Source organism: Humulus lupulus, chromosome 6 (assembly GCF_963169125.1).
Source record: "Humulus lupulus chromosome 6, drHumLupu1.1, whole genome shotgun sequence".
NCBI lineage: Eukaryota > Viridiplantae > Streptophyta > Magnoliopsida > Rosales > Cannabaceae > Humulus > Humulus lupulus.
The window spans coordinates 161917871-161989959 of record NC_084798.1 but is presented as its reverse complement, the minus strand read 5'-3'; the positions used below and the strand labels follow the sequence as shown (position 1 = coordinate 161989959).

The 72089-nt window shown below is 39.2% G+C and overlaps 1 protein-coding gene across 1 annotated transcript; it reads right to left on the bottom strand.

Annotated features, from left to right (window-relative positions):
* Window positions 1–37366: 37366 nt before the first annotated feature.
* Window positions 37367–38077, bottom strand: LOC133785624 (uncharacterized). The gene has a single exon (XM_062224843.1). The coding sequence runs from the start codon at window positions 38075–38077 to the stop codon at window positions 37367–37369; it is 711 nt and encodes a 236-aa protein (XP_062080827.1).
* Between the last annotated feature and the right edge of the window lie 34012 nt (window positions 38078–72089).

Genomic DNA, 72089 nt, shown 5'->3' with positions numbered 1-72089 from the left:
TGAGTAGTAATGTTCATATAGGTCGTGGTCAAGGCAAGTGACCAAGGACCTAAAGCTCCTTGATCACTTGGGGGCATATAAGGTACATCGATAGCAAAGCATACCAAGAGGTATGTAAACACATGAACAAAATAAGTGAAAGCATGCTACGGTACTTAGAGTATTTTTCAAAATTTATGTTTTGTTAAATCAAGCCAAAGTACTGTGCTAAGTTCGGTCATGCGAATATATATTATAATAAAACAGAAATATTATAATGTCAAAGGAATCCTTTTACACCGCGAGCAGTACTGCTCGGATGTAATTGTTCAAGTAAAAGTAAAAGCTATCCGTGCAGCAAAAACCAAAGAAAAATTATAGTCTTTACATCACGACCCGTACGTCATGTAGTTAAAAAGAAAAAAGAAGAAATATAAAAGAAAAAAAAATCATGGAGCTTGAGGAGCTGGAGGATCCTGAGGAGGGACCTGGTCGACGGCTTCATTGTCTGCACCCTCCATCCCGGTGGCCAGCGAGATTTTGGGGGAAGCAGGGACCCTCGATCCCTCTTCTTCCGCCAGTTGAGCCGCGCAACGAGCCAACTCAGCTTCCTTTGCGTTCTCAGGAAGGTAGTCAAAATTGGCACCCTGATTGTGCTTCCAGAACTCATAGAAGCACCTCAGAGTGTCATTTTTGTACCTCTCTAAGTTGGCAGCATTAGTCTCCTCCAAATCCTTGGCTCGGGCCTCCATATCCTTGGTTTCAAGCCTGCTCGCAATCAAGTCCAGCTCCAGCTGCTTAGCCACCTTATAATTAGAGCGGTTGGACTCCTTATATTGGTCCCTTGACTCGCGAGCTTTCTCCAAAGATTTTTGCTTCTCCTCCAACTCCTTTTCCAGTTTGGCCTTTTCTGCAGTCACCGCCGCCAGCTGGTCAGCGTATTGAGCCTCGGTAGCTTTGAGCTCCTCCTCGTACCGTTGGTCCAAGGTCTTGGCCTCCTCAGCAATGGCACCCAGGCGGATGCAGCCAGCAGTGAGGGTTAGCATGGCCTGCATTCAGGGCAAATATTAAACAAACAATAAAAGGCTGAAAACCCGATTTCACAAAAGGAAACAACTTACGCTGGTGAACTCATTTAGGGATCGGTTCAGAATCGAGTCGACACCCATCGTCTCTGTGGCTACCATTGCTGCTCGGCAGCAGTCGTGCTTGGCAATTTTGGTCAGCCTCTCCTTGATCAGTCTAAAGGAGCGGCAAACCATCAGGTTCTCAGTCGAGGCAGAACCTTCCTGCTGGGTTTGATCGGATGGGGCGGCAGGAGAAGGAGTTGACCCGGCCGCAGCAGGTGGAGTCTGCTGCTCGCGGGGGGAAGATGGAGTAATGGTGGTAGAAGGCCCTTCCTTCGGGAGGCCTGCATCCCGAGCCTTCTTCGCCGCAGGCGCCTTACTGCTCTCCCTGACATGTCTCTTGCTAGCTTTCTTTTTACTCGGAGGGGCAGCAGCAGCCTCTGGGTTGCTGTAAAGATCAAAGAGGTTGGTAGAGTCCATACCTGAAAATCAAGAACAAAGCCGAGCCATGAGATATCATGAATAGCCAAACACATTACATCAGAAAGAGAAACAAAGAGGATTGCAAAGTCCAATACCCGAGCTATTACTACTGGTCGCTACACTACAGACTCTACTACTCTTATTTTCATTCTTTGATATGAAGAAGTCTGCCCCTAAGTGTGGAGCATATTTAAAATTGCCGTCCCTGTCGAACAGATGATAGGGAATTGGAAAATTGTTTAAAAGCGAGATTACTATACCGTTGTCATCCGACGAATCATCAGAGAGTTCGACAAGCTTGACGGCCTTTTGTTTTCCTTTTTCTTTGGGAGCCGAGGGCCTCTCTACTCAAAGAGTACTAGCAGGTTCCCTGATCGTGACCCTAGTTGGTCTCCTCCGCGGAGGAGACGTTTGGGGTTGCTGCTCGGGTTCCGCTTCGGCGCGAGCACTCCCTGCTGAAGGCCCACTCACACTTGGTTGAGGGTCCCAAAGGCCAACCAACCTAAGGTTAGCCTCTGTAACTAAGTTTTTGACACTCTTCTCAACATCTGACATGCTGGCTAAGAGTGCCGCCCTTGACTCCATCCCTGGAGTTGGGTTTGATCGCAGCCATGGGCTTGAAACACATTACAAGTTCAAGACATTGTGGTGGAAAAACACTAAGTGAAGAAGCCAGTGATGTGAAAATTTTACCTCCTCGTGTGAAAGCCAAGTTGTCTGCAACCAGGTCAGGTGTAAGGAGGTACTCCTGGTAGTACCTCCCCACGTTGAAGATATGGGTGGTATAAGTCAGGAAAGTGCGCCCGGTTTCCTGATGACAAAGATGGAAGAACCCCGTGCCTTCTTGGTTGGGGTTAGATTTGAGGTCGAACAGGTAGTTGACCTCATGAGGCGATGGCGCGAGCCATTTTTTCTGACTGTACAGGATATAGAGTGCAGCGAGCATTCTATATCTGTTTGGGGTAATTTGGAAGGGGGCAATTCCGAAGTAGTTGGCCACCCCCTGAAAGAATGCATGAAGAGGCAAAGTGGCTCCTGCCTCAATATGAAACCGCGACCAGGCGTTGAAAGCACCCCCAGGTAGATTAGCCCTTTGGTCTGGGTTTGGTTTGACTAGGGTCACCCCTGTCAAATTGTATTTGTTTAAGTAGTTGGCGATCATTCTGATCGTCACCATACTTTCAGAAACTACATGCCACTCGACATCCAGCTGAGTAGCATGTCGAGGGCAGGAATGCCTTTGCACATTTAGATCGGGGGCATTTTCGTCTCGACCACTGGTCGAGGGAGCATCAGCAGTAGGCTGACGAGAAGTGTTAGGAGTTTTTCTTTTTCGAGCTTTGGTTTTGGTATGAGCCATATTTTGGGTTGAAAATGGGGAAGTGTTTAGGTTAAGGCAAGAAAAAGGAATATTTGATATTAGAGTCGAAGGTTGTTCTTCGTTTTCAAGCAGTTGAACTAAGAGATTGTCTTCGATGGGTCTTTCTCCTCTCCACGGGTCTTGCATATGAATTGCAAACAGACAAAGGAGGAGATAAGACGCACAGGCTGGGAACTTATGTTGAAAGTTGGAATAACGTTGCTCGCGTCTATCGACCAGCATCATTCTAACCGAAACACTAAGTTTTATGCTAGCAGTTTGAAAAATGGATCAAAAAGTGAAAGTAAAGAGTTTTCTGAAAAGAAACTTTTTCAACTCCAAAGGGGCGAGAAAAACTCAGTTTTTCAACTAGCCTAAAAATCGAATTTTTACGTTGATTTTACGCCCTAAACCTATGATCCCGACTACCAAACTAATTCCTAACTTATATAGAGAAAAAATACACTACCCTGTCAAGCATCAACAACATATATAGAATCCCCACAAATTTCTACTCAAGAAAGCAAGAAGTTTCAGAACTCAAAAGAAATATGCATGGCAACTCAAAGAGTTTAAAAGACGAAGAAAATTACCTGGATGAAGGTTGGAGATTCTGAAACGGGACAGATTTGAGTTTGCAAACAAAGAACCTTTAAGCAAAGTGACAGGAGGCCTTCGAAATTCTGAGTTATGGGATGGAGTTCTTGAGAATTCTTGGCAGGAAATGGCGAGTAAAAGGTTAAAAGGTGAATGAGAGGGTTACTTATAGAAGCCGAAGTGTGACAAAAAGTAATAATCATTATTTCCCTTTTTCGAAGCATGGGGGAGTGTAACAGCCGTCGGGATGGTTTCTTGAAAACTGAAAAGGCTTGATTAGACATGATTTGGTCACGGTTTCAAAAACGCACGAGGGCTCTAACAGATTTCGTGGGGCATATGAAAGGTTCTTTTCCTAAGTTTACTTATTGCTGGTCGCGATAAATAAACTTGGGGGCAAATGTTATCCAAAAAATAGGCGTGGATGACGTGGCAGACATTTTTTAACACGTGGCTGACACCTGGCAAAGGTGTTGTTCGAGTATCGACCAGGGAGGTTCCCTTGACATAACATCTGGGTTTTATATACGACCAGCTTGGTCGTATAGTCCGTATGTTTTGAGAAGATCTTGTACATTTATAATCATATCCGAAATTATCTCCCATAATTCCTGAGTATTCGAATATTTAGGAAAGAATATCTGTAACAAATTGATGTAACCCTCCTTGAGCCTATAAATAGAGAAGAAATAGCTCAAGGAGGGGAATTTTTGGCTGATTTAAGTTTATGCTTTGCAAGAGAATTAGAGCTATTATCTTGCGATTGTATAATTCATCCTTCTAAGGCTTGTGAAACTCAGAGAACCCTAGTTCTTTGATCACTCCTTTTAGAATTAATATCAATAATAGCTTAAGTGGACGTAGGTCATTACCAGTTCGTGGGGCCGAACCACCATAATTTGTTGTGTCGTTTACTGTTCTTTCCATTAGATCTATTTCAACATCTTCCATCACATCAAGCATTTGACTCCGTGTCAGTTGACCAAAATGAGGGTCAACATTCATTATGTCCAAGATCCCTATGGAAATGCATGGATCGGTGGAGAAACCTGAGAAAGTCAAAGACTTGATCAAACTGATCGATAAGCAGTTCGACACTTCTGAAAAACCACTTTACAACAACCTCATCCACCAGTTCTCATCCACAAAACTCATTGGTGTCAAAGGAGTTAGAGAACATATTTCAAAGATGAGGGACATTTCTGCTCAACTGAAGAATCTTGGTGTAGTCATTCCTGAAACCTTTTTGGTCCACTACATCCTCAACAATCTTCCACCTCAATATGGGCCTTTCAAAATTTCCTACAACACACATAAGGACAAATGGAGTATCAATGAACTGATAACCATGTGTGCTCAAGAAGAAGCAAGGCTCCTACAGGAACAAGGTGAACGTGCTCACATGGCCACCCAAGGAAAGAAACGCAAACCATCCAAGAAGGACAAGGGGAAAAATAAAGTGCCTCCCCAAGGCGAAATAAAGAAGGAATCCATCAAGTGTTTCTTCTGCAAAAAGAAGGGACATGCGAAAAAGGAATGCGCCAAGTTCAAGAAATGGATGGACGACAAAGGTAATCCAGTTTCATTTGTATGTTATGAATCTAATATGGCTAATGTTAATCTTAACACATGGTGGCAGGGTTTACAAAACTTAAGGAAGCCAGTGGGAAGTGAGCAAAGCATCTTATCCGGAAACAAGATGGGCTCACATGTGGAGGCTATTGGAACGTGCCATTTAGTTTTAAGTAACGGTTTTGTTTTAAAGTTAGAAAAGAAATTTTATGTACCAAGTTTCTCTAGAAACTTGATTTCCATTTCAAGACTTGTACATTTTGGTTTTTCCTTTACATTTTCAAACAAATCTTTTAATTTATATAAAAATATGAATGCGTTGGAAATGGTATTTTTTCTGATGGTCTTTATTGCCTTAATTTACAAAACAATACCGCTTATAATATTGTGCACATTCACGTTGGCAATAAACGATGTGTTATGAATGAGAATTCCTCTACATTATGGCACCGGAGATTGTGACATATCTCCATTGATAGAATTAGAAGGTTAGTGAAAGATGGGGAACTCAATACCTGAGATTTTACTGATTTTGATACTTGTGTGGATTGCATTAAGGGAAAGCATACCTCCAAGTCTAAGAAAAGTGGTGTCCATAGGAGTTTTGACTTATTAGAAATCATACATACTGATATATGTAGTCCAGACATGGACTCATATGGTCAGAAATACTTCATATCCTTCATAGATGATTACTCACACTACATGTATATCTACTTACTTCATAACAAAAGCGAAGCATTAGATGTCTTTAAGATATTTAAAGCTGAAGTAGAGAAACAATGCAACAAGCAAATTAAGATAGTGAGATAAGATAGAGGTGGAGAATATTATGGTAGGTACACTGAAGATGGACAAGCACCTGGCCTATTTGCAAAGTTTCTTCAAGAAATTGGGATTGTTGCCCAATATACCATGCCCAATACACCCGAGCAAAATGGTGTTGCAGAAAGGAGAAATCGAATATTGATGGACATGGTGCGGAGTATGCTTAGTAGCAACCCTAAACTTCCTAAATCCTTGTGGATTGAAGCTCTAAAGACATCCGTGTACATATTAGATCGAGTTCCAACCAAGGCAATCTCAAAAACTCCTTTTGAATTATTGAAAGGTTGGAAACCGAGTTTTCAACATCTACGCATTTGGGGATGCCCATCTGAAGTTAGGATATACAATCCACAAGAAAATAAACTGGACCCAAGGACCATAAGTGGATACTTTATTGGATACGCTGAAAGGTATATAGGTTACAAGTTTTATTGTCCATCTCATAGCACTAGGATTGTGGAATCAAGGAATGCAAAATTTCTTGAAAATGCCTTGATTAGTGGGAGTGATAAATTTAAGGACTTAGGTTCTGAGAAAGATCCTTCAGAACCCTCCACCTCAAGAACAAGATTGATTGTGGTAGATAACACCCTTGCAGTCCAAATAGATGTTGAACCACCACAACCAATTGTTGAAGATCCACAAGTCAATGATGAAGTTCAAATAGGTCAAGTTTTTCAAGAGTTTCCTATAATTGTTGAACAACAAGTTGAACCACCTGTTCCCCAAGAGCCTGCTGGTGTAGCCTTAAGAAGATCCACTAGGACAGCAAAATCGGCAATAACTAATGACTACATTGTGTATTTGCAAGAATCTGACTATAATATTGGAGCCGAAAATGTTCCAGAAACATTTTCACCAGCCATTAATAGCAAAGAATCGGAACTGTGGTACAATGCCATGAATGAAGAAATGAATTTTATGAAGAGCAATGGAGTTTGGGATCTTGTTGAGTTGCCTAATGGGGCGAGGGCTATTGGGTGTAAATGGATCTTCAAAACAAAGAAAGACTCATTAGGCAACATTGAGAGACACAAAGCGAGACTCGTTGCTAAGGGATTCACTCAAAAAGAAGGAATTGACTGCACGGAGACCTTTTCTCCGATATCTAAGAAATATTCCCTCAGAGTTATCCTGGAATTAGTTGCTCATTTCGATTTAGAGCTGCAGCAAATGGATGTGAAAACTGCCTTCCTAAATGGTGACCTAGAGAAGGTAGTATATATGAAACAACCAGAAGGATTCTCCTCTAGTGATGGTGAGCATTTGGTGTGCAAGCTTAAGAAGTTCATCTATGGTTTAAAACAAGCGTCCCGCCAATGGCATTTAAAATTCCATGATGTCATCTCTTCCTTTGGATTTGAAGAGAATGTCATGGATCAATGTATATACCAGAAGGTCAATGGGAGTAAGATTTGTTTTCTTGTTTTAGATGTGGACGATATTCTTCTTGCAACCAATGATAAGGGCATGCTACATGAGGTGGCAATTTCTCTGAAAGAACTTTGAGATGAAGGATATGGGTGATGCGTCTTATGTCATTGTCATTAAGATCCATCGAGATAGATTCAAAGGTATCTTAGGTCTATCTCAAGAAACCTACATTAACAAAGTTTTAGAGAGATTTCGGATGAAAGATTGTTCACCAAGTGTTGCTCCTATCAGGGTGTTAAATTAAATTTGAGCCAGTGTCCAAAGAATGATTTTGAAAAGGAAGAAATGAAGAACATCCCATATGCTTCTGCTGTTGGAAGCTTGATGTATGCGCAGGTGTGGACAAGACCCAACATTGCCTTTACTATCGGAATGCTAGGAAGATTTCAGAGTAACCCAGGGTTAGACCACTGGAAAGCTGCAAAGAAAGTTATGAGGTATCTTCAGGGTACTAAGGATTACAAACTCATGTTCAGATGAACCGAAAACCTGGAAGTAGTTGGCTACTCAGATTCAGACTTTGCTAGTTGTACTGATTCACGTAAATCAACCTCTAGTTACGTATTTATGTTTGCCGGTGGAGCTATATCATGGAGGAGTAACAAACAAACCTTGATTGGTACTTCTACTATGGAAGCCGAGTTCATTTCGTGTTTTGAGGCTACAACGCATGGTGTATGGCTAAAGAGTTTCATTTCAGGCCTTAGAGTTGTAGATTCCATATCTAGGCCATTGAGAATGTTCTGTGACAATTTAGTTGTTGTATTCATGGCTAAGAACAACAAGAGTGGTAGTTGAAGCAAGCACATCGACATCAAGTACTTAGCCGCGAGAGAATGTGTTAAAGAAAATAAAGTGGTCATTCAATACATTAGCACTGAATTGATGATTCTTGATCCTATGACAAAAGGTTTGCCACCTCATAAATTGAAGGATCATGTAGTGAACATGGGACTTTGTTCCCTTATGTAAATTTATTGTACAAACTGAAGTTATTATCAATGAAACTCTTATTTTGATATTTTCTCATATTTATGCGCATTTTAATTTTATTTGAGAAAATTTTGTAGGACCTGAATAAACATAGGGTTTATTCGTTTAAGTACATAACCCACATAAATTACATTGTTATGTAATAAATATATTGTAATACATGGAAGATAATACTCGTCATAAAAAGAGGACCTATCACCATGATTCCACTACAACAAATTTGATATACAATGACTCCCTACAATGTCTTACACCATTGGTGTAAGACATTAAAACTTATCAGGGTTTAAATGTCTAATGGTGTAAGACATTGAAAGTTTATATTAATGGCTACAATTGGAAGACATTAAAAATGGTGGAAGACGTTGGAAATAGGCTGGGGAAGTGGTCATGGGTACATCCAACGTCTCCCACTAAGAGACGTGGGACACATGGCACATCTCTCAGTGGGAGACGTTGGATTTATACGGGGGTACATCCAACGTCTCCCACTGGGAGACGTGCCACGTGTCCCACGTCTCCCAGTGGGAGACGTTGGATGTCCCTTGCCCATTTAAACAAATTTCCTTCTTCTTCCTCTTTCATTCGACCATTACACGGATTGCAAACCAGAGAGCAAAACCGAGAAGGAAAGGGGGCTGCATTTTTTAGGGTTTTAGAGGTAAGTTTTTTTTTTTTAATTTTCTTGCTTTTTAGTTAATTATTTGGTAAAAAAATCATAGGTTTAGTATTAGGATGAGTAATATACATGATTTTGTGTTAATTTTTCATTTTTATGCATTATTTTATACACATTGTAGGATTAGTATTTTCATGGAAGTTTTTTTTTTTTATATATTTATGTCTTTTTAGTTTTTTTTTAATTTAACCTATCACATTGTATATATTTCATTAGAGTATATATGTTCATGATTTTTTTTAAATTTTTATAATTTTTTATTTCGAAATTTAGATATATTTTTTGTATATATTTAAATTTTTTTTTTTTAAATTGTAACTATTTTGTTATATATATAGTTATGTTAAAATAAATTTATTAAATAATTTATAAAATATAAATATATGAAAATTTTTATGTTTTTGTTGATTATTAAGTTTTTAGGTTATGAAATTTTTTATTGATTTTTTGTTTAGGTTATAATTAGTGGCGCATTGGGGTTTTTTTTAATTTTTTTTACCAATATCATTTACTATTATTAGATATTTAGTGATATGTGTTTAGTAATGTTTAACATATTAATTAATTTAATTTCATAGGTTGTGATTTTGGTGGTGAGATTTTAGAGAGTATTTTGCATCAAAATTCCTATATCAATCACACATTTGAGGTAATTAAGTTTCTAAAATTACAATAATACATTATATATTGCTAGATATTTAGTGATATTTTATTTTTTATTTATTAAATTAATTTTATTGGTTTGTGGATTTAATAGCGAATTTGATTACTAAGTGAAGTAATTTTGCTAGCTTTTGGATTATTAATTGCAAGAGGTACATATATATTCTCTTACTTCTACTTTTAATATTATTAAACAAATGTTAGAGGAGTTTGAATATCTTAAATATTCATCCATAGTGAAGTAGGTTCTGAGATTAAAATTGTGTGCTGCGATGACAACGAAAGGTTGAGAACTTGTGTGTTTTAGTGAAGTAGGTTATGAGAAATTTGGTTGTGTGCTGCGGAGCTATAAGGAAGAAACTTATTGTATGCTGTTTGAATTGTTTGTTTTGCTATTCACATGCAGATGGTTAGGTTACTATTATAGGGGAAATGCTGTCCGATTTTATCTAGGATAATAAATAATTAGTTTAATATAGACATCCTATAAGGAAGAAATTTATTGTATGTTGTTTGAATTGTTTGTTTTGTTATTCACATGCAGAAGGTTAGGTCACTATTATAGGGGAAATGCTGCCCGATTTTATCTAGGATAATAAACAATTAGTTTTATATAGACATACAACTCTATCACGTGCTTATTTAGTGTTGTTTCTTTTCTTTTCTTTTCCATAGACATAGGAGAATATATGGATAAACAGTGGATGTCAGCGAATAGGTTATCTGCGGAATATAGGAACGGGGTCGATTTGTTCTTAAGGTTTTGTTCGGAAAATGTGAAAGACCCAAATTTTACTTATTGTCCATGTCTTAAGTGTGGAAATGTTAAAAAGATGGATCTTAAAAAGATTAAAGAACACTTATATTTCAATGGGATGGACAAGAGTTACACAATTTGGTATTACCATGGGGAGATAGCTCTGATTGCTCCAACTCTGCCAAGTAGACCAAAAGGAGTGAGGAGGAATATAGTGGAGGAGAACTGGGATCCATTAGATGAAATGATTGACGACGCACATTATGGATCAGGAGTAGACCCAAATAATTTTGAGACACTCCTTAATTGTAACGACCCAAAATCGCTAATAAGGCTTAAGGGCCTTGATTAGTGTGCCAGGAGGGCATGTTGGGATTTATGTGTGATTTTTATGAGTTAAATGCATGGTTATGATTTAAAGCGTGTTATATGACTATTTGACTATTTGAGATGCATGACTATGTGTATTAGTATGCATGTAGGCCCTGATTGTGTTAGAAGGGCATAATTGTAATTTTGGCCATTTTGGGCATAACTGTATTGATATGTGATGATTGTTGAGACCACAGTGGTATGTGGGTGTATCCGTGATTTGTGACTCGAGACGATCCCAGAGAGCAGGTTAGCGGAAAAGTCATGGCGGGAATTTATACCCAGCTCGGGGCAAGCCTGGGGGTATAAGCAGGAATTTAGAGAATAGATTGAGATTAATTTTGATGATGGGGAATACTTATGTCATGATTTATCAGGTGTTGGAAAGCAACGGGAATATATTAGAGACACTTGAGGATTAACGGGAATTGGGTAAAATGACTAAAATGGCCCTACTTGGACAAAAAGGATTTAGAATTAATAGGGAGGGCATTTTGGTCAATTGGCTTTTAGAGATTGATTTATGAGGCTTTATATACTTAGTGGGATTGGTAGAGAGAGTGAATGGTTGTGGAAAAGAAAGAAAAAGGAAGAAAAAGAAAAGAGAGAAAAACAGAGGGGTTTTGTTTCAAAGGATCGGTTTGGGGTTCTAGCACCATTTCTCTTCAAATTTCTTGGAGCAAAGCTCAGTGGAGAGCTATGATAGGCTGAGCATCAAGGATCTTGAGTTAGACTTGAAGATTTGGCAAGGATTAGCAAGAACACATCAACTTTTGAGGTAAGTTCTTAGAGTTTTCAGTTTTAAGGGTTTGGATGGTTTGAGCTGTGTTTTGGGCTGAGATGATGGGAATTTTAGGGAATTTCTGGGCAAGCTTTGAGGAAGAGCAAGCTAAGGAGGTCCAGGAAATGAATCAAGGTCGAAATTGCATCAACGGTATGAATTCTAAGCCTTTAACTTTGTTGTTTGACTGAGTTTCTGGGTTTAGGGTTGATCATGGTGAATTTTGAGATTTGGGTTGAATGTGCTTGGGTTTTGAGGATTTGGGATGCTTGGGATGAGTGGAGAGTGTTTATAAGCTTGATTTTGAGTTTGGTAAAGATTTGGGGAAGTTTGGGTTGTGATTGGCTCAAAGAAATCGCAGAAAAAGAAGTTGGGTTTTGCCTGCCTGCAACTAGCGCTACAGTGCTAGTCTTTGGGTGCTGTAGCGCTAGGCCCTGTTTCTGGGGATGTGTGGTTCTGCTTGTAGCGCTACAGCGCCCTCTTTAGAGCGCTGTAGCGCTGCACTGTTCACAGAAATGGGTTTTTGGGCTTTTGTTGAGGGATTTTGACCTAGGGTTCAGGGCTCGATTCCACCACCTTGTTTTGTGGATCTAGGACTTCCCGGGGGGCTCGGGATTGGTCCCGAGGCGAGGTTTTGGAATCGAGGTTTGGTGTTGACTTTGACCCATGTTTGTGCTTAGGTGTGCGCTAAGGCTCGAGTGGGATCGTGCTCAAGGAGTCAGGTGATGAAAGCTATCAATTTGACAGGTAAGAAAACTATTGCACCCATAGGACAGGGCATGGGCCCATAGTGTGGTTGCAGGGCACGGCCCTATATTGCATTACATGTTAGGGTGCAGACTTGATTGTATTGATATATGTTCAAATGTTATTCGAATTAGACTATCTGTGATTATAGTTGAATGAAACGGCGTAAGGCCCAGAACGGCGAAAGGCCGAGAACGGCGCAAGGCCGAGAACGGCGTAAGGCCGAGAACGGCGAAAGGCTGAGAATGGCAGTGGGGCTGGAAGTACCACTTAGCATGTGAAGTGCTTGTAGTCAGGGTGGAACCCCATGGATACATGTGGTATCCTTACGGTAAGGACCGAGACCCCAGGCTTTGGTAAGGCTTCTGGGGCGGCATGGCCGGGTCGCTTAAGTCTATTGGTTGACCTGTTTATCTGTGGACTATCTGATATGATTAACTGTATAATTTGCATATGTTATGTACTGCTCGAGTTTTCTTGCTGGGCTTCGGCTCACGGGTGCTCTGTGTTGCAGGTAAGGGCATAGATTGAGTCAACCAGCCATGAGTACAGAGAGCATGAAGCGACGCGTACATGTTTGGCTTGCCCGACTGCTTTGGTTGGGGGTTTATTCGAGAAATGGCTATAATAATCTATGATTTTTATAACTAATCAACTGTAAACTTATTTTAAGATGTAAATAGTTTTCAAACCTTATTTTTGGATCCCAAACGTTTAATACTAGAAGTTTTTAATGAAACAACGCATTTTCAAAGATTACAGCCTTAACTTTTGATTAGTCACACTTTTGTTTTAAAAACCTCGGTTAGCGAGTTCATTGCACACTGTTTTGTCTTAAAAACTCACTTGGTAACGGCTCTAAGGAAGTAGGGCGTTACATTAATGATGCCGAGAAACCAATTTACCCTGGTTGTACAAGATTTACAAAATTATCTGCGCTTCTTAGTTTGTACAATCTAAAAGCTAAACATGGCTGAAGTGATAAAAGCATTACTGATTTATTTAGTTTTTTGAAGGAGTTATAGCCTGAAGATAATGAAATTCCAATTTCATTTTATGAGGCAAAGAAGACGTTATGCTCATTAGGCATGTAGTACAAAAAAATTCATGCATGTCCTAATGATTGCATATTATATCGAAATAGTTCTGTAGACGCAAAATCGTGTCCTACTTGTGGTGAGTCACGATGGCAAAAGAAAAGAAATGGTGACGATGTCAAGGAAGGAGTACCTGCCAAAGTTTTGTGGTACCTTCCGCCAATTCCTCATTTCATCCGATTGTTTAGAAATGCCGAACATGCTAAAAGTTTGTCGTGGCATGCTAATGAAAGAATAAAGGATGGTAAATTAAGACATCTAGCTGACACCCTTGCTTGGAAGAGAGTTGATTTGAAGTGGCCTTCTTTTGGAAATGAATCTCGTAATATTTGTCTAGGTCTTTCGACTGACGGGTTTAATCCACACGCATCCCTTAGCAGTAAGTATAGTTGTTGGCCTGTTATGCTTGTTATTTACAATCTGCCCCCATGGTTGTGTATGAAGAGAAAGTTTACGCTTTTGACCTTGTTGATATCAGGACCTAAACAACCTGGTAATGATATTGATGTCTATCTAGCTCCTCTTATAGATGACTTGAAAATTTTGTGGGATGAAGGGGTTAAGGTTTATGATGCGTATAGGCAGGAAGAATTTAATCTTAGAGCAGTCTTATTGTGGACAATTAATGACTTTCTTGCTTATGGAAATTTATCTAGGTTTAGTGTGAAAGGATATAAGGCTTGCCACATTTGTGAAGAAAAAATATGTTCTGAATACTTGAAACACTCTCGGAAAATATGTTATATGGGACATAGGAAGTTCTTGCCTAATGCGCATTAACTTCGGACTTGGAAGAAGGCATTCAATGGTAAACAAGAGTTTGAGGAGGCTCCTGAGCCATTGAATGGGATCCAAGTACTTGAGAAGATGTCTAAAATTGTGTTCAAGTTAGGGAAGCCCAAAGTTCGTACACCTACAAAGATGAAACGTAGTTGCAAGGCCAAGGTTGTGGAGGAGCCAAAAGGGTGTTATAAAAAGAAATCTGTTTTCTTCGAACTTGAATATTGGCCTTTCTTACTTATACGTCATAATTTAGATGTTATGCACATAGAGAAAAATGTATGTGATAGTTTGATTGGCACTTTGTTGAATATTTCTGGGAAAACTAAGGATGGAATTAAGGCTAGACAAGACTTGGTTGCAATGGGTAAAAGGGATGAATTAACTCCAAAACCAGATAATAGACGAACATATATACCTCTTGCAGCTTACACTCTTCCTAAAGAGGAAAGAATGGAAATTTGCAGTTGTTTGTTTTATATAAAAGTTCCAGACGGATATTCCTCAAATATAAGGTCATTGGTAGACATGAAAAGTTGTATTCCGACTAGCATGAAATCTCACGATTGTCATATTCTAATGCAACATTTACTACCAGTGGCCATTCGATCTGTGTTGCCTAGGAAAGTTCGAGATGTAATCACAAGGTTATGCTTGTTTTTCAAGTCATTGTGTTGTAAGGTGATTGATCCGCTTAAGTTACCTAAGTTAAGAGATGAAATTGTTGAGGTATTGTGTGAGTTGGAGAAATATTTCCCGCCGACATTTTTTGATATAATGATCCATTTGACAGTTCACTTGGTTAGAGAACTAAGATATTGTGGTCCAGTTTATTTAAGATGGATGTATCCATTTGAGCGATATATGAAGATTCTTAAGGGGTATGTTAGGAATAGAAGTCGGTCGGAAGGATGCATCGTCGAATGCTATATTGCAGAAGAGGCAGTTGAATTTTGTTCTGAATACGTGACTGGTGTACAGAAAATTGGGTTAAATGATGTTGAAAATGTTGAGATTTAGAGTCGTCGTGGTAGCGTTGTATGCACAGTAAGTCAAGATCCTCTAGATGAAGCGCATCGTCTTGTGTTGCAGAATATAAATGAAATTCAACCTTATATCGAGTGAGTTATATTCATATAATACATTAAGTTTAAGTTGTGTAATTTCGTATATTAAATTGTTTAACAACATATGTATAATTGAAGATAACATTTTAATTGGATAAAGACCAAATTTCCATCTAAGTCAAGGAACTCAAAATGGTTACAAGACGAACATTATCGAACTTTTAGTAGCTGGATAGAACAAAAGGTAAATTGTGTTGATTATTGAAAGTTGTCATTAATTAGTAATTAATTACAAGATGACATTTTTGGTTGTTTTTGGTATGTTGATTTGATTGGTTGTGTCAGAATTACAAAACACATCAAATAAGGTTTCAGACATTGCTAAGTGGATTTCTCGAGGACCTTCGGTTAATGTCATCAAGTTTTCATCATACATGATTAACGGTACTCTATTTAACACTAGGGAGCACGATAACAACAGAAACACGCAAAACAGTGGTGTTAGCCTTGTTGCTAAAACTGTACAAGTCTCTAGTGCAAAAGATAAAAATCCGGTTGAATGTGATATGACTTTTTATGGAGTAGTTAATGAAATTTGGGAGTTAGATTATATCACAACTCGAGTACCTGTTTTCTTTTGTGATTGGGTGAAAAGTGACAGCGGCATAATATATGAAGATTTTGGTTTCACATTAGTTAATCTAAAACGAATTGGGCACAAATCTGATCAATTTTATATTAGCTTCACAAGCAAAACAAGTATTTTATGTGAATGATCCTTCAGACAACCAATGGTCAATTATTCTTCCAACGCAAACAAGAGAATGGAACATTAAAGATGGTGATTTACATGATATACCTCTCGAAGAAGAACTTGGCACATTCACCGCAATATAAGATAATGACAAAGTTGATGATGATTGTATTTGTTTCCGTGAAAATGGTGAAGGATTATGGGTTGATGATAATGGGTCTTGAGGTACCATTATATAGGTTTCATATGTTTATGATATGTCAAATTTTTAGTTTCATCTTTTGGTTTCATCATTTTGTTTCATCTTTTGATTATGAGTGTCCAAAATTGTTATAATAATGATATTTATGTTTCACAGATGGAGGCTGATCATTTTGGTGGTAGTTCTGATGAGGGGGAGCAACGCCCTCATTCTCAGCCAGTGGAACAAGAAAATAAAACTGTGAGAGGACGTACATGGATGTCTAAAAACACCAAAAAAAGGAGTGAAGGACATCTTACTCGTGTTGAATACAATGAGTATGGTCAACTAGTGGGTGAATCTAGAAGTAATGTTTCATCACAGCTTGGAGCAATTGTTCGAGCAACTGTGTCCATCAACATTAACAGTTGGAAAGATGTTAGTGTGGTGGATAAAAATAAAATATGGGACACAATGAATGTATACTTTTATTAATTATATTTCATTTAATGTTTTTAAAATATATATTGTTTTGATAATATGCTTCTTATTACTTTCAAACTTGCAGAAAACTTTTGATTTGGACCCCAAACAAAAGCAACAGATGTTGAAGGATGCGGGAAAGTACTTCCGAAATTGGAAGACTAATCTTACAAGGGTACACGTTTACGACACTTTGAAAAAATACTCAAATGAGTTCCCGCCAGCTATGCCATTTGGATTTGAGAATGTCATAGCTCCGGATGAATGGTTAAAGTTTGTGAACTCAAGATTAACTCCTAAGTGGCAAAGAAAGAGAGAGGAGATGCAAAATTATCGAGCATTGAATAAATACAATCACAATCTCTCTAGAGGAGGCTATGTGCGTATTGAAGAGATGTTAATGGAACAAAGTGGGAAAAGTTTGACTGAACTTGATAGGGCAGACTTATGGAGCATGGGTCGTCGGAATGCAAAAGGAGAGTTAGTTGGAGAGGCCTCTGAGATTCAAAAAAATATTGTAAGTGCTCATATTTAATAATGTTGATATATCAAATTATTAGCTTATATATATAACTTTTTGTGAATATTGTTTCACGGGATCATTACCGGCAACTCCAAGCTGAGGGTAAATGGGCACCTGATGGCCCTGATGATGTGCTGACGAGGGCGTTGGGCACTCCTGAGCCTCAAGGACGTGTTAGGGCTGGAGGACACGGTGTGTCCTGCTTAGTATACTGGAATACTCCAACACCTACCTCAACGAAAAATAAATCAAAAGTCTCTTCTTCGAATGACGACATTAGAAAGGAGTTTGAAGAAAGATTTCGAAAACAAGAAGAAGAGCATCGTCAACAAGCACAATGCCTAGAAGAACGCCTTCAGCAACAAGATGAGCTCTTGAGAAAATTATTGGCCCAACAGAGCGGGTCAGGATCTAACGTTGGAGTCCCACCAGCACCATCATCATACTATGTGCCCGACCCACCAGTGCCACCAGCGCAGGCATCCTACTATACTCCAGACCCAGTAGTGCCTCAAGCAGAACACCACATTATTGCACTACAACTGATTTTGCAAGAGGTAATTAAACTTTCTTGAATATTCTGAAACCAAATAAATTTCTTTACTGCTTCAACATGATTATTTGTATATAATATGTTTCTTACGCAGGGCCGAGCATGCCAATTAGCAATTGGTTCGGTTTCAAACATTATTGCATCAGGTAAACTCATTGAAAGAGAGGCAGGAAACAACTTCCAAGTTATGATTACGAGTGTTCTTAAGCCAACCTGTCCTCTCCCATTTGCATATCCTGATTTGGACATGTACATAGTTGCTCAGGCCATTGGGACGCCAATAGCGTGGCCTAAGGATTTTGTCATTATATCTGGAGATGTATATCATGAGGTGGTGCCATATTTTTACATAATTATCTTTACAATTCTATATTTGTTTGCAATTTTTTTAATTGTTGATATTATTGTATACAGACTCCCTCTACAAGTAGGACCAAATCACAACTACCAAGAGCTCCATCAACACAACAACCTCGAGAAAGAAGACGACAACAAACTCCTCCAACACAATTGGCCCACAATCCATTGGAATGATTACAGAATATCGTATCTCATTGGGATGATGGCGAGTGTGTCAATCTAGGCATAGAGTCTGAAGTTTTTGATCAGGATATGTCTCACTGTTATATATTTAAGGACGACATACTTCAGTTTGCTCGAAAGGAGAAGATTGGACAAGCAGTAGTCGTCAGCTACATGAGGTATATATCTCACAAATAAGTTTGTTCATTTAATTTTCTAATTTGATTTATTCATTCATATAACAATTTTTCATATTTTTGTATTAGGTTCATTTACAGATATGTGGTACAACAAGGTCGCCAAAATAAATTTTTATTTGTCAATCCTAATATCGTCGCCACTCAAGGGAGTTCATTCGACGATCGTGTTCAGAATCTGTTCAGACGTTGCAATGACGTAAAATCAAAAGAACAAGTTATGCTTGTCCCTTGGAACCATGAGTAAGTTTAAAAAGTTGTCATTTTTCCGACCCATATCAATAATTTCTTTGTTTAACATTTGAGCTATAATTTTTTAGTTTTTCTTATGCAGTGAACATTGGATGTTGCTTATTTTGGCACCATATGCATATCATGTTTATTGTTGTGATCCGATGAATTCAGAGCTAAATAACCGTGAGGAGATTGTATCAGTGATCGTCAGCGCTTTCAATCTTTTTTTCTCTATGAATCTTCCTGATGTCAAGATCCCTGATACTCTACGCATTAAGCAACCTCAGGTAAGTAACTTCAGCAAATTTTTGTCAACATTTATAATAATTAAGTAGAATAAAATGTATGCATTTTTTAATAAGTTTCAATTTAATAATGAATTACTCATACACTTTTAAATAATTAGTGTCCACACCAACCGGACAATGTTGCATGTGGATATTACTTAATGAGGATGTTGAAGGATTTGATTGAACATGCGAGTCCCGGACATTACTTGAGAACGATATTATTAATTAAAATTTACAAATTATTTTTGAAACTATAAATGTAATCAAATAATTAATTAATATATTTTACTTTATATTTCTTGCAGCTAACAAGCACATCACATACAGAGGCACAAATTGATGAGTTGCGACAAGAATGGGCGACATATATGTTGCCTATAATTCAAAGTTACCGACCTCGTTGATAGGTTTTTATTATTTTTTACCTCTTTCTTCATACACAAAGCAATATTTGTTCATTTTGAATATGTTTAACAAATATTGTATTTCTTGTATATGTCTAACAAATATATTTTTTTATTGTATATGTCTAACAAATATTGTGTACTTTCAATTTAATTGATTATTAAATCAATTTAAATCTAAATTAAAATCATTTCAATATAAATTAAAATCATTTCAATTTAAATTAAAATAATTTAATTTAATTAATTATTAAATCAAATTAAAACAATATTAATTATAAATTTATTTAATTTATTTTTTTTTAAATGTGGGAGACTTTCAATGTCTCCCAATGTGAGACTTTGGATGTCTCCTAGGGACTTCCAGGGACTTCCCACGTCTCCCATTGGGAGACGTGAGATATACACCTATAATGACCCTAGCAACAACGTCTCCCCAATTGGGAGACATTGTAGACTTTCAATGTCTCCCAAATAAAGTCATAAAAATCTTATTTTCTTGTAGTGTTCATGTGTTTATTATCTAACATGGATAATCATCGGACTTAAGTAATACATTAATTTAAATGCCGACCAAGTGGGAGAATGTTAGACTAAAGCTTTCTCCACCAACTAGAGGGACCCATGGAAGATCCTACCTAACCCAAACCTAAGTTACGAACCCCATGCTAGTAGCCACTTTTAACTGAGTAATAGACTGAATCCTCATGGTATCATATCAAGCTTTCTCGAGTCATTGCCAATGAGTGGGGAATGGAGAGAATGGCATCGACTTCTTCATTCAAAAAAGAGCCCACTATCAAAGGCGTATTCTATTCACCCGAAGGGAGCCTAAGAAAGTCCATGGTCGCATTCTTTAGAAGGACCTGTGGGGAAAGAGAGCAAAAACCATTACCTCGAGGAATCCATTTATCTTTTTAGATCAAAATATTAGCACTATTTCCCCCTTGCCATCTAGATACGGTAACAAACAGGTCATGCCCCCAAAGTACACTCTTCCAAATGTAAGATGACCTTGTAGATTTCTGAGATTGAAGGAAAGAGCTAGTCTGGAAGTAGAGGCCTTTCATAACCTTTGCCACAAGGTAGACAGGGTGGGAATAGAGACACCAATCTTGCTTGGCCAGCATACCTTATTGAATAAAGAAGAGATCAGGAAATCCCAGGTCACCCGCATTTTTATGCCAACACATTTTCTTCCAAGTGCACCCATGGATCTTTCTTTTTGTATCGTCATCGCCGTCCCACCAAAATCTAGCATACAACTTATGAATTTCATGAAATAGAAAGGAAAAAAGCCTAAATAAATTCATGGCGTAAGTGGGTATAGATTGAATTATAGCTTTGAGTAAAATCTCTCGCCCTCCTCCAAAAAAAAGTTTGAATTCTAGCTGAAAAGCTTGTTTCAGATAAGGTCTCTAATGGACTGGAATAAGCTTTTATTGTTTTTACTGGCATGTAGGCCCAAATTTTTTTTGGGGAGACTGAACTTATGCCATATGGATATAGATAGATTCATCATGAAACTTAGAATGTAGAAGACCAAAAAATTTATGGAGAAATAAGTGCAAACCGAAAAAGCCAAATCCATTATATAAGACACTTTGGAACTTCAATGATGGGGGAAAACACCATAAAACTCATACTCAAGGAGTATCACTGTCCAAATTTTCTATTTCCTAGCCTACCATTGATGCTTGATGCTTTTTATAAGAGAAAAAAGAATTGAGATTGAACAAGACTTTGAAATTACCAAGACAAGTACTTTCTTGATGAATTTCTTGAAAAAAACTTATGATTTTTTAGAGCTAGAGAGAGATAGGGGTTAGTGTTGGGGTTTTATGCCCTGTATAAAACTAATTTTCTATATAATCTCATTTCATTATCAATAAAGAATAGAAATTAATTTTGACTTGTTAATCACATTGCTCACATGGTTATTTATTTGATATAAACATCTATTAAATCTTGAACATATGGATAATCACACTTATAGTGACTTGGTCACAGTGGATTATAATTGTAGTTATATGTTTTAAAGCATTAGGCCTAACATTAAGTTAGTGCGAGGATTTACACTAACTTGTTAATCTACGATATGATCTACTTACACAATCTGGTGTGATGTCTTATCTAAGACATTGACCATGTAGATAAGATCGAATGTATTTTGTTACATTGAACTGGACCGATATTGATTATAGACAGATAAGTAAAGTATCGTTATTATCCAATCTAGTCATATCATAAAGTTGACCATATGTCAATTAAATCTCAATTCTGAATGATTAATATTCTACTGATTATATTATTCAAGTCCGTAGATTTTTTCTTTACCATCTTACCCTACGGACTAGCTCATACTTGCATATTGAGAACTTTGTAGTATAATTGAGTGAGAGTATTTATCATAGATATGAAATCTATAGCTTCTATCTAAGAAGTGAAATGATGATTTTCTTATAGCTTAGTTCAAGCGTTAAATGATAGATATCTCATTTATGTAATTAAGTTTACAAAAATATCATTTACAAGGAACTTAGTGGTATTTAAGGATAAAATACAAATGAGGGGTAAAATGGTAATTAATACCCATCTCATTAGTATATCATCTATAGAGGGTTGAATGATGGTAATGGTTGTTACAATGGATAACGTATTTACATTTGGTGTAAAGTGTTCTATGAATTCAAGAGTGCAATTCTGAGTCTATAGTGGAGTCATAAGGAAATAATAAGGTAGTGAAATTATTCATAAATAAATTTACGATAACTTATTGGAGTTTGATTTCATGGATCCATGGTCCCCGCATCACCTTTGAGTAAATTATTTAGAATATCTCAATTGATTGATTTAATTATCAATTAGGATTTTTAAAGTTGACTAGGTAAATTTTGAAATTTTTAAGAGATATGTGATTTAGAGAATAAAAGAGAATATTTGGCAAATTTATTAATTATGACAAATTGGTGTTAAATTAATAAATAAATTTAAATCAAAGTTCAAATGATAAATATTTAATTTGAATAATGATTTAAACATTTAACTAATTAATTAATTAATTATGGTAAAAATAAAAAAGTGATTTGAATTTAAGTCCAATGGGCTTGAATTTAAATTGCAAAAATCCAAGGCCCAAAGCTTATAGTGAATTTCGACCACTATAAGGACTTTTCCCTATTATTTAAATTAATTAATTATCTAAATAATGCCTAAGGGAAGTCTATAAAAGGATACTTAACTTTAGGGTTTTGAGAATGACTTTTTGGGTAAGTTTAATTTAGAAAATTACTCTCAAAAGCATCCATTTATAGCCGCCAATCCTCTATTCTTCTCTTCTCTATTTTCTTTATCTCATGTGTTGATAACAAGCCCACACTAGTTCTAAATTAATCAATGGCTTGAAGAGTAAGACTGTGTTGCTGATCTAGTTCAGGTTCTTGAATATACCCTGCTACTACCAGGAATCAAGGGTTAGAGAACTTGAAGGAATGAGTTGATCCTATTTCGCTGTCTAATGTAAGTTTCTAATAACTTTACTTTGTGTTTATGTCATGTTGGAACTTTTTATGAATTATTTAAAAATTGAAACAATTGAGTTGTGTGTGATATGGGAAATGTCCCACATGGAATTGGAACACTCTTCATAGAGTGTATATAAGTTGCAAATGCTATGACTTGAGGTGTGCCCCAAGGGGTACCCAGTTTTGTGCGAATGGGTGAGGACTCACACACTTGACCACCACACGCGCGCGCGCGCCGCCGCCGTCCGTCCGACCGAGCCGAGCTGAGCTGGCGGGTGGGTGGTGTGGTGTCGTATTTTTAAGTTTTATTTTTCAACAAAGGTATCTAAACGTCTATATCATTTTATTAATTAAATTAATTTTAAAAATGTTCATTTTAATAATACCAAAACGATTTTTATTTTGATTAATTGAAGATAAACGTTTTTTGCCGTTTATATCCTCCTCTGATTTAATGAAAAACGTTTTTAGACGTTTTGGAATTTACTTCTGTGTATAAGTTAGATAAACGTTCATTTTAATTGAAGATAAACGGTTTTTATTTTGATTAATTGAAGATAAACGTTTTTTGCCGTTTATATCCTCCTCTGATTTAATGAAAAACGTTTTTAGACGTTTTGGAATTTTCTTCTGTGTATAAGTTAGACAGAGTTCTTTTGAAAAATTAGACAAAAGTTCTTTTTTGGTTCTACGAAAATTTCTCAGAGCAATTTTATAAAGGGTGTACAAGAACGATCCTCTCGGTGCAGGGAGGAATCGTACACAGAGGCTGTTTTATCCTGGGGACGGCGTGGTTGATAGACTGCCGTGCACACTTAGGGCAGAGCCGCGAAATGTCTTAAAGAGAGCGACTTTGTCTGCGACTCAGCCAGAAAATTTTGATCGGTAATTTCGTTCCAATCTTATTTTTTATTGAGGAATATCAATTTTAAGACGTTCTGTTCTGCTATGGCTGCGACCGATGATTTTTCTGGTTCTACCTCTGTTGATATTAACAAGCCATTTCGTTTTGAGGGTTTGCACTTTAAGCGTTGGAAACAGAAGATGCTTTTTTATCTGACCATGAAGAAGGTGGCGTTTGTGCTCACTGCTCTGAAGCCGGTTGTCCCTGAAACCTCGACCGTAAGGACAATCAGACTAAACGTGAGAAGCAGCAGAAGGACTTGGACTCCTGGGTGGAAAATGATTTCCTATGTAAGAATTTTATTCTTAACGGTTTATCTGATGATCTTTATGACTATTATAACTCAGACAAGTCAGCAAAGGAGATTTGGGAGGCGCTGCAAAAGAAATATGATACAGAGGAGGCGGGGACTAAAAAATACGCTGTTAGTCGCTACCTGAAGTATCAGATGGTTGATGATAAATCTGTGGAGGCCCAATCTCACGAAATTCAGAAAATTGCTCATGAGATTATCTCAGAAGGTATGGCCCTTGATGAACAGTTTCAAGTTGCTGTTTTAATTGACAAATTACCTCCTTCCTGGAAGGACGTTAAACATGTTCTCAGGCATAAGACTAAGGAATTTTCCTTAGATTGTTTGATCACCCGCCTTCGTATCGAGGAGGAAGCAAGGAAACAAGACCAGAAAGAAGAGGTGATTGTTGTCTCTAATAGCATCCCTAAGAAGCCCACACCTGCGGTTCTGAAGCCAAATGGCAAAACCTTTAAGAATTAGAACCGCAACTCGAATTCAAATTCCAACCGCAACAACCAGAACAATCCTCGAAACAAAAATCAGAATTGGAACCATAACAGGAACCAACATGGAAGGCAGCAGCCTCCACCTAAACAGAATGACTCTGGACAATTTCTTTGTTACGTTTGTAACAAGCCAGGTCATATGGCACGTAAGTGTAGGAACAAGCCAAGCACTGCTCCGCAGGCTAACTTGACTGAAGAAGCTTTTATAGCTATGATTTCTGAGATCAACCTTATTGGTGGATCAGATGGGTGGTGGGTAGACACTGGCGCTTCTCGCCATGTCTGCTATGATCGTGCTATGTTTAAAACATACACTGCTGCTGATGATAAGAAAGTGTTGTTGGGAGATTCCCACACCACTATTGTTGCTGGGATGGGAAATGTGGAGCTTAAGTTTACCTCAGGAAAGACTTTATTACTGAAAGATGTAATGCATACTCCTTAAGTTTACATTAAATGCCTACACCTCTGATACCTACACCCAATCGATGGTGTAGAATTTTATTTGTAGAGTGAGTTATAACTTTGATGCAAATGCCATAAATAATAATTAATAACATCACACCTACAAGAAAATTAGAAATATGCAATTTTAATGGAATAACAATAAAATAAGAAAATTGCATATCTATATTAGACTCCTTTTCATTTTGAGTAAATATACAAATTTGTTCATTTATGGGCTCTTGAGATATAATTATATCTTTTTCATTTTCCTCATGAGCCTTGAAAATTATTTCATCCAACTCTTTTGTTTCATTAGGGGGTTGGATGCATATTACAAGTTCTTTAACAACTTCATTCTCTTTTTCACTTTTAATTTGATTATTTTGATTGGGAATGGGTTGGTTGGGATAAACTTGTTTTTCCGACTCTATAACAATTGCAAGTTGTCCTACTATTGTTTCAATTTTTGAGATTGACTAAGACTGGGCTTGTAAGATTTGGTAGGTTGATTGCATGAACTGTTATAGGGTATCCTCTAAAGATGGACTCGTTTCTTGTTGAATGAGATATGATAGGTCGGATTGGGCATGACTTTGATTATGCATGTTGAATTCATGCCCTATAGGAGACTGGGTATGACTCCATGAAAAATTTGGATTATAGGTGGGGGCAAAATGGATATCAAAAGATTCAAGCATATCATACATATCATTAGTTTCTCCATAATTTAAATTTGATTGCTCATAATAGTTGAACTCAGAATTCCAACTATAATTAAAATGATCCATTTCAAGAGATTTTTTTTTAAATTATAACAGAAATTAAGAAGAGTGCTAAACAAAAAAAAAAAAAAAAAAAGATAACATAAACAATATTAAAATATGAAAACAAGAGCTAGGACAAGATTTAAGTTTTTTTTCACAATTATAGAATAATATGATAAAAGGTAAAGAAAAATAAGACAAAATTAAATAAGACTAAAATTTAGGCAAGAGTAGGGAGGCATAGTGTCACGGGCTGACATTTTGACAGCGGAAATGCCCGTGTGGCACCTTGACTCCTATGAGCCAAGGTCAGCCTTCCAACCATTTGAATAACAATGGGCACATTTTTCGCGCGACCATGTGCCTCTGCACACTCCCGTCTCTCGAACAACTCTCGCTGAGTCATGCTCTCAAGCATCTATGAGTGCAATCAAGCATCAAGGCTATCCAGCCAAGACACTCACACTATCCATAGGTTCTCACTATGGCAAGGAAAAACCCAACACTGATGCTCACCCAGACATTCGGAAGTCGAGGTAGCATGTGTGGCTAAGAGCCAACACGAAGCTGACGTGCCAACACCTCCTATCATGTCCCATTCGATACTATCCGATTAGTTCACATCACAGACCAAGGACTCCCATACATCCATGGTCCAATCCTCAAGGCACCATACCATCATGCATGTTGGCAGGCCCTCGAGACTGGCTGCCAGACTAGTAGCACATACTGGACCTCTGTCCTACTCAAGCATAGTGCACCCTGCAATGCTTGCATGCTAACAAGTCCCACGAATGACTTCCTGTGCCATCTCGTGTCGAGATTCGTGGCCATGGCGCACCACGACATCTCTCGAAGGTTTGGGCCATATTCCATGCAAGCGGCATCCCGGCAAGCCAAGGGAACCGTACCCTTAAACCTCTGGCAACACACTTCGACGCACTACCGGGGCAGCCCGGTAATGTCCATGAGTACTCCTATTCATGGAGACATATGAGTCCCCTCGTGGTTCTCATATGCCCTCCCTACTAGTCCTACCAACTAGTAGTAGCTCACTTGACGCACCTGCGCCAGGGGGTGGTGGAGAGCTGACACCAGGTGCTCCCCCTACAAAGAGCCTTCTGAGCTTTTAGCCTTCTACTAGGAACATATATGATTTTTGCTTGGGAGACATATTTGGCTTCCAGCTCGCCAATTCTTTGAATCTCCCAAATCCGATCATACCATTGCGTTCATTGACCCTTCAATATGGAACCTACCAAGTCCCGTCCATTTCCGGGCAATATTGAAGATATTTACGAAAATGCCACTGCCGTACAAACTAGGCATCAGCATGCTCACCAACCTGCACCCTCGCGTGCGCATCTGACCGAGCGCCATCCTAGCTTGTAACGTGCCACCAAGGCCGGCATATTACACTCTCCCACACTTCAATTGTCGATGCCCTCATCGACAGACCGCTGGCCAATCTTCCTGCCTCGACTCCTAAGCTCACTCCATGCTTCTTCCGAATCTTGAGTCTGCACTAGTCCCTCTACTACTGTAGAACCACTAACTTGGTGATGATCTCCCACGTCCACCCTTGGACTCGATCAAGGACCCCATGCCACCGTCGCTATTCAGAATTCTCCCATGAAGTAGTGTCGCTGCACTCGAATACTCCTTGCATACATGAACTCCTCCGAGTCCATCCCGATGTCCCTCCGGTCAACCAAGTAGCCCTTGCAACACTGACCCCAAAGCAAACGTATCATTTGATTGAAGCTTCCCCACCAACTGTCCAATGCATACTCTTATTGACAAGGACGAAATTAAGGTGCACCCCTCAGGGTGAGGTTCGCAAACCAACCGTTCCCAACGGCACCTACGAAACATCCTTCCATTGAAGGCATGTCTCTCTTCAACGTGGCACTCATGCCAACTATAGCCTTATGCAATATCTAGTGCATCCTTGCACACAGACTTCACGAAGTAGTCTCCCAGACTTTTGGCCCTCCGGCCTTACTGCATACCCAAGGCTTGATGCGAAATGGCCACTTCTGACCATAAGCATCACTGCTCCTCTGAGCTTCTACAACGTGGTCAATGATCTGACATCATTCGAAACCACTACACTGCCTGCTGACTCATGCTCATACTGACTCTCAGCATCGTGCCTCAAGTTCTGCCCCCAAATCAACCTTGCCTAACTCTAGACGACCTGTTGAATCTTGACCAACTTGACTGCACTTTACCTCACCCTTGAGGTCTGAAGTTGTCCCAATCCGCTATCTCCCTTCGGCATATGTTCTCTGAATCATTCGGCTTGTGTTCCCATAAACACGTGTCCCCATAAAACACTAAGCATATCCCATAATATGCTGCAAAACTTGCCCAATCTTGGTCTCAGCCTGCGCCCATGCATACCGTCTATCTGCAGTTTCAATTGGTCACCTGACCTACTCGCATCAGTCATGCATGTCTTCGCACTGTACAACCCATCTGTTGTTGTGTTTCTCTCTAGATTCACACACCAAAACTGACCAAGTACCCTGACTCTTCGAACATATGAATTAGTGGGCTCCCCTACTTCAACTTGGGAATAACTTCTCTTCTCGAGGTGTACCTCTCAAAGTATAGCTCGCAAGCTAACCGCTTTTCTCGTGCGGTCCCTCGTTCCATTTATCACTTTTGAAGATGATGTTGAACTAATGTCTCGGCCATTCTGACTCTTCGGTTCTCGACATCTCTACGTTGCCTTAGTACCTGAGTCTTGTTGACTTTCACCTTAGGCAAACGTTGCACTGATGTTACCTTAGTACCTGAGTCCTGACGACTTTCACCTTAGGTAACTGGCTCTGTCTTTGTCTCTGAGTCTCCTTGACCTTTACATTCTAAACAACTAACGATCTCCATGATAACTCATCTCGATGCTTTCGTAATGGAACATTGGTCTGCTATTTGGATGTTTGAACCGTGAAGGTCTCTCCCCCACTTCAACTGTTGGTGTCCTCGACAACTTGCCCACACGCAAGAGCGTTTGACCACCCCAAGTTTTCATGCACACAACAAATCTAGAAGTGCATCCCGTAGGATGTGACTCTCGAGTTAACTACTTCGTGTTGCACCACTGTCGATTCCCCTATGCCTGCACTGTCCACATAGCTATCCATCTGCTCTATACTAGCATCTCGCTCCTCCGGGCAGCTTCTCTCGGCTTCTATGGTCACTAAGTCCCAATAGCAAGGCCCTCCGGCCCACATTTAAACTCAAGCACCATCTCTTCCTCCTTAAGCCTTCTTGCAGTACTAAGTTTCCCTGACGCAGCCCTCCAGCGCTCTCGAAACTCTAGTACTATTCTGACCACTGCGCGCGGTCTACTCGGCCCTGCTGGCCTTTGATGCACATATTCCACAACATAGCATATCTTACAATGCCTTAGTGTTGCTCACACAAGATAACATCTCTGTGAGCCAACACGTCCCACTCAACTGTCTCGGCGCCTCCCCTCCGGACCAGAACAAGTAAAAATGCAAACACTTCCAAGTACGACTATCCTCTGACAATCGCGGCCACTGCCACCTTGGTCTCCATGTGATGCCCTTTGGCACACAAGTAGCAACTGAAGCATTCCATGCTCAACTTTATCTAGTTCCCAAAGCTATCCACTCTCGACTTCTGTCGTGACTGACAAGCATCTGACAGCCACTATTATGCTCACCCACTCTTGCGTACAAGTTCCCTTTTCAACAACAGCGCTCCACGCGACTTACACTGTCACTCAGGCAAACCTGAACTAGTGAACCAAGCATAAAACCTTGACCTCTCGATCAAACCTTGTCTCATGTCAATGAGTTCTAACACTTTTGTAGCACCTCTCCACAATTGCACGTGGTTGTTGTTTTTCTAGCATCACTGAACTTTCTGATTCGAAGCAACCATAACTTGCCCCCTATCTAGGATGTTCAGTATTCCCACGAAGAAGAGCAACCAAGTCTCATCCCGTCTCAGCCTACTGATCCTTTCTAGGTGACTAAAAGGCTCAAAGACATCTGTCCAAGCATCCAAACCCTTATGGTCCTTCAACACGCCTACATCCTTTCTAGGATGGGCCAACCAGGTTCACCCCAACTTGAGATGAACCTGGCTCTGATACCAACTGTCACGGGCTGACATTTTGACAGCGGAAATGCCTGTGCGGCACCTTGACTCCTATGAGCCAAGGTCAGCCTTCCAACCATTTGAATAACAATGGGCACATTTTTCGCGCGACCGTGTGCCTCTACACACTTCCGTCTCTCGAACAACTCTCGCTGAGTCATGCTCTCAAGCATCTATGAGTGCAATCAGGCATCAAGGCTATCCAGCCAAGACACTCACACTGTCCATAGGTTCTCACTATGGAAAGGCAAATCCCAACACCGATGCTCACCCAGACATTCGGAAGTCGAGGTAGCATGTGTGGCTAAGAGCCAACACCAAGCTGACGTGCCAACACCTCCTATCATGTCCCATTCGATACTATCCGATTAGTTCACGTCACAGACCAAGGACTCCTATACATCCATGGTCCAATCCTCAAGGCACCATACCATCATGCATGTTGGCAGGCCCTCGAGACTGGCTGCCAGACTAGTAGCACACACTGGACCTCTGTCCTACTCAAGCATAGTGCACCCTGCAATGCTTGCATGCTAACAAGTCCCACGAATGACTTCCCGTGCCATCTCGTGTCGAGATTCGTGGCCATGGTGCACCACGAAATCTCTCGAAGGTTTGGGCCACGTTCCATGCAAGCGGCATCCCGGCAAGCCAAGGGAACCGTACCCTTAAACCTTTGGCAGCACACTTTCGACGCACTACCGGGGCAGCCCGGTAATGTCCATGAGTACTCCTACTCATGGAGACATATGAGTCCCCTCGTGGTCCTCATATGCCCGCCCTACTAGTCCTACCAACTAGTAGTAGCTCACTTGACGCACCTGTGCCAGGGGGTGGTGGAGAGCTGACACCAGGTGCTCCCCCTACAAAGAGCCTTTTGAGCTTTTAGCCTTGTACCAGGAACATATATGATTTTTTCTTGGGAGACATATTTGGCTTCCAGCTCGCCAATTATTTGAATCTCCCAAATTCGATCATACCATTGCGTTCATTGACCCTTCAATATGGAACCTACCAAGTCCCGTCCATTTTCGTGCAATATTGAAGATATTTACGAAAATGCCACTACCGTACAAACTAGGCATCAGCATGCTCACCAGCCTGCACCCTCGCGTGCGCATCTGACCGAGCGCCATCCTAGCTTGTAACGTGCCACCAAGGCCGGCACGTTACACATAGCATGCCATCAACCATAACAAAAATAAGGTAAAAATTAGGAGGCACAAGTGCCATCAACTATAGCAAAAATAAAAGACTAGGAGGCAAAATTGACATCAACTAGTAACTTGCTAAAATAATAAAATAAAAAAAATAACAACAAGATAAATTACAACAAAATTAGGAGGCACAAGTGCCATCGACTATAAAAATTAAAAGGATAGATAGGAGGCACAAGTGCCGTCAACTATAAAAATTAAAAAGATAGAAAAATTAGGAGGCACAAGTGCCGTCAACTAAAAAAATACAATAAATATAAATAAATAAGTAAGTTTTTTTTATGGGTGGTGGAACCGTCCCAAATTTTCTTTTTATCCTTTTTTTTAGATTTTATATAAATATATATTATTTTTTTAGTTTTTTTTTAGTGCAAAAATTAAAATAACTAGTAGAAGAATTCACTAACCTTGAGATAAATTTCGTTTCTTTTCTCTTGCAACTCCCCGGCAACGGCGCCAAAAAATTGATAGACCCAAAACGAGTATGTTTTAAATATTTATAACTCGCAAGCGCACAAATTGTATATGAAATATAGTGTTCGTGTAAGCACAAGATCGAACCCAAAGGAGTTGTCTAAAATCGAAAATAAAACTATTTTAAATCAAAATTAATAAATTCTAACCTAGCTCCAAAGATTGATGAAAATTTGTAACAATAAAAATAAAATAAAAGACAACAATAAAGATATTAAAGACAATATATATAACATAAATTAATAATTGTAAACAAGATGGTAAAATAAGATTATTAAGGATTAGAATCCACAAAATATAAGTTCAATAATATTTAAAATTACATTGATTCCCAAGTTTTAGTGATAGTTAAAATAAATCAAACTATCATTTTCTAAATAGATTTATAATTTTAAGCACAAATTACTTCTAAAAAGATAAGATTTTTCTTCACTTTTCAAAATTATAATTTCAAAATATTTAGTGTAAATCAATCTAATGAAATAACAAATAAATCAATGAACATTATTTATAAGGCAAAACATAATATTTTTGTTCTAAGCATGGATGTGTATAATTTAACGACACATCTTACACAAAGAATATTATGTTTTTTGCACTAATGAAGAACAAAGTGTAAATATGTGCTAACAATCCAAAATACATGATATTTAAGATGAAAAAAGATATTTGAAGGAAAAAATTCCATAAACTTTGTTGCACAAAATGGGAAATCAACATACAAAATAAATACTATCTAGTTACATATTGTTTCATCATCACATTAATAATCTTAAAAAGATTAGAAACTCATAACTATAATAGCAAATACACACTCAAAATTACAAACATAAATAGGAAAATTTGGAGGATGAACCCCCAAATTGTTCCTCTAAAAATACATAGAAAATTAGCCAAAAAGAAGAAGAAGATGAAGAGAATAGAGATGTTTTGAAATGTGTAGAATGTGTAGTGTGGTAACCCCTTTTAAAATTGACACCCTAAATGGTCTTCAAAACTCCACATTTATAGCCAAAATGAGGTATTAAAATAATCAATTTAAATTGATTAAATTAATTTAATTAATTATAATATTGAAAATAGGGGTAAATTATAGGGTGTAATAATGATGTTTTGGGGTAAAATGTGTAGAAAAGTTTGGGTAAAAATTGGTATTTTTGGACAAATAGGACAAAGGGACATTTAGGCATTTGTTGGGCTTAAGAGGAGAAAAGGTGGTGGCTGGCAGTGGCTGTGTTGTTGGCTGTGGTAGGTGGATGGGAAGGGGAAAAATGGGCTTGGTCTTGGTAGACGGGCTGCGCTCAGGCCTGTGCTGTTTTGGCAGCAGTTGGGGCGTTCGGTGCTTGGGGTATGCTGCTGGAGCTATGGGCTGAGGAGAGAAATGGGCCTGAGGAGGTAGGCGGCCCAAATGAAGGCAGCTGGAGGAGATGTATGGGCCTGGGCCTCTGGGCACGCTGGTGGCTTGGCGTTTATTAACTATTGGGCTGGTGGATTTGATTTCAAAAATACCACAATTTTACCTTCTTTTTCTTGCTTTTCAAGAGCTCAAAAATACATCATTTCTCCTATAAAAAAATATAAATTAAATTAAAACTAAATATTTTCATTAATCAAATATACAACATAAGTTCTATGAAAATATTAATTAAAACTTAATTTAAATTTAACATTTAAGTTCAATAATGCAACATTTTTTTTACTCAAATTAAACAACAATAATTCAAATAATTAACTACAACATTTTACAACAAAATAACAATAAAAACACAAAAAAATATATAAAATCAAAATAAGCCTAATAAATTCAAAATTACTTAAAAACTTAATAAATTAATTAAAAACTCAAGAACTAAGCAACAATTAGCATATAAAATATGGTAAAATAACTCTATTTTGTAGAGTTATCAATAAGTCCATCTCGATACCATGACTAATAAGTCCATCTCGGTCAGATGACTAATAAGTCTATCTCAGTTAGATGACTAATAAGTCTATCTCGGTCAGATGACTGATGAGTCTATCTCGGTCAGATGACTAATAAGTCCATCTCGATCAGATGACTGATAAATCCATCTCGGTCAGATGACTAATAAGTCTATCTCGGAGGTCCCATACCCTCCTAGCCATGTGATGTGTAGGTCACCTTAGCTTTTCTGGCTCTGGCTCTAAATAACTAGCCTTTAGACTAGACAAGCGCTTTTGGTTTTCATCAAACTTAAGGTTGCTCAGGCATTAATGCTCATGATGAGTTATTAAATGCTAATTTCAATTAGATCTAATCTTTATCAGCTTGCGTTAAACACGCTAAAACCGTCATTGACTCATAAGTCAATGCCATATGACCAGTGCTCGGTACTACTGTCAAACTGGACTAGTAAGTCACAGCTTCACAGTTAATACCAACACCATTGCCGATTCTGACTAATAAGTCAGTGCCATTCACAAGTGAGCAAGATTTGCTAAGCATTTGATATGCAATCAATGTCCACATTTAAACACTCAATAATAACCATGCATGTCACATATGGGGTGCATTTTTCTTACCTTTGGTCCAAGCACAGGTTACCAATAAACGAGCCAGATTCCAATCCCCTAGCGAAAACCTAGTCACAACCATAATATAAAACCTCATCAAAATGAGTAATAAAAGGTTCCCAGACCAAGATCTAGCATTCTGGACATCGAATCCCACTAAACTGGGTAGTAGGAACGATCCCGAGGCCTAAGGTTTGAGATCCCACGATCAAAACACCACTTTGGTCACAAATGCCCTCAAGCGCTGTGGCCCCACCTCACTGGACCGCGGCCCCCAGCCTTAACAGAGGAGCCAGCCTCAAGCACCTGCACCAAGCACCGCGACCAGCCTCCTAAGCATCGCGGCCTCAAGGCCCTTCAGCACCACCGCTCACATGCACTAAGCTCGACCCGCGGCGCCCAAGAAAAGGGCCACGGCCCCACCTCGAAACCCAGCCAAAACACCATCTTTACCATTTTAAAACCTTCCAAAAACCTACCCAAACATCTCCAAATTCCAAAATCAAAGTTCCCAAACATCCCCATGATCGAAAACCAACAAAACCCAAGCTTCAATTCAATCAAAATCTCATCAAAACACAAAATCCAATTCACGCTTAAAAACTTTAAAAACTTATAACTTAAAACTTGGATTACCTCCGATTGAATTGTTTCCTAAATAAATCCTATGGCTAATAAGTTTCTAATCTTCCCTAGAATCGCTATGCCTCAATCCTCGCTTGAATCCGAGTCCTAGAACTCAAGTTTTCTTCGAAAATGTGATCGGGTGTCGAAAATGGAACTTTGAGGGAGAGAGAGAACGTTCTTTTTATTTCTTAACATGGTACTTCAAGCTTAAGTTGCCTCAAGCAAATCCTAATGCTCGGGGTCCCAAAAACGCCCCCCGGGGTAAAATAGTCAAAACTTCCAGAATTTCCCCCTGATCTTACTAACTCCCAATTTATCATCAAATACTTATTCCCACTTACTCCGAGTTAAGAATAAATCCCGTTGTGACTTTTCCACTAGCTTACCTCCTAGGATCGTCTCGTGCTGAGTAACCCTAGCATAACCAAATAATAATAAGGCACCACACACATATCACATATATGCCAAATATTCCCAAAATAGCCAAAATATGAAAATCACCCAATTAATCAGAAATGGGTTCACATGCATGTTTAGGTGTATTAAATATGGGTTCACATGCATATTTAATACACCTAAACATGCATATTATCATTTAATTGCATAATAAATCAATTATGGCCCTCCCGGCCTCCTAATCGAGGTCCTAAACCTTATTAGGAAATTTGGGGCATTACACTGTAATGCATGTTCGTGATTATTTCATAAATATGATGAACTATTTTCAGGAGGCTGAGTTGCATAGAGCCACCATAGACGAGGAGACTCGAGTGGGGCCATTCTGAATAACCTTTCTCCTACTTTTCTGACGTTCACCACAAACTACTTCTTAAACAAGCTGAATTACAAGATGACTCAAATGAACTTCAGATGTACGAAGCGATTAATGGTGGACTAAGCAAAGGAGGAGAGAAGAAGGCTCCTACTACTTCATCTGATACCGAGGGTGCCCAGGTGCATGTTTCCATTGCAAGGAGAAAGGGCATTGGAAGAAGGACTGCCCAAAGCTCCAAGCAGCTAGAAACCAAGGTAATGATAGTTATTCATTTATCTTAGACACGTGTATTTTGGAAAATGATAAATTTGTTTTGATTGTTGATTCAGAATCCATTAACCATGTATGCACTTCTTTACATCTGCTTAGCCAATGGGAGGCGTTGAAAGATGGCGAGCTAAAGTTGAGAGTCGGGAACAGAGCGATCGTCGAAGTCAAGGATAGAGGACAAGCTCGTCTAATCTTTGGAACTAAATTTTTATAGTTAGAAATTTTTTACATTTTTCCAAACTTTAGCCGTAATTTAATTTAGGTTTCTTTATTACATGAACAATAGTTTGATGTAATTTTTACAAGTTTTAATATATCTATTTCTTTCAATGGTTGTTAATTGTGTGTTTCAATGGCACTTATGTCTTGGTCACATTTGCTTTGATAGGATTCAAAGACTTACGAAGGATGGACCTTTGAGGGAACTCACCATTGGTGAATCACCTGTCTGCGTGTCTTGTCTGGAGGGCAAAATGACCAAGCATCCATTCTCAGCAAAGGGAGACACGACTGGAGAACTGCTCGGGCTAGTGCATTCAGATGTTTGTGGATCTCTACACGTACAAGCGAGGGGTGGTTTTGAGTACTTTGTCACTTTCATTGATGATTACGCTAAATACTCATCTATTTACCTAATGTATAGGAAATCAGAAACTTTTACAATATTTAAGGAAATCCTTGCCATGACTTAGATATGTAAAACGTTAAAGATCTTGCGATCTAATAGGGTGGAGAATATTTGGATATGCAGTTCCAAGATCATTTAATAGAACTTGGAGTTCTATCTCAACGAACTGCCCCAGGCTCCCCACAAAAATATGGTGTTGCGGAATGTCAGAATCGTATATTGCTGGAAATAATTAGGTCTATGCTAAGTTACTCGACTCCACCCACATCTTTCTGGGGACACGCGATAGAGACATCAAAAGACATCCTAAATGTTGTGTCATCAAAATTAGCTCCCAAAACACCTCTAAAACACTGGAATGGTCGTGAACCTAGTTTACATCATTAAAGAATCTGGGGGTGTTTCGCCCATGTCCTGAGGAAAAATGTAGGAAAGCTAGAACTGCGAACTAAAGTTTTCATGTTTGTTGGCTATCCTAAAGGTACTCGGGGTGGTCTTTTCTACAATCCTTTAGACCAGAAAATGTTTGCTTCCACAAACACTCTATTCCCGAATCTCAGTTTTAGCTCGCCATCTTTCACCTCCTCCCATTGACTAAGCAGCTGTAAAGAATTGCATAAATGGTTAGTGGAGCTTGAATCAACAATCTAAGTAGATTTATCATCTTCCAAAATACACGCGTCTTAGACAAACGAAAAACTATCATTACCTTGGTTTCTAGCTGCTTGGAGCTTTGGGGAGTCCTTCTTCCAATGCTCTTTCATGTTGTAGTGGAAACATCCACCTTTACCTTTCTTGCCTTTCTTCTTAGTCTTCACAAAACCTTCTGGTTTCATAGCCTTGGAATGTTTAGGGTTGTTGGTCTATCCACCCTTTCTCTTCTTGCCCTTTGGAGCAGAAGCTAGGTTAACTTCAGCCTGGGCACCCTTAGTAGTAGTTGAAGTAGTTGGAGCCTTCTTCTCTCCTCCTTTGCTCGGTCCATAATTAATCTCTTTGTACATTTGAAGTTCATTTAGCAATTGAGTCATCCCGTAATTCAGCTTGTTCAAGAAGTAGTTTGTGGTGAACGTTAGAAAAGTAGGAGCAAGATTATTCAGGATGAGCCCCACTAGAGTCTCCTCATCTATGGTGTATCCATGCAACTCAACCTCCTGAAAATAGTCTGTCATCTTTATGAAATGATCACGAACATGCATCATTGGTGCCATCCTAGCATTTGCATATTTCTTGGTGACTTCGAAATGAGCTTGCCAAGATTTATGTCCAAACATCTCTTGAAGTTGTTCTATGATGTCAAATGCAGTTTCAACATCTTCCAGCTTCGTCCTCAGCGTGTTTGACATGCTAGCCAGCATGTATGCCTTAGCTTTGTTGTTTGTCACTTGCCAATGCTCATACTTGTGATGGACAAACTTGTTAGCTCCTTCAACTGGAACTTCAGAGGATTCCTCAGTCATCACAAACTTAGAGTTGTCGCTGATCACCACAATGTTGATGTTGGACTTCCATTTCATGAAATTCTCTCCAGTGAGAAGCTCTTTGGAGAGTAGAGAGAGGATGGGATTGGATGCCATAGAGAACTACATTTTTATCAATAAATAGAAATCAACACTTTGCTCAATAAACATCTAATCACTAAGTTTTAAGAAATAGTAATTATATATCAAATATGAAAGATATGGAAAAAAAAATACTAAAAACTAACATATCTCTATTCTAAGGTATGTAACTAGTCCATGACACTCATGTCCCGGTAGGCAAGAGTAACAAAACATCATTAGTTAAATAGAGTGAAAACTCAATTAATGATGGTCTAAAATCATTATTAACAACCTTTCTATTCGATCAAGTAAGAAAACCAATTTGTTGACTAGATTTTTCGATAACAACTAATTAAACGAAGCTTAAAGAAAAATAAAGATTGAGACACGAGATTTTACGTGGTTTGGGTTATAAATTAACCCTAGTCCACAAGTAACTTGTATTTAGGATGTAAGGAGCTTGGAAATGTCAAGCTTCTATGGAGGTTTTCAAGCAGCGTTTAGGCAATTCTCTGAAAACAAGAAATGAATCAAGGATCCTTTGCAAAGTGTGCCATAGCCCTATTTATAGATGGCTGACGACAATTAGTTCCCCAATGAGGCCAGTTACAATTATCCTCCCTTAGTGGGGACTTAAATGTAAAATAAATGGTAAATTCCTTCAGTTAATGTGTGGATGGACCCCTGCGTATCTTAGTGTGCCCAATACAAGGTATCAACCCACTACTTTATGGGAAAACACACTCCTGAGAGTGTTAGGAGGGTAGCTGCACACTTTTCCATGCTAGCAGAGTCGTGAGACATCCTGCTTGTCGCTTATACAGAATCAACACCACGACTTATGCAACAACGAATGTCAGATGGTTGCATATGGTCCAGGGTTACTGTGCTTGACACTCGGAACCTCTATTCCAAGTCGGGGGGATAATTCTTGCATACCTGAAGAATGTGAGTAGCAGAGACGGTCTTGCAACTGACTTAGAGCACCATCCTGGAACCTCGTCCTCGGGAAGTAACATTTCCACGAGGACATACTCCACTTATGGTGGTGAACGGTGATTGGAGGCAAGGCTTTCCTTCTGTGGAGCTCCAAGCAAGATCCAAGGGACTTAATTAGCTTTCATGAGGGCTTAATTACTCTTTAATGCATGCCAAGTGTCACTTGGGGGAAAAACACAGACAACATTTTCCCCCAAGTCTTCACTCGTCCTCGGACAATGAAGACTTTGATTGAGAAAAGTGGTTTTGGAGAACAGACTACGGGGCTCGAGCATTCAATTTGTTTGTACCCCAATGAAAGATGGCTAGTAGGCCTAATTACTAAAATACAAAATCAAAGGGCATCTTAAATATCTCTAGGAGGGGCCTCTTGGATAAGGTCAATGATTGGATCATCCTCCGAGACTTGACCAGCTTCTTTGGCGACTTTGGAAGCAACATCGGTAGCCTCCTCCGCCCAGAGGTGCTCCTTGAACAACAGCCTCATGTTGGCATGCTCTATGATGGCAAGTTCCATGTCCCAATAACTCAGCCAAGCCACATTAAGGGTGTCTTCAGAGAGCTCATCAACCTCATTTTTAAGCTCCTCCACCTGGTGTCGAAGGGACTCCACCTCAACTTCAGCAACTCAAGCACTGTCAGATGCTTGAGTAGCTTCGTCACAGGCCTTGGCAACATCCTCTGCAGCATGAGAAGCCTCTCCCAAGGGTTTGGTGGCTTCCTCTTAGGAAACCTTGGCCGCCTCGGTTACCCTAGTTAATGCTTCCCCAAGCACTTGGGAGAGAGTCTTTTCCTCCTCGACTACCTTCGTCAGGGGATTCTCACGCACCCTAGAATATGCCTTTTCCTCCTCAGCTTCCTTGCTTGTCTCAAATGTTTCCTTCTCAAGCTCCCAAGAGTGGGCTTTCTTGAGCTGCTCCAGGTCCTCAAGAGGGACGGTCAGTCCGGTCCTCACGTGGTCAACTCATCCTGGGCCTGCTTCAGCTCGAAGGACTTCTTGATCATATCATCCCCCAAGCATTAACATATCACAACAACCTGAACAAAAACAATTAAAACCAAAAACTGGGAGTTGTCCTCCAAGACTAAGCAAGAAAGGATGAGCACTTACCCTGGTGGTGGAGTATTGGCAGGTGGTGAGAAAAGTAGCCTCGTTGTCGCTCCCGAGCCGTGCAAAGATGTGAGAAGTCATCTCACACATCTTTGAGCTTGTCCCCTGAAAAAGCTCCACTACCAATGAAGCAACAAGATCACCTAGCTTCTCGGAGAAGAGGGTTTCCAAATCAGTGTTGCTGATTGGAGGCACGGGAGGTCTGCCCTTTGGTGGCTTGTATTGGCATATGTGCTCAGCTAGTGCTATTAAAGTCTAGCCTCCCTCCTCCAAGCGAGCATTAAAGTGCTCCACTATTGCATTATACTTAGCGAGATCCTCGCCATCTATTTCTCCAGATATATTAGCAACTTGGGGTTCTCGACATTTGGGCTATCATTAGGGCTATCAACCACCTCGAGTGAAGGGTGGAGGACTTCGTTTGCCCCTGAAGTCTTTTCTTTGAGGGTGGGAGAACCACTCAGAAGATCAATGATGGGTTGATCCACCACCTGGGGCCTTCAACTTGGATCAAAGGCGTGGGCACTTTCCATCTGGGTGGAGCTTCCAGCCACCGCCTTTGGCACAGATTGCCTACGACAACCTCATTTGGTTTGTAAAAATAAAATGTATATATTAGCATTTGTAAAAGATAAGGACTTTTACAAAATAGAAATAAATAATAATGTCAAGAATGCCTGGGCTTCTTGGGAAGCCCTACCACTAGACGGCTCATTCGGGTGAGGCATCGAATGCGTGAACTCTCGTACAAGTCTCCCCATCTTTCGGGTGGTGTTGGTATCGTATTGACAAAACCAATGTGCGTGGAAGGACGTCACATCATCTAAAGGCACGAACCCTTGAGGATGCATCCATTTTTTTGGGTGGTGGAGATAAACGTCGATCATGTCCTAGTAATCCTGGTACTCTTCCCCAGTCTAGGGGAGGTCCAAGGTAAGGCCGTATCGCAAAATTGACAGAGAAGCCCACACGTGCTCAGGACTTCATCCCCGACTGACTTAGCATTGTAAACTATAATGGGGGATTTACCTTGGTCTTGCGTGGATGATACTATCCCCGTCTGGAGCTCCTCCTCAAGCTCCTAGTCCAATTGCGCCTCTTGGGCTGCTTCGACAGCCCGAGCATTCTCCATCTGCTCCTCCAACAGCCGTTGGTTATATAGGGAGTGGGCCAGTCCATCGACGTAATGCATGTTTTGTGTGGCCAATTCACAAGACTGTTTGGAGTTCCTATATTGAGTCAGGTCCAAGTTGCTAATGTGATGTCCCCTCTGGAGAAGACTCGTAGCAACCAAATGCTCCTCTGTTACCAACTGGCTCAGCTCCAGCTCCAAGTCTGAAAGATCATTCATCGCTTTCAAATGATCTTCGTATGCCTGGACGAGGGGAGCATGACGGAAGGATCCTGACAAAAAGATACTACTAAGTAACGAAGTACGATTAGTTTCGGGGAACATAAAGTCAAAAGACGATGAAAGACTTACCAACCCTGGAGAATTCCAGGATGAGAGTTGGGTTGGTCCGTCTTGGGAAGCTGTTAGTAAAGAAGAAATGATTCTTGTAATTTCGTGCATGGGTCTTGTTGTGATGAGGAGCATTGTACATCATGAAGGTTTACTTCATTAGGGTATAATACCCATTTAGATCACTTCCCCTCTTCTTCGACCAGGCTCGAAAGCTGTAGAGATATAAAATCTCAGCTGGAGAAGGCTCGGGCCAGTTCTTTCTCCAGTACATGACATACAGGCAAGTGGGGAACCTGTATCCGTTCGGGCACAACTGGAACAGAACGATCCCCACCTACTTAAAAAAATAAACAAAGTATTGGCATAGGGGTAGAGATGCTCCTGCCTGGAGGTGTGACTGGCTCAAGGCCCCAAGACCATAAACACTTCTGTGCGACCTCTTCGTATCCTGACAAAGACGGATGAGGAACTCTTCCCCAATTCCATAGTGTCTCATGATGTGCTCCAGAGCATTGGGATGCTTTAATAGGCTAACAATATGCTCTGCTTCAAATCCCACTACCGTTTATCGTTGAGTAGGATGGGGAATCAAAGCTATATTCGCCTCCTCCTCCAACATGGAATTGGCTCTTTGTGCTGGTCTCTCCACCACTAGAGCAACTTCTCTAACCACCATCGTCTGTGCTTGTGCTTGGGTTGGTTCCCGTCTCTCCTCTAGTTGGTGAGCATCTTCTCGGGCAATTACAAGTAGCTCCTTATCAAATACGTAGAAGCCTTGCTAGTGTAGTTCATGGAGCTCCTCTGACATCTGAAATAAAAAGCTAGCATTTAGTGCTTTGACCTAAGGAAAATGGCCAAAACACGAGAATACCCTAAGACAACTGCTCGGGGATTGGAGATGTGAAATTTTGTTTTCTAAGGGAAATGAGTGTTCCCGGAACCCTAAATTGGCTCCTAGAGACACCACTGAAGACTCAAGAACATCACCACAATTTGGAAATTTCCCAAAAATGAGTTGAATGTCAAATAATGCAAGAAAAGTTCCAAAATGCACAAACGATCATTTACATCTGGTTTCGACACTAGCAGAGACCAAAAATAAGGCTAAAAGAGGTCAAAATGACCTCTACATCCTAACCTTTCCACTAGCCTAAATAGAAACCCATAAAATCATAAGACCAAAAATCAACACAGAAAAGAGAATGAGAACTTACTCGATATGTAGAGCTTGTACGTGCTAAAGCAAGTTTGAACGCGAAAATATTTTGTCCGATTGACCCAGAAATATCTCGATTCCCTCCAATCTTCTAGGATCAACAATGAAAGGTTACTGGATTTGATGAATGAATTGTTGGTGAAATGGGGTTTTTCAGAGCTCTGGAAGTGGAAGAGTTTAGAATGCAAAAGTGAAATGTGAAGGGAGGAAAAATTTGAATATATACCAGTGTGCATGGACGAGAAGCAATCCAATCCTATTCATTGATCACCTAGGGAGTAGGTACTCAAGCATGATCCAATGATCACACTTTTCAAGGCACAGATCGTGATTAAAAAGATGAAAGGACATCTTGGGTACGGAATAGACGTTTTGAGCACGGACCAAACAATGGCATCGATTGGTGGATTGAACAATAGGGAGTAGACATGTGGTGTCACCTTATTAGAGGTGCTAGGCCTCGAGGATGTCCAATCGTCTTAACCCGAGTACGTTCCCCAACTATTCTCAATCAAAGTCTCAACTATTCGAGGATGAGTGAAGACTTGGGGGCAAATGTTGTGTGTGTTTTCAATACATGACACATGACATGCATTAAAGAGAAATTAAGAATTCAAGGAAGATAATTAAGTCCTCTGGCGCTTACTTGGAGCTCCACAGAAGGAAAGCCTTGCCTCCAATCACCGTTCACCACCATCGGAGGAGTATGTCCTCCTGGAATTGCTACTTCCTGAGGACCACGTTCCAGGATGGTGCTCCAAGTCAGTTACAGGACCGTCTCTACTACTCACATCCTCCAAGTCTTGTGAGAATCATCCTCCGAACTTGTAGTAGAGTTTCCAGGTGTCAAGCACAATAACCTTGGACCACAAGCAGCCATCCAACATTCGCTGTTGCACAAGTCGTGGTGTCGATTTCGTAGGGATGAGTCTAATATAATTTGATCTATAATTATATATCTAATGAAATTTAACCACCTTAAATGCTTAATGAATACCATCAGTAAGAGGATGAATAAAAGCGCCATGAACACCATTAAAACACCAACCTTGTTAAATCTATTGTGGAGATCTAATAGTAATCTTAAACTACACCCATTATTTTAAAAAAATAGTATTTTTATTTTGAAAATTACTAACTTATGTTTTTAAAATTACAAAAACAATTATAAACCATAATTTTTAATTTTTCCATTAATTCTTGAAAATTGTTACATCCATGTTTACCAAGTTTTTCAGAAACCAGAAATATGTTATGAAATAAGAGCTAAAAAGAAAGGATAAGAGATGGAAAATCACAGTTTTATGTGGTTGCGACATTAATGAGCCTTAGTCCACGAGTCACTGGTATTAGACTTTAGATATTTTTAACAATGGAGTTTCCTACAAGTTCAGCATAGTTTTTGCTTACAAGAGAAATTCTGGGATCCCCGCTATTGTGCATAAATGACCTTATTTATAGGCAGTCAAGTAGCTTGGGCCAGACTAATCTGGGCCCAATAGGGATGTAATTACAATTTTCTCACTAATGGAGCCAAAATACAAAGAATGTAACGTAATTAGATGTTGTTAATCTGGGCCCATTGGTGTAATGCTCTACTACCCAAGGACCGTTACAGTGTGCATTTTAAATAGTGCTAAAATTGCTAATCGAGTCATTTGGCCATAATTGTGTAACTAAGTATGATTAGCGGTTTAGGGTTAAATTTTTTGGTTAAGAAACAACGTTTCACTAAAACGTTTACCATATACATTGGGATCCCAAAAATATAATTTAAAGTTTAATTACAACAAAAGATTTACAACCAGCCGACCTAAGCGGCAAAATAGGGTTTAACTCTAGTTCCTCTTTCAACCCTCGGCTGTGGCGGTCGAGCAGCCGCATATGTACACATCATCACCTATGCTCTCCAACTCAAGGATGGTCCAGCTTTCGTTTGCCTTTACCTGCACCACATAGCACCCGTGAGACGAAGCTCAACAAGAAAACTCAATATGCTCATGAACAGTAATAACATGTTACTAAATCATAATGTGCATCCCTAGCAATAATAGCCCTATTCATGCATGCAAATAAGTTCAAATAATGATGGGAGATCCTGCCCTCCTGAATGGATGACTATCAGGTCAATCCTAATCAGATGAGTGATTAACACTTTGAGGTTTTGATAACCATACTGGAGCTTGTAGCCCTAATCAGATGAGTGATTTAGCACTTTGAGGTTCTGATAACCATGCTAGGGCGTGTAGCCCTAATCAGATGAGTGATTAACACTTGACATTTTGATAATCATACTGGGGCATGTAGCCATAATCAGATGAGTGATTTAACACTTGAGATTCTTATAATCATGCTGGGGTATGTAGCCCTAATCAGATGAGTAATTGACGAATGAGTCACTAACATGGGCTCCGCACCCTTAGCCTTGTGATGATGCAGTCACTTGGACCTTCTGGCCCTGGCTCTAAGTGACTAGTCATTAGGTTAGACAAGCACTTTTAGTTTTCATCGAACTTGAGGTCGGTGAAGCACTAGTGCTCATGATAAGTCATTCAATGCTTATGTCGATTAGATCTAATCTTTTTCGGCTTGTGTTGAACACATTAGTGCCGTTCTTGACTCTTGAACCAATACCATACGGCCCGTGCCGATTTTTGGCTCATGGGTCAGTGCGACTCGCAAGTAAGCAATGCAACCGGGCATATATCATATGTCAAATATCCAAATGTAGGGCATTCAACATGCTTACTTAACAATCACTAGCATAATTATGATCATGCTCAATTACAGAGACTCAAGCTCTGATCAATCTCATATTCAATATTCATGTCATGCCCTAATCACATGTTTCTCACGCATCACATGCATCACATACTGGGTGCAGTTTTCTTACCTCTAGTTCGAGCGGGAAATAACAAATGAATGACCCTTGAGAATGATCAATCCTTTGATTCCTTAGCGGTCACCTAGTCATAACCAAATATAACTTGCAATTAATGAAATCAACAATAAAAGTATCTTGACCTAAACCTCACTCCCAGAACCTCAAATCATACTAAAACAGTTAGTAGATTCGATCCCTAGCCTTAGGAATTGAAACCCGAGCCAAAAACCCTCAAAAGTGCCCAAAATATGAATCAGGAAAAGTAGGGTAGCACTACAATGCTTCCCCTCTAGCGCCCCTCGCTACAACCAAAATTGTCTGGCCCTGGACAGCGTTGTAGCGCCCTCCCTTGGGCGCTACAGCACTAGGACCAAGTAGAAACAATCCTGGTTCTTCCTCCTTCGACTTCTCCATTTCCAACCTCAAAAACTTGATCCCAAACTCCATCCAAACCCCCAAATGAACCCAAATATATACTCTACATGTCCTAGGCATCATAACCCAAGCAACCTTTGCCAAAAACTCCCATCAATTCTCATCTATCAAAACTAGAAATCAAACTGAAAACCAAAAGGAAAACAGATCAAAACCAGAGTTTCAATGGCTAGAAACTTACCTCAAGCTTAGTATCACACCCTCTTCAATGGTGGACCATAAACCTAGACCCTCAAGGTCCACTTCCCTAGCTTGGTTCCTCAAATAGAGCTAAAAAATTCAAAGGAAAAAGAAGAGAAAAAGATGAATGGATGAAGAAGAAGTTGATGCTCTGTTTTTGGTTCTAAGGTTTCTACAACCTTCTCAAGTGACATATATCCTTTAGGTCAAAAGACCAAAATGCCCCCAAGCCTATTTAAAACCCTTAACAACCACCAAGGGAAAAATCGTCCTTTCCCGCCTATCTCGTTAATCATAATTAACATCATCCAACTCCCGTTATTCTCAGTATCCTTAAATGCTAATAAATCATATCCCATTACCCTTTAATTCCCAGCAATGTACTAATCACCAAATTACCCTGAGACTCACCCGAACCCCGAAATCAACCCTGTTATCACCAAACCGATAACTTGCATTCAAAGATCGTCTCATGCCGAATGGCTCGAAAAAATCCACATTATGATGTGGCCTTACTCATAATTCACCAACATGCAAGAAAATATACAAATGTGCCCTCAACGGGCCAAATTACCAAAATGCCCTTTAATGAAAAGTGAACCCATATGCATGCATTTATCATCATATAATAATATAATTCACATAATCATGCATATAATTATTTAATAACATAATAAATTGATTATGTCCCTCCCGGACTCCTAATCAAGGTTCTAAACCTTATTAGGAAATTTGGGTCATTACAATTGGGTCAGCTTAGGCGTGGTCGAGCCTTACAACTATCCTTTGTTCGTTAGTATGGACTGATCCTTGTGGGCTACTAAGGGGATCGTGGGGATAGGATCTGTCAGAGTAGTGGCATTACTATTTTCTAGGAAGAATGTATGTTCCATGCATACCCCATTTTGCAGGTTAGTTAGGGAGAATAATCTCTAGATTTCTCAGGAACACGTCAGCATAAAAGAAAACGAGGCTTGCCCTTTTCAGACATATGATCTGGGTTCATTTACAAATACTCGAGATCGTTTACCTTAGTTATAGTTAGTTTACCAAGACCTAGGTTCATTTACCAAGGCAAATACCTTGTTGATGACATCTTCTCATGGATCCCACTTGCTGGGATCCGTCTCCTGGAGTGAGCCATCTGCCATCACCATTTTCATCCCAAATGATGTAGGTTGAGAGTGGTCAGGGAGACAATATGGGCTTGCACCTTGGTTCTGACCCCCTCATTATGTTTATGCTACTTTCCCGTCATTGAGTTTAGTATGATCTGGGCTGTCAGGGTTTCCTGATACGTTGTTCACTGGGCCTAGGTTGGGCCCGAACCTCTTCTGAGGGCCCCTGGATCCGGTTGGCTATGCCACGTGTCAAAGGATGAAAATATGGATAACATTTACCCCCAAGTATTCATCCGTGTTTGCATGGTGGAGACCTGCATTCCTTTTCTTGGATCAATCTCAAGTATCATGGTCCATTTACTTGAGTCCCAGTTTGTTTACCAAGACTCGGGTTCATTTACTTGGGGGCCATTTGGGTGATCCTCGTCCTTTCAGATTCTAACGTCCTAGACACATGCCACAAGGTTAATGGTGTGTCCTTACCACCTGTGCCTTAGAAATATGGAGAGAATCATTTGATTACCTAGGTAACCGATGGGTGTCAGCACACGTCTCAAAGCATCCCATATGTACTTAAAAGGTGCTTTGGGTACTCGAGTAGGCTGTTTAATGCTTCTGCACTATCTGGAGTCGTTGGATGGGGTAGGCGCGGATTGTGGATAGACGAATCCATGATTTAGTACTCGACTGGGCCAATTAATGCCCCTGCATCATCCAGGACCATCGGATGGGGATAATCTTGGGATCCCCTGTAACGCCCTGGATAACCAAGACCATTACACTTTATGTTTTAAAATAGTGCAAGACTTGCTAATCAAGTCATTTGAATAGTAATGTGATCCTAAGGTTAATTACTAGGTTAGGTTTAAAAGATTTTGAACATAAACGGTTAATTTTCATTAAAATAGACGTTTGGTACATGGGATCCCAAAAGCAGGGTTTAAGAGACAAATTTAAATTCTTAAAAGTTATATACAACCAGTGGCCACTCTAATGGAAAAATACAAATTTTAGGCTATGTCCCTGTACTTTCCCTCAGCTGTGGCAGACGAGCAGCAGACAATGTACACCTTGCCCCAGAGCTCTCCAACTCATGGTTGGTCCAGCTTACCCTTGTCTTTACCTGCACCACGTAGCACCCGTGAGCCAAGGCCCAACAAGAAAACATAGCAGCAAATACATAATCAGTAATAGCTTCTAATCAATCATAAGACAGTCATTCAAAAGTTCAATAAATCGTAAGCATCAAACTGACAGTAAACATGTGCATTCTGAAATATATCTCAACCAATATACAAGTGATCAGGGTCAGCGCCCTTATAGGCTAAGCCCTATGTTTACTCAACCGACTCTGGCTCGCTTAGGCTGAGTCCATTGTTTATTTAGCTGACCTTGGCTCATAGTGGCCGAGTCGCGTCCTATGCGCAAGTCATCAGCTCCGACTCTTTTAGGCCATTCATTTCATATTTCGCATAACAATATCATAGTTACACAACACATATATCCAAATACAGGGAATCTCAGTCCCAACACAGCCACATAAGGGTGCAGTTTTCTTACCTTAAATTCTGAGCGGAGAATACAGAATGGTCCCGAGCACAATCCTCAATCCTGAGCCTTGGCGATAAACCTAGTCATAGTGGCTAATGGGTAATTATCAATTTCTAATCCAAATAAATACTTTAGGAGACAAAAACTAGCCTTCGGAACCTCGATTTCTACTAAACTGGGTAGTAGAAGTCATCCCGAATGCCTAGGTTTGAACCCCCGAGCCTTACTAATCCTAGAAACCATCCTAAGGAAAAATCCCCTAGGTGGGCCGCGACCCGACCCTAAGGGTTGCGGCGCGCCCCCAAGTCAGAGACTCAATCCTCAAGCTTTAGGGGGAAGTGAGTCGGGACTTGCCTCCCTAGGTCGTGGGACGCCCTCAAGACAGAGAGCCACCCAAGGCCATCTGGGCATGTGGGCCGCGACGCCCCTGAGTTGGGTCGCGGCGCGCTCCCACGTACCCAGAATTTATGGGTTTGCTCCACCTCTTTCCAGCCAAAAACCTCAAAGCTCAACCCAATAATGCTTCCCATTTCCAACCAAATTTCAAGGGCAAGTTTAGGACTTCTAACCATAAATTTTAAGCATATTATAACATAGAAAACTCTACCAAAACTACCGAAAATTCACCCCTAGAAACCTCAATCAAATAATCCTATAAACTTGAATTCTTAACTGAAACTAAACAAAATCCTTACCTCAAATAGCTGCCATATCCTCAGCTACAACCTTCAATCTTTGAGCTTAAGTCCCAACCCTTTTTCTTCAGTAGCTCAAGCCTTTCTCCTTCAATTTCCTTCCAAAATTCCCAGTTAAACCCCTTGGTTTCCAAAGCTTCAGCTCATCAAAGTTCTTTAAGAGTAAGAGAAAAATATGGAGAAAATCGTGTAAGAGAAGAGGGAAAGAGAAAGAGTGAGTTTGGGGATTTCCTAATGTGTCTAGTGAATTCTCAGTACCTCTAGGCCCTTAGCAGATCACATCCCCCAACAACAAAATGACCAAAATCTCCTCCCCTAAACTACTTGACCATTTAATTACTCTAAGGGTAAAATAGTCTTTTTTCTCCCCAGTTCCCGCTAACTCCTCAAGTGTTCCTAGTACCTAGCAATTAATCCTATCGCTCCAATAAATTACCAAATACTTATTCCATATCTAACAATTCCCAAAATATTCTCTAAATTCTCAAAAATACCCCTAGGCTCCCCCCTGAGTCGGGTATTAAACCTGGTTGTGACTATTTCGCTAATCTGCCCACTAGGACCGTCTCGAGCCATATGCTGCAAATATATCCACATAATAATGTGGTCTCAACAATTTATCACATATAATCACATTTATGCCCTCAATGGACCAAAATTACAAATATGCCCTTATAAGCTATAAAGGCTGACATGCATATCTAATACACATAAACATACACATCACATACTCATATAATCATATTAATCATGCATGCCATATAGTCAAATATTTAACCAATTAAACATACATATAAACCAATTATGCCCCCTCGAAACGCTAATCAATGCCCTAAGCCCTGTTAGCAATTTTGGGTCGTTACAATCATCCCCTCCTACTGAGAATTTCGTCCTTGAAATTTACCTAAATAACTCAGGATACTGAAATTCAACAATAAAATTCATGATTTCCACCTTCAACTTTTTATTCTAAACATTGTAAACTAATCTCTAACATCAATATACCTAATCAAACACCTAAGAACCCAAAGATTTCAAAATTAAACTAAGACCCAAACCCTTTATCTAGAACACTTGAAACATATGAAGAACAAGAAAAAAGGTTTACCTCTGCCCAAAAATTCTGAAATTCCTAAGAAGAAGATGGAGTAATCAGCTGCCACTTTCACTTCCCCAGTCCTTGAGTCTCCTTCCAAGTCTCCAAATTAAAAATTTAGTCTAAGCTCCAAGTGAAGAAGGAGTAACATGAACAAAACTATGAGAAGAGGGATAGTGGGGTGAATGTGTAAAGGAGAGTGGTCAGCACGTGGTCCAAATTTTGTTTAGTTTAATGTTGAACATACCATTTTCCCCCAAGCTTTAACTTAACCTCAACACTAAGCTCAAGGCCATTTTGGTCATTTAACTTAAATTCCCACTAAACTTCAAATTACACCTCAAATCCCAAATTTAACCACTAATCCATCAACACACAAATATTTTTCCCCAATTTACTTTATTTACCAATAATTCTCAAAATATCCCTAGACTTGTTGTGACTTTTCCGCTAAATTTTCTCGAAAGGATCCACTCAAGCCGAATATCACAAAAATATCCACATAATAATATGGTCTCAAGCACATAACACATAAAATTACAAATATACCCTCAATGGATCAAAATCACGAAAATGTCATTTTCAACAAAAAATGGGTCCGTAAACACATTTAATACACAAAATTATGCATACTCAACCATATAATCATATAATTTACATAATTACCCCACGTGTCCTCCCGACACGCTAATCAAATAAGATAATTCTATTAGAAGTTTTGGGATGCCACACTTCCCTTAGGCATTATTTAAATAAATAATTAATTAAAATAATAGGGAAAATCCCTATAGTGGCTGAAATTCACTATAGGCTTTGGGCCTTAGATTTTTGCAATTTAAATTCAAGCCCATTGGACTTAATATGAAAACCTCTTTTATTTTTACCATAATTAATTAATTAGTTATATATTTAAATCCTTATTTAAATTAAATAATAATAATTTGAACCTTGATTTAAATTTATTTATTAAGTTAACATCAATTTGTCATAATTAATAAATTTGCTCAATATTCTCTTTTATTCTCTAAATCACACTTCTCTGTAAAAATTTCCAAAATTGACCAAGTCAACTTTAAAAATCCTAATTGATAAGTATATAATTAATGGAGACATTCTACATGATTTATTCAAAGGTGATGCAGGTACCATGGATCCATGAAATCAAGCTCTAATAATTTACCGTGAATTTATTTACGAATAATTTCACAACCTTATTAATTCCTTGTGATTCCACTATAGTATCAGAATTACACTCTTGAATTCATAGAACACTTTGCACCAAATGTAAATACATTATTGATTGTTACAACCATTATCGTCATTCAACCCTCTATAGATGATCTACTAGTGAGACAGGTGCTAATTACTGTTCTACCCCTCATTTGTATTTTATCCTTAAATACCACTAAGTTCCTTGTAAATGATATTTCCATAAACTTAATTACAAAAGTGAGATCTTTATCATTAATGCTTGAACTAAGCTATAAGGAAATAATCATTTCACTTCTTAGATAGAAGCTATAGATTTCGTGTCTATGATAAATGCTAACACTCAATTATACTACCAAGGCCCCAATATGTAAGTATGGACTAGTTTGTAGGGTAAGTTGGTAATGAGAAAATCTAAGGACTTGAATAATATAATCAATAGAATATTAGTCATTCAGAATTAAGATTGAATTGACCTATGGTCAACTTTATGATATGACTAGATTAGATAATAATGATACTTTACTTATCTGTCTATAATCAATATCGATCCAGTCCGATGTAACCAAATACATCTGATCTTATCTACTTAGTCAATGTCTTGGATAGGACATCAAACCAGATTGTGTAAGTAGATCATATTTGTTGACCAATGTTTTGGACAACAACATTGAGTCAGTTTAAACGTTAGAAAAGAATTATAATGAACTGAAATCAAGAAAACGACACAAATTTTTTTATAGTAGTTCGGTCCCAAGAGTTGGAAATGACCTACGTCCACTTGCACTTTTATTTCTCAAAGAAGTCTCAAACTCAAGATCAAGAAGAAACAAGGTTCAACTGAGTTTCTTAAGCTGAAAAAATAATACAATTCTAAGGGTTTTGTATGTAAAGTTCTTACAAAAGAAATCTCTAGATTTTCCTCTCATAAGTTTTTACTTAGCCTTAATGATTGAATGAACCCCTTATTTATAGAGAATGTTAATGAGCTATGGGCCCTTACAAGAAAATCTAGGCCCTACACGTGCAGTTGTGTGATCAGTACATTCAGTTACATATTCAAATAATATTGGAATAATATAATTTAAATATCAGTTTCATAAATATCTTGGGATATTTGATGGTGTCTCGTGAAACCTGGATATTTGGGTTAAAGCGTCTTGCTCATCGAGCAAGTCTTGTACTCTGAGCAGCTTCATGGGATGGTACTAGTCTTCTTCATCATCGAGGAGGTTACTGGATCTTTGCTAAACAATCTTTTATATTTTGACGTAGCCTTCTTGAGCAACTACTCCTTCCGACTAGATCTATGAATTTAATGTGGTATGAAGGCTCGTGTCTCTTCGTAGAAGCCACGTCATCAAGTTAAAATTGGGTTAAACATTTTCCCACCGAGTTTATCCTAGGGCGACCAACACTGGATAAACTTCCAATCTTCAACCAGGTAAGTATCTATTCACCTTCTTAATGTCACTTTACAACTCATAGCTTTTCTTTTATATATAATGTCCACTCCTCCTCGAAATTGCAACTGACGACTTTTAAGTTTCCTAAGCGTTTGTCACACTTTCCCACTCTATCATCATTCCACCTTTTCAGCGAAAAACAAGGCACCTTTTCAGCAAAAAATGAGGCGCCCTTCCACCAACCCACACGCATGACATCCCATCATCTCAGAAACTCACAATGAATTTTTCAAGAAAATGTCATCTGCTCGCTCCCAAGTCATTACATATAAATAAGTATTCCCATAACATTTCCTTCTTTACTCTTTCAAACTTCCCAAGAATTATTTTTCTCTGAAATCCTCTTAAACCCATGACCTCGCTCTTCATTTCCTATTCCAAAAATCCTTTTTTTCTCCCAGTCTTCCAACCAAATCTTCATCACATTAAGTTTCTAACTTCATTTTTTGTGTTTGCATGAATCTTTGTTACTTGTCGCATAGTTTCCATGCATTTCTTTTTGGAGATTTTGTATTTTTGTGTTCTTGATTTTTTACATAAAATCTTGGCTGTTTTTTTTTTACAAAAATCATTGATTTTATAGGAAAATGTCTCTTTGGGGAGTAGGAAAATGATTTTAGGTCTCAGGTTACCCTTGATCATGTTGTTGGCTTCAAGAAGATTTTTTGAAAACTCAAAGAAGTATTGTTTGCCTTTTTAAATCCACACTAGTTTCCACTTAATCGTAAAATCGTGTTTCTCGAACAACTCACACTTAGTTAGGCACACACAGGCTGGTCGAATAACTCACCCCCTCTACTTTTCACCAAATGTATGTACGTGATCACTGGGGGAGTGATTATTCTATTGACCTGGACATGCTACAGACACTGGTGATGAAGTGGAACAGAGTCGACCAGATATTAACCTCAATCGTGATATTCCGGAACCATTTGATGAATTTGGTGAGCACACTCATTATGATTTTCATTTTTTTCCCGATAAAGAATATTGCCAGATGATTGAAGAATTAGAACAAGGAATAAGGAAATTCCTTCCAAATAATTGGACTTTTATTGTGCATCCTGACTTTGTTGATCCAGTTCCGATCGGAATTCCAACCAGAGGGAGGGCAACGAGCAGCTCTTTGTTTGTTGAAGAGGCCATAACTGTAATGACCCAAATTCCCTAATGTGGCTTAATGCCTGGATTAGGAGGCCAGAAGGGCCATAATTAATTTATTATGCAATTATGTGATTAAATGCATGATTATGTGAATTATATGATGATAATTGCATGCATGTGGCTCCAATCATCATTAGAAGGGCATTATCGTAATTTTATCCATTGAGAGCATAATTGCATATTTTTGTGCATGTATGTGATATATGGGTGAGACCACATTATTATGTGGATATATTTGAGCTATTCGGCATGAGACGATCCTAGGATGCAAGTTAGCGATTTTGTTATAACAGGGTCAATTATTAGGATATTGGATAATGAGAATGATTATTTGATGATATATTGGGAGTTAGTGAGATCAGGAGGAAATTCTAGGAATTTTGACTATTTTATCCTCGGAGGCATTTTTGGGACCCCGAGCATTAGGATTTACTTGAGGTTAGTTAAGCTTGAAGTAACCTATCAGAAGGAAAATACGTTCAAACATTTTTCTCTTTCTCCCGTTATCCCTTTTTACCCTTTGTCGCATTTTCGAAGGAAACTTGAGTTTCAGGACTCGGATTCAAGCGAGGATTGAGTTAGAGAAATTCTAGGGAAGATTAGATGCTTATTAATCGGAGGATTTAGCAAGAAACAACTCAATCAGAGGTAATCCAAGCTTTAAGTTTTGAGTTTTCGAGTTTCTAAGCTTTGAATTGGATTTTATGTGATGATGAGTTTTTGAGTTGTTTGAGCCTCGAGTTTTGATGATCTTTGATCATTGCGATGTTTAGGAACTTTGATTTTGGGATTTGGATATGTTTGGATAGGTTTTTGGAGGATTTTAAAATGGGAAACGAAGGTTTTCGATTGAGTTCTAGGTGGGGTCGCGGCCTGTTCTTGGGCACCGCGGCCCAAGCTTAGTGAAGATGAGAGAAGGGGCTGAAGAGTGTTGGGGCCGCAGTGCCTGTGAGGCGGGCCATGACTCAGTGGAATGGGGCCGCAGTGCTTAAGGGCAGGTTGGGCCAAAATTGTGTTTTAATCATGGGAACTCAAACCTTAGGCCCCGGGATCGTTCCTACTACTCGGTTTAGTAGGATTCGATGTCCCGGAGGCTAGGTCTTGGTCCGAGAACCTTTTATTACTCATTTTATTGATGGTATTTCATATTTTGTTATGACTAGGTGATCGCTAAGGGACTTAAGGACCAATCATTCTCAAAGGTCGTTTTATTTTTTATTTTTTCACGCTCGAGCCTAAGGTAAGAAAATTGCATCGAGTATGTGACATGCATGGTTATTGATGAAGAATGTTGAGTGCTCTATATATTGACATTGATTGCATAGTAAATGCATAAAAAAATTGCTTATCTGTGTATGGCATTGACTTATTAGTCAGAGAACGGAAATGGTGTTTAGTGTTGATCGTGAAGCTGTGACTTATTAGTCAAGTTCAGCGGTGATATGAGCACTGGTCGAATGGTATTGGCTTAAGAGTCAAGAATGACAATAATGTGTTTAACACAAGCCAAAATTATTAGATCTAATCAACATGAGCATGAAATGCTTGACTGACCCGAAGTTCGATAAAAACTAAAAGCGCTTGTCTAGTCTAAAGGCTAGTTACGTAGAGCTAGAGACAAAAGGCTTAGGTGACTGAATATCACATGGCTTAGGGAATGGATCCCCAGAGATAGACTCATTAGTCATCTATTCAGAGTGTGACTCATTAGTCACCCATCTGATTAGGGTGCGGAGCCCCAAAGTGTGACTCACTATCTGATTAGGGCTGTAAGCCCCAGAATGATTACCAAAATCATTTATTGATATTACATACATGCAGTAATAAGTTTTCTTGCTGAGCCTTGGCTCATGGGTGCTATGTGGTGTAGGTAAAGGGAAAGAAAAGCTCACTCAGCCTTGAGTGGAGAGCATAAGTGGCGATGTGTACATATGCGGCCGCTTGACCACCACGGCCAAGGTGTTTCTCAGAAGAACTAAGGTTTAACCCTATTTTTTCCGCTTAGGTCGGTGGGTTGTAATTTTTATATTGTAATGAACATTTTGGATTGTAAATAACTTTGTAAACACTTTTATGGGCCCATGTATAGTTTAATGTTTTAAATAAAATATATCCATTCCTTTTGATCAAGATTTTCACCCTGGCCTATTAATAACACCTAGATGCACATTTATAACGTAATGACTCGTTTAGCGAGTTAAGCACTTTTTAAAGTTCACAGTAACGGTCTTGGAGTAACCAGGGCGTCACAATAACTGTTGTTTTCTGTTCTCCAGATATGGCTAGGATCAAGCAAATGACCAGACATAGATGTGCTACAGATCCTTAGGTTGCTAGGTATGCGACCAAGGGAAAAAATGCTGAGCAACCCATACAACAACAACAACCCGAATAGCTAGAAAGAGAAAAACACGAGGAACAACAACAACCACAAGAGCAACTGTGGGCACGACCTCAAGATATGACTTTTGATGATATTGATTTTGACGATGAGTAGTTAACTGATATCGTAAGACTCTTCGCAAAGGGAAAATCTCGCTCGAGGAGACAGGTTAAGTGGTATGTGGCTCCAGATAATACTCTCTCGAGCCGGTTACTGGGGAGTATCCCCAAAGATATGGACTTAGGGGGTCGATTTAGTTCTTCCTCAACCCGACTAGTGGGCGCACAATATTGGTGGTTCATATAGTGCCTGGATGAGGTATAATATTTAGGCAGGTGCTTGTCTCCACCTCCATCTTTATTTTAAGAGCGTCGAAAATTACTTCAACGTCACTCCATTTCAAATAACCCCAAATGGATACTTAATGCTCTCAGCATTATTTATCCTTTATCATGATGAAGGATGGACCGCTCCTACTGCTCTTGAGGTCCATTACTTATTTGATTTGAAATCAAACACATGTCATAAAGGTGCTAGGTTCTTCTACTTTTGTCACTGGGAAAAGACCAGGGAGTTCCTAACTGAGCCCACATTTAGGAGCAACATGGGCAGTTATAATAAGGAGTATTTTCTAATAACTTCCTTAGTCGCAGACAATCGAGCTTTCCAACAAGCAGGTAATTATTTTAGTCTACGAGCTCACATTCTTCATTTTCCCTTTCTTTCCTTGGCCTCAATCTTTCTTGTTGCGTTTTAGGGCCCTGAGATAGACCCATTCCTATTGTAGACATGGCCAGATGAGCAGTGGTCTTAGATCGACTTCTCTTTTAAGAAAAGAGTTGTAGACTGCTCGTAACCGACGAGAACCTGAGGAGAGTCGGTCTGCTCAATACCCACCACGCTAATGAAGAAAGCATTGCTGGTGGAGGAACTACTGAGGAAGCAGTTGAGGAAGAACTGGGGAGTTTTTACCAGTCTTAAGCAGTTCCTTTTCCTTCAAAGGAGGACAACAAGGGTCAGCATAATAGAGCAAGGTGATGCTCCTTGCCCTCGAGCCTAAGAAACTTCCGTTGACAAGAGAAAAGGCAATAAGGTGCTGGATGTGGAGGAGGACGAGGTCGAGTCTTTTGACGTGGAGGACGGGATTCCACGTAATATAGTTATTCCTTTTTTTTTGTGTGTATGTTGTTTTCGTAGGCTGTTTTGAAAAGTCTTATGGGTTATATAACATTTTTCATACATGTACTACTTATTTATATATTTCCATAATGTGATACACTTGCATTTTTTTGCCACATCCATGTATGATTCAGAGATGTTCAATCTCTATGCTTTTCCTCAAACTCCAACCAAAAAAGTACTAAGAGGAAGGAGACTTTAGGGGCCGGTTCGAGCAATAAGCCGACAGTAAAGGAGCAGAGGATTGATCCTCCTGCTCGCAGATCTCCTGTTGGTTCTCCATTGGCATTGTCCAGCCAACGGGCAGACACTCCTGCTACTGTTGCTCCCTAGTAGTAGGGCACTTCGTCCCCTGTCTGCAGAATGGACCCCTTCTCAGACGAGAAGGAGCGAGAAAAGGAAAGGTTGAAGACAACTACTTGCTCCATCTCTTCCCGAGTCCACACCCTTGTTCAACACCCGACGAGTGTTTATGTTGTCTTTAAGAATCAAAACTTGTCGGTCGACTCCATTCTTGGATGAGCACTGTCTGAGATCCTTTCAGTAAGTTGCACTTTATTTGTTTCTCAATTTTTCTTCCAAGTCTTATACTCGTTTATTCCTTTTATGTGCTTAATCTTGTCTTGCTTTATTTCTGTAGGGTGTTATTACTATTACCAACACCCGCACCGAAGTAGTTAAACTCGAGGAGTCCATGAGGAAATCACGGGATGTCGTGAAACATTTTAAGGACAACCATACTCTCTAGTTTCAAGCTGCTCGGGAATTGCAGAAGGATCTTGATAGCAAGAACACCGAGATCGATAATAAAAGAAAATTGTTCAAGATGATCGAGGAGTCAGGGGAAAAACTCAAGCGCCAGCTGGAGGAGCTTGAAGAGAAGAGCAGTAGTCTCGATGTTCGTGTTAAAGAGCTCGAGGAGCAGCAACTCAAGTCAGCGGAGAAGAAGAAACTTCTCGGGGAAGATCTTCATCGTGAAAATGAGTCACACTCCTCGAACTTGACCAAGTTCAAGAGTGTGACCTTCAATTGCTTTTTCCTATTGTGGAAGAACAAAAAGGAGGGTAATTTTGACTACATCCCTGCTCATCTTTGCGACAAATAAATCGCCAAGTATGTTGCCCGCGAAGAGGAGGAGCTTGCTAGTGTTGTTGAATAAGTCCCAGGCACTCCTGGAGTTAAGGAGGAAGAGCCTAAGGGAGAAGATGCCAAGGTTGTGAATCCTTGGGGAGGGCATCTTATTTTTTTTTATTTCACCTTGGGTCTTAAGGTCCATGATGCAAAAACAATGGCTGGCTGAGCAACTTTTAATATCGGATAATATGTATGACTATTTTTTACTCTTACTTTATTCATATTATGTACTGCTCGCATGATTTTATTTTGATATAACAATTTGCTTTGCTATATACGATTTAAATTCAATCAAATATTTAGAGCATCTTGGTTTTTTATGTCCTTGCTGGACGAAGCACAATACTTTATAAATTTTTGAAAATTTTCTAAGTATTACTCAATTGTGCTATTTTAACTTATTTACTTATGTGCGATCATGTATACCCTATATGCTCCCAAGTGATCGAGGAGGTTGGTCCTCATTCACTTGCCAAATAACCAGACTTGCTCGAATATTGTATCATATAGCAGTATACTTGGAATTTTGTTTAAGAATCACACATGTTAATTAATGCTTGTTTTAATAACAAAATTAGCAATAATGAGTGTGTCGAGCACACTCCCTTGTGTGTATCTCGTAATAAAAAGGACAAAACATGTCTATTAAATTTAAAAATTCTACGAGCAATGCATGTTTTTGAAGAAAAAACAAAGAATTGAATTGAACTAGGTTATTGGTCATTTATTAAGGGCAAAACGTGCCTGATAACCACATAACTAGAAAAAAATTGTTTGTGTAATAATTGGTAGTAAAATATGGGCAATACGTGCCTTACAACCAAAATATAAAGAATTGGGCAATAATCGTGCCTTTACAAGTAAAATGGATCAAGAATAATGTTGTTGGGAGTGAGTAGGGAAAACATGTCTTCGACCAGTATTCATTGATAATATTTTCGCAAGTGTTCACCATTCCAGTATCTTGTAATTAGTTCACCATTCAGTAAGTTTGTATGTTCCTGGTTACAGTACTTCTACGATCTAATATGGTCCTTCCCAATTTGGTCCCAAAACTCCTGCTGTAGAATCCCTAGTGTTTCAGAACACTTGTCGCAATACTAGATGTCCTGGGGAACTTTTTATTCTTAACTTGAGAGTTGAAATATCTAGCTACTTTTTGCTGGTAAGCATGTTGGGAATAGTGCCCTTAAAGCAATTGTAGTTGACAAATGTTTTAAATGAAATAAATAATTGAATTATTATATATATAGACTATGTTTGATATTATGTTGATAATATTAAGTAAATATCAGAAAATTCCAAAGTTCATCTATGTGGTCTTAATCTCATATTGGTATGAGAGGATCGAGATAGAGATAATGAACTTAAAGCAGTTCGTAATAAAATAAAATTATGGAATCTTTAAATTAATTACTGCTAGTACGGTTCACTATTATTATGAATACAAGTGACCTAGATCCTTGTCACTAGTGTAGTAGGACACTTTAGTGAAGGTACTTTATATATAGTGATATATTGAACTGGAACATATGTGATTTGTTAATACTTGTTTAAATACCGTTTCGTAGTAATAATCAAACACATCAAACGATGATCATATACATGATGATCTTAATCATGAGGTTACTATGAACTCCTATATATGGCATCTGATCCTTTGATTCATGCATTAAGGTTTGTCAGAATGATCAGGATAAGAACAATTGTTTTGGGGACTCAATGATATATATGGCTTGTGACATATTTTAACAAATATAGTTACTATACCTTCTTATAGATTGAATAATGGTTGCATATTGGGTTGACTTTTGGAGTTGAAAAGGTTATGAGCGCTCACGTTGCAAACTTGTTGTGACACAACCTTCACTAGTATAGTCAATGGTACACTAGGAACAAGATATAGTTAAAAGGGTAAAACAGTAATTTTATTCCCTTTTAATTATGAACCATTAATAGAGGATTAACGTTGTATGTAATGATTATATCAATGGACACTTGATTCTTTAATAAAGTACTCTGTAAATATATGTCTATAATTATCAAGAGTTCAATCTCGTATTTATAGTGGAGTAATCACAAGATTAATAAATATGATTATTTAATCAAAGATCTTTGATTTATAATCTAATATTTATTGGAGCTTGATATTATAGGTCCATAGGTCCCCAGGCTGGCTCTATCAACACCATATTAAGGTAAGAGTTGATACAAGGGTAAAACTGTAATTTGGAAATTTGAGAAGAATTTTATTCTTCGGGTCAAATATACAATTATATCATTATTGAGCTTGAATAATTAATTTAGAATTAATTATTAAATTTTCTAAAATATATTTATTTAAATATAGAATTTTTCGAAATATATATAAAATAAATAAATTAGTTTTTGAAATTATTTATTTTATTTGAGTGGGAGAAAATAAAAATGGTAAAGTCAAAATAGTTTTGATTTATTAATTTTTAAAAGATGATGATAATGATGATCATCAATTTGAATTTTGAATTTAAAATTTAAATTTGAATTATGGTTGTGATATTTTCCTTATAAAGATAATACCATATTTTGTGGAATGATTTATTTAAATAAATAAATAAATAAAGCAAATAGGAAAAATACAATATTCCCTGAAAAGGAATAGTGCTATGCGCATGACACAGTCCAGGGACTGTACCATGCGTGTATATGATACTGATAATGTATCAGTATTATTTTTATTTTATTTATTTAATTAATTAATAATTTGAAAATATATTTTTTGAAATTTGGTATGTTAGATATTACCTAAATCAATTTCTATCATCATTATGATTGTATTATTATATTAATAATAATAATAATAATAATAATAATAATAATAATGTAATATATATTATTTGATAATAAGATAAACAAGGTAATGATTTAGAAGAGTTTCAGAAAATTGTTAGACAAGAAATTCTCATCTTCTTCTCTTATCATTCCAACCATTCTCAAGCCATAATCCAAGTACTCATGTGTTGAGATAAACTTATGATTTCTAAATTACAAACCCTTGGTCTCTATGTGCCCACCCACATCTTGAGGTGTAGAGAACACTCTGGAAGATCGTGGTCTGAGTACTCGAAGCGTTGGATAGGAAGATCGTTATTTATACAAAAAGACTCAAGGAAACCTGATAGGCTTCAAGAGGTAACTATTTCTTTCCTTGAATATTTGTATACATGTGTATATAATATATAAATATGTATATATATATGTGTCGCATTATTATTGATATTGCATATTAATGGTTCCTGTATGTATGTATTCTTGAACATATAAACTATTTATATGAGAGGTGAAATTTTTGTTGTTGTTTATCAACTGGGCCCACCATGCCATTTCGCTGCGCACTCTGACTGTTTTTTTCAACAAAGCAGCCACTCTCAATTGTGATTTTTCTCTTTGTTCCTCGATCATGTCGAGGCTTTCAGCTAATAATTGGTGGTTTTGATCTTGGTCATACATACTCCTCTGATGCAATAGGGTGTAACGTCCCAAAATTTCTATTAAGGCTTAGGGTCTTGGTTAGCGTGCCGGGAGGGCACGTGGAGTAATTATGTGGTAATTAATTGAATAAGTATGTAGGTGTGTAGATTATATGAGTTGTATCATGTTATGGCTGCTTATGCATGTTTAGGTGTATTAAATGTGCTTATAGGCCTGATTATGTTAAAAAGGGCATTTTCGTAATTTTTGACCCATTGAGGGTATATTTGTATTATATATGCTTTATGAATGAGACCACATTTTTATGTGGATATATATGAGTTTTTCGGTAGGAAACAACCATTTTGAGCAATTTACCGAAAAAGTCAACGGGGTTTAATACCCGGCTCGGGGTGAGCCTAGGGGTATTTTAGTAACTTAGTACAGTACCGAGGTTTAGCGGGGATTGGAAATTTATTTGGTTTATATTTGGGTATGTCAGGATTCTAGATATAATTTGAGGTTTAGTGGAAATTGATGTCAAATGACTAAAACGCCCATGGGGGCTTTGAGGAAAGGCTTAATAGATAGGGGTATTTTAGTCTTTTACCAGGGGCATAGTTTAAGACTTAGTAACTAGAGTTCTGTAGAAGCATGGGATAAATCAGAACACAAACAAACTCATCCATCTCCTCTATCTCTGTATCTCATTTTTCTCTATCTCTTGAGGTACTTAGGCATTTTTGAATTTTTGGAGAAGGATTGATAGGGAACTGAGGGCTTGGACAAGGATTTGGATCAGGAGGCAGTTTGGGGGTCGTAAATTTCAGTTGAGGTAAGATTTGAACTCTATTTTGCTGTGAAATTCTGGCTTAGTTGTGGTTTTCTTGAGTTGGAACTCAGGGATAGGATTTTGGGTGGTGGTGAGATTTTAAGTTAGTTTTTGTTATTAATATGTTGCCTTTGATGTGTTGTTATGAGTTTAGAACTCAATTCTGGGTTTGGTTGAGGTTTGGAAACTGATTTTAGGGGTTTTGGTTTGGAGGAAATAACTGGAAAATGTTGGAAACTTGAGTTCGTGGGGTTGCGCCATGGCACTGTTCTTGGAGCAACGTGACGCGACGCGCATGAACTCAGGGGCTTGGGTGGTTCTCTGAATCGCCTTAGCGCCACGACACTTAGTGAGCTACACGACGGTGCGTGTCTAGGGAAATCAGGTCCAGGGCCCTCTATTTTTGAGCGCGCTGCGGACCTTCAGGGGTGCACTGCGATGCTAATTGGAAAGAATAGCCAAGTGAGGTTTCGAGTTGCGAGGAATCAAACATAAGGGCTAGGGAAGGATTCTACTACCCGGTTTAGTAGAATTCGAGGTCTCGGGGGGCTAGGACTCGATTAAGAAACCTTTATTCGCTCGGAAGGGGATCGTGCTTGAGGGTCGTTTCTAATTATCCAGTGCTTGTACCTAAGGTAAGAAAACTAGTATATGCACAAGAGTTATTGGTTGGTATGCTTATTAGCCTTGAATTACATGTGAATGTATTGTATGACTGATGCTTGGCCATCGCATTGAGCGTGAGGCCAATCGGTATAGCGTGCGAAACACTGGTCGTGAAGGCAAGTTCATTTGGGGTTGCGGCCCCTACTTGCCCGGCATGAACCATGAGCTGAGTGCCTGCTTACGCACCTCGTTCAGTTGAGTCGCTTGGCCGAGCTATTTTTCCCGAGCCACTTAATTGATTATATGACTAAGATGAGTATTCTTTTGTAAACTATTGAATGTGTTTACAAGTTATATGATTGGAATGATTGCATTTGTTATTTTTGAAACATGTGATTACTGTTTTGAATATTTGTATTATTGTTACACTCTGTGCGGTTTTCTTACTGAGCCTTGGCTCATGGGTACTCTACGGTGCAGGTTTGGGCTAGAGTAAGCTGGACCAGGCTAGAGTAAGCTGGACCAGCCATGAGTTGGAGAGCTTTCGGAGTCGTGTGTACATATGCAGCCTGATCGACCGCCATGAACGAGATTTCTTGGAAGGAACTAGATTTGAACCCTATTTTGTTGCTTAGGACGGCTAGTTTGTATTTTATATGTCCTTTATAAGTCTGTAAACACTTATTGGGATCCCATGTATAAGCTAAACATTGTTAATGAAAACTGATTACTTCGTTGACCAAAATTTTTAATACCTAACCTTGGTTTAGTTTTTAATTACACATTTAAGTCCAAATGACTCGCTTAGCGAGTTAAGCACCATTTTAAACACACAGTGTAATGGTCTTGGCTAAGCAGGGCGTTACATAGGGAAAATGGAGTATGTCCAGTTGAGGTTCGAGCAGTAGTTTGATATGACCATAAGACTTCTGGAAAAATATCCAACCAAATGCCTTTGGCTTGCTTGAGATGCTTTTTCATTGTGTCCTTTAAGGTTTTGCTGACAACTTCTACTTGTTCGTTTGCTTGGGGATGAGCAATTGCAGAAAAGCTTTTGGTGATACCATGCCTTACACAAAAATCTGTAAATGTGTCGCTGTCATCCTAAGTGCCATTATCTGAAACGATCTTCTTTGGTAGCCTATATCTGCATATGATGTTTTTGACTATAAAATCGAGCACCTTTATGGAAGTAATTGTAGACAGTGGTTAGGCTTCGATCCACTTTGTAAAGTAATCCACCGCGACCATTGAAAATTTCACTCCACCCTTTCTTATTGGGAGTTGTCCGATCAAATCAATGCCCCATACTACGAAGGATCATGGGCTCTGCATTTGTTTAAGTTCATCAGGCACTACTCGAGAGATTTTGGAGAATCTTTGACAATTATTAAATTTTCGGACGTACTCCATGGAATCTTCATTCATTGTGGGCCAAAAATATCCTTGTCTCAGTATCTTCTTGGCTAGACTTTGCCCTCCTGCATGGTTGCCACATAATCCTTCGTGCACTTCTATTATTAGCAGTTCAGCTTCTGTTTTAGTAACACATCAGAGCAAAGGCATATAATACCCTCTTATGTCCATTACTCCATCAATAATCATGTACCTAGCAGCTTGATTTGAAATTCGTCAGACTTTAATTCTATCTTGAGGAAATGTTCCGTGCTCCAGGTACGTGGCTATAGGAGTTGTAACGCCCTACTAGTTTAGAGTTGTTACCATGTGATTTATAAACATGCCATTAGCTCGCTAATCGAGGTTTTAGGTTGAAAAGTGTAACTAAATTGAAATGAAGACTCAATAAACAACAATTGTTATAAAAGATTTGGACATTCATCAAAATCATAAATGTTATACATTCGAAATCCCAAAATACCGTTTCGAAATGTTTTACAACTCAAAATGATGAATATAGTCAACCTAAGCGACACAACAAATCATTACAACATATTTTCCCAGAATAACCCTGGTCATGGCAGCTAGGTAGGCTGAACATGTACACGTCGCTTCACGCTCTCTAACTCATGGTTGGTCGACCTTTCCCTTGCCCTTACCTGCGCCATAGAGCACTAGTGAGCGGAAGCCCAACAAGAAAACTCAACACATAATATATCATATCTCAATCATAGAATTAAACAACTTAACAAACAATAGAAAAAATGTGTAGCGGCCTAAGCCACCAGGTGCTTTACCAGACACTGGGTTCACGGTCTTTGTCGAGTGGGTAGATACCGCACCCTAGAGGGTCTTGCTCTAGCGGCCTACACACAGTGTGATTAATGATGATCCCGACCTTTGTCGTACCCAGCCTTTGCCACTCTCGACCTTCACTGTTCCCGACCTTTGTCGTTCATTCATAAGCATGGACAACACAACATAGCATTCATAGAATTTCACACATATATCAGACACAATTAATAGGGCCATGCCCTGAAACACAAATAATGGGGCCACACCCTGCTCTACGGGCACGATCCCCTAACCCGAGATTTGACATGAAAACCTAGTCACAACGCCATAAAAAATAGATAACCATCAACCTATAATCAAGTTAGAACTTTAGATTAAAATACTATCCTTCGGGACCTCGAATCCTACTAAACTGGGTAGTAGGATCCTTTTCGAGCCTTAACATTTGGGTTCCCGAGCCTAAAACCCTAAAATAGCCAACAATTCCCTTTTGAGCCGCGATGTGCTCAATTCAAAGAGCATATCTCTCACATTTGGGGGACACGGACTGTGGTGCGCCTCAGCCTGCGCCACAGCGCCTGGGAAAAAATCAGTGGCTCCTAAGCCTTGAAGTTCAAGCGGGCAGCAGGGCTGGGACTCGAGCCCCAAAACCCATAAATACCATGCATTTTTCTGTGTTTTTCCCCAACTTAACTTGCAAATTCTCAGCCAACCAATCCCTACACTCAAAATTCAAGCTACAGTTCGTATCCAAGCAGCATAACTAACCTAAATACCCCAAAAATTACTTCACCAACTCAAAAAAACTCAAGGATCACATTCCATAGTTTAACTCCATAAAACCTTAAAACTACAATTGAAAACTCAATAATATCATCAGAAATTCATACCTCAGCTGGTAGTTCGACCTGAGCTGACTCTAACCTCCACAAAATTTAAGTTTTCCAAACTCTAGCCTCAAATTCTAAGCCTCACACCTGAATTTTCCAAAATTTCTTAAGTCATCAAGAGAGGGAGAAAGAATCGAGAGAGAGAAAGTGTGGCAAAGCTGAGGAGAGTTCTGTTTTTTTCTTCTAAGTGCTTCCCCTTAATTCTAGTATTTGATCAGCTTAAGCCTATCCCTAGCTACCTAATGACCAAAATTCCCCCAAGTTTATTCCCAATCCTTTAGTGCCACCAAGGGCAATCCTGTCATTTGCAACATCCCGCTAATTCCTCGAGTGTTCCTATAAATCCCCATTTAATCCCGACATATTTAACACATACATTAAATCACTACCCGTTATCTGATAATCCCAAACACATATTATATCCCCAAAATACTCCTAGGCTCCTCCTGAACCGGGTACTCGACCCCGTTGCTATTATTTAGCTATTCTGCTCCCTAGGACCGTCTCAGATTGCATATTACAATTACATCACCACAATCTTGTGGTATCAAGCATAATATACATATAAATCACATTTATGCCCTCAACATGCCAAAATTACAATTATGCCGCTATTAACGAAATTGGTCCCACTTGCATATTTAATTCACCTAAACATGCATTTCTAATCACATATTCATTTAATTCACATATTAACATAATTAAATCAATTATTGCCCTCTTGGCACGCTAATCAAGGAACTAAGCCTTATTAGAAAATTTGGGATGCTACAACTATCCCATCAAGAAACTCGCATACTAATCTGGTCTCATCCGGTCAAACTGAAACAATGTTTTCTAGGAATCCTATGCAACCTTCTTGCATTAGGTCTCTAGCCTTTAGTGTAGAAATCATAGGTACTCGCGACCCACTCACTATCCCCACAAATACAAAGGATACCTCCCCTTCCGGTTCAAAGGTCACCATTCTTCTCTTGTAGTCTATCATTGCCCCATAATTTGATAACCAATCCATTCCCAGAATCATATCAAAGTCATCCATCGCTAATTTAATCAGGCCCACAGACAACTCCCTACTGTCTTTCTCTACTGGTAATGCTCTAACCCATCTCCTAGAGACTACCAGTTCACCAGTTGGCAACAAAGTCCTAAATCCCCTAGCATACATTTCACAAGACCTACACAGAAGGTCTATCACTCTAGCAGATACAAACGAATGAGTAGCTCCTGAATCAATCAATGTTGTAAATGAAGAACCGACACTAGAAATCTGACCTCTCACGAGCGAGGAACTAGCCTCAGCCTCAGTCTGGGTCAAGGTGAATACTCTAGCTGGAGTAAGGTTGTCGCTCTTCTTCAACTCTTCTTTTCTGGCTTGTTGGCAGTCCTTCCTTAGATGAATAACACTCCCACAAGTAAAGTAGGCTTTGAATCTACAATCTCCCTGATGTCATTGCTTGTACTGAGGACACTCTGGGAAATTCCTCTAGCTGTCTCCCCCACCCTGACGGCCACTGAAAGCACCACGTGCCCTCCTATCTGAACTAAGAGGAACAAAAGAATATGAGGCCTTTCTCTTCTGCTCACTGAGGCCATTACCCTGGCTAGAACAAGTAAAAGGAGGCACCATCCTCTGAGCATCGCGCCTAGTGGCACTCTCTCGCCATATCTGATCATCGTTCCCCTCAGCTGTAAGGGCCTTCTCCACTACCTGTGCATAGGTGGTAGTCCTCGAATCTAGTGTTATCTTGACGTCACGGGCTATCATGACGTTCAGCCTCTGTACAAATTGATCCCTCCGTGCCATATCAGTAGGCACCAAGTTCAGCGCGAACTTCGCCAACCGGTCAAACTTTAGTGTATACTCTATAACCATCATTCGATTTTGAGTCAGGTTGAAAAACTTATCCACCTTTGTATCTCTGACTGCAACACTGTAGTATTTGTTGTTGAAGATATCCCTAAATTTTTCCCAAGTCATAACTTTCACATCCCTCCTCTGGGACACAACGTCCCAACAGATGTGGGCGTCTTCTCTTAACATGTAGCTGGAAAATGCCACTCTCTCATTCCCTTCCACCCTCATGAAATCCAGGATGGAAGAAGGCATATTCATCCACTACTCTGCCCGCATTGGGTCTGGTCCGCCCTCAAAGGTGGGAGGATGCTGCTTCTTGAACCTCTCATATAAAGGCTCCCACTTGTTTTCCATCACAGGCTGGGCTGGCATTGGTGCCATAGCCTATGGAATTTGTAACCCAATGCCCTAAGGAGGGGCTTGTTACCTTAACTCTCAGAGCTCATCTTCCGTTCGTTGAAGTCTGGCTTCCATTTCGGCAAACAACTGTTGCCAATTCTATGGGGCAAGTTGAGGGACCTATCCCTGGTTGTCATCTTCGACCCTATTTCCGTGGAGTCTGATCAATTTCCAAGGCATAACTGTAATATGCCTGAAATTAATGATGCCACACATCAGGCATGACAACAACATCCAAAAACCACCTCTTAGTCCCATCAATACAAACATCAATCAACGCATCGCACACAACATATGGCATATCACAATCAAGGGGTCGTGCCTTGGCATCATACATATATAAAAACATTCATCATGTTCTATCTATAACATTTAGGTAAACAAGGCAACTTAAACAAGCAGTTAAGCACATAATTCATTTAATACCGACCAACCCAAAGTCGAGCTTGTCACTGGCAGCGAGCGTACATGTTCGATCGATCTCTAGGAATCATAAACCTTGGCACACTCTGATACCAAGTTGTAACGCCCTACTACCTTAGAGATGTTACCATGTGATTTATAAATGTGCAATTAGCTCGCTAATCGAGGTTTTAGGTTGAAAGGTGTAATTAAATTGAAATGAAGACTCAATTAACAACATTGGTTATAAAAGATTTGGACATTCATTAAAATCATAAAAGTTATACATTTGGGATCCAAAAATATTATATCGAAATATTTTACAACTCAAAATGATGAATACACTTGACCTAAGCGAAAAAACAAATCATTACAACATATTTTCCCAAAATAACCTTGGCCGTGGCAACCAGGTAGGCCAAACATGTACACGCCGCTTCACGCTCTCCAACTCATGGTTGGTTGACCTTTCCCTTGCCCTTACCTGAACCATAGAGAACCCATGAGATGAATCCCAACAAGAAAACTCAACGCATAATATATCATAACATAATCACATAATTAAATAGTTCAACAAAAAAAAAAAAAAAACATATATCGGCCTAAGCTGACCCAAGTGCTTTACCAAGCACTGGGTTCGTGGTCTTTATCGAGTGGGTAGATACCACACCCTAGAGGGTCTTACCCTAGTGGCCTGTACTCAACGTGGTTAACATTGATCTTGGCCCTTGCCGTACCTGGCCTTTGTCGCTCCCGGCCTTCACCGTTACCGGCCTTCACCATTCTTGGCCTTCGTCGTTCATTCATAAGCATGTACTTCACACATATATTAAACACAATTAATAGGGCCATGCCCTGAAACACAAATAATGGGGCCCCACCCTGCTATACGGGCACAAACAGTTTTCTTACCTTTGTCCCGAGATGACAAGTTGATGCGATCCCAAGCACGATCCCCTAGCCCGAGCTTTACCTAGTCACAATGCCATAATAAATAGATATATATATATCAATCTCTAATCAATTGAGAACTTTGAATTAAAATACTAGCCTTCAGGGCCTCGAATCCTACTAAACAGGGTAGTAGGATCCTTCCTTAGCCTTAACATTTGGGTTCCCGAGCCTAAAACCCTCAAATAGAAAAAAATTCCCTTTTGAGTCGCGACCCAGCCCTTAAAGGCCGCGACACACCTCAGCATGCATTGCAACGCTTGGGAAAAAAATCTGAGGCTCCCGACCCTCAAAGTTTAAGCGGGTCGCGACGCCTGATTAACAGGGCCGCGACTCGAGCTCCAAAACCCAGAAATACCATGCATTTTTCTGCGTTTTTCCCTTGCTTAACTTGCAAATTCTCAGCCAACCAATCCATATGCTCAAAATTCAACCTACAGTCCTATCCAAGCAGCATAACTAACCTAAATACCCCAAAAATTACTTCACTAACTCAAAAAAACTCAAGGATCACATTCCATAATTTAACTACATAAAACCTCAAAACTACAATTGAAAACTCAGTAATATCGCCAAAAATTCACACCTCAGCTGGTAATTCGACCTGAGCTGACTCTAACCTCCATAAACTTTAAGTTTTCCAAGCTTCAACCTCAAATTCTAAGCATCACACCAGAATTTTCCAAAATTGCTTAGGTCACCAAGTGAGGGAGAAAGAGACGAGAGAGAGAAAGTGTGGCAAAGCTGAGGAGAGTTATATTTTTTTCTTCTAAGATCTTCCCCTTAATTATACTGTTTGATCAGCTTAAGCCTATCCCCAGCTACCTAATGACCAAAATGCCCCCAAGTCTATACTCAATCATTTAGTGCCACCAAGGGTAATCTCATCATTTTCCACATCCCGTTAATTCCTCGAGTGTTCCTATAAATCCCCATTTAATCCCGACATACTTAAACAAACATTAACTCACTACCTGTTATCTGATAATCCCAAAATACTCCTAGGCTCCCCTCGAGCCGGGTACTCAACCTTGTTGCGACTATTTAGTTATTCAGCTCCCTAGGACTGTCTCGGATCGCACATTACAATTTTATAACCACAATCTTGTGGTATCAAGCATAATATACATATAATTCACATTTATGTCCTCAACAGGCCAAAATTACAATTATGCC

Bases quoted from the DNA above. Each gene is read 5' to 3' on its own strand.
- LOC133785624 (XM_062224843.1), bottom strand. From the start codon at position 38,077: ATGGCATCCAATCCCATCCTCTCTCTACTCTCCAAAGAGCTTCTCACT.